Below are 72,089 nucleotides of genomic sequence, written 5' to 3'. Positions count from 1 at the left end.
TCTGTCTTATTCATCTGCCTCCTTTGTACTTCATTGCCTTACTACTTCTTTCTTAGAAACAGTCTGCCTAATCATACCATCTACTATCTCTTCTTCTCAATTAGAGATCAAACGTGCTTGTCCCAAGCTTTCTTGAATGCAGATATACTTTTATCTCCACCACCCTTTCCGTGAAAAAGTATTTTCTGAGTTTATCCCCTTTCACCTTCATCCTATGCCCTCTCATTCCAGAGTTTCCTTTCAAATGAAAGACTCGCCTCATGCACATTTATGCCACTTAGGTATTTAAATGTCTCTATCATATCTCCCCTCTCTCGCCTTTCCTCCAACATATACATATTGAGATCTTTAAGTCTGTCCTCATACACTTTATGATGATGACCACCAACTATTTTAATAGCTGTCCTCTGGACCAACTCCATCATGTTTATATCTTTTTGACAGTGAGGTCTCTAAAACTGTGAACAATATTCTAAACAAGGTCTCGCCAGAGTCTTATATAAGGGCATCATTACCTCTTTTTTCCTACTGGCCATACCTCTCTCTATGCATCCTAGCATCCTTCTAGCTTTTGCCAGCGCCTTTTCAACCTGATTGGCCACCTTGAGATCATCACCTACTATCACACCCAAGTCCTATTCTTCTTTTGTGCCTCACATTCTCCCTATTTCCTAATTCTTGCTGCCCCTTTCACATTGTGTTACCCTGTTTCATCTCCCTAATTTCCTCCATTGAGAGTTCTGAGAGGACTGGGGTAGATGTTGAATAATTGCAGGGACAGAATGGAGTCTCGGGGGACACCACAGGAAGGACAGGAATATTGGCAAGGGAATCTCCCTGCTGTGATCAGTTTAGCAGCCAAAGCAGGGAACCCATCCTCCCCCACAAAGTTGGCTAGCAGGAGGGAATGCCAACTCCCTCCTGCCAGAACCCCATAAGTCCCCACCCTGAATGTCTGTGGCAGGAGGAGTGCCCAATTCCTCCTGCTGCAATGGTGAATCCTCCCAACACAGTCCGCGGCAGAAGGCAGTCCCAGCAGGAGGTATACCCACTCCCTCCTGATGGAACCTCTGAAGCCCCCCAAATGTCTGTGGCAGGAGTACCCAATTCCTCCTGCTGCCACCCCCTGAGGCATCCTCCAGCAGGAGGGGTGCTCATTCCCTCCTGATGAAACCACCCCTGAAAACATGCCCCTATCCTGACACCAAGCACACCTGGACCACCCCGTACCTATTTCTTGCAGGCCGGCTGGAGGGATGTTTACTCCCTTCGACTGGCAGGCCCACCTCCACAGAATGGTGAGCCTTCCTCTTCCTGGTGCATCCTGGGATGCACTGGGGAGTGATCTAAGGCCCTGATTGGCCCAAGAACCTAAGGTCCTTCCCATAGGAGGGGCCTTAGGTGCTAGGGCCAACCGGAATCTTAGGCCTCCCTCTCTGTGCATTCTGGGATGCACTGGGAGTGGCCTAAGACTCCAATTGGCCAGATATCTTAAGCCACCATGCCAGTGATCTTTGGGGAGAAGGGTTTACGGAAGGAGGGAGCCACCCTCCTTTTGATCTTTGGGGAGGGTGGGGTGCCAGCAGTAGGGAGTGGAAGATCATGATCTATCACATACTTTTATGATTGACATTGACAAGGCTTTTGTATGCATGGATTTTATGTTTGGATGCTAATAAAGTGGGTTTTGAAGACCAGCGCATTCTGTTTTCTTGATTAGGCCAGAAATTTTTCAATTGTCCCTCATATATTCATCAAATTTCATCATACCCTCTTTTTACAAAGGTGCTAAAAATGTGTCTATTTTTAAATCAACAATGTTAAGTTTATTTAGGAAGATTTTATTGAAATGTGTTAACATCCCTTTTATGTGAACTTGAAGATCTCGTTTGTGGTCAGCTTTGCAGTTTTCGGGTTAAAAGCAGAATAGAAGAAAAAAAGAAGATCCCATTAAGAAAATAAAATCCCTTTTGTCTTTTTGGAAGTCTTGCAAGTTGGTTACATATGAACTGAGTGAGCTGGACTGACTTCATTATTTTCACATTTTTCATTAAGTATCAATGATACTATCTGTAATACTGAAACCCTGAAGGTGACAGGTTTTCATAAGATATAGCTTCAGAAGAGGGTGGATAAGGGGCTAATAAGAAAATATTATAAGGAATGTAAAAGCAAGGTCATCACTGTTCTTTTTAATAAAACAGTACAGAAATGGGCTTGAGATATGGAAGAGCTTTTAGAAGAGATATTGGGAGACAACACATTAGTGGATTGCATTAAATTTAGAGAGTTGCATTTTTAAATATTACATAGATTACCGTATATACTGTATGCATCTTAGATGGGCTATAAAATTGTGGTTAGGAGTTTCGGGGGACTGTGTGAAGTGTGTTAGTCCAGAGTATTTTGTTTACTGTATGTGAGATTTCCCAGATGTTTACAATATTGGAATGAATTATGGAAACATTTAGAGGGAATTCTGGGGCATTTGATTCCCAAAACACCAGAAGTCAGTATTCTGGATATAAAATATGAATCTGATTGAAGAGCTAAAAGCATTGATCCCAGTACAGATCCTTGAAGCACTCCACTCAGTGGCAATAGTAAGGGTAGGAGGCGCTCGGGGCAGTGGGCACCCCTGGGCTCCCCGCACCCCCACTCCTTTCAGACCACCCTTCCCACTCCTTCCTGCCCTTATTCCACACTTGTGCTTGCTCTCCCCACCCCCACATACTTCTAAATCTTTACCAGTGCGAGTGGCTTCGGCAGCATGCTCCTCGCAGCAGTGCTGGATTTACCTCTCATGTAACTTTCTGGCCCCATGACCCAGAAGTGAGTCAGAGGGGAACAGGCAGAAGTTGCTCACACTAGCGAAGATAATACAGAGGTACGGGTGGGAGTGGAAGGATGGCGCGAGTGTGGTGGGGTGCAGCAAAGAGGAGCCAGTGCCCCCACCGACTCGGCATCCAGGGCAGTCAACACCCCCCTTACTACGCCACTGACTCCACTACTTACCTTCCTTTACTGAGAGAATTGGCCATTTAGCCTTACTTTCTACTTTCTAGTTTTTGACCAATTCCCTATCCACAATAGGATATTGCCTCCTATCTAAGGGTTTGTTTGTTTTTTCCTTAGGAGTTTCTTATGAGGGATTTTTATCAAAACTTTCCTGAAAATTGACATACACTATGCTAAGAATGATAAAGAAGGGGATCACGAACAGATCGGAGAAGGTTATCATGCCACTGTATCGGACCATGGTGCACCCTCACCTGGAGTACTGCGTCCAGCACTGGTTGCCGTACATGAAGAAGGACACGGTACTACTCGAAAGGGTCCAGAGAAGAGCGACTAAGATGGTTAAGGGGCTGCAGGAGTTGCTGTACAGCGAAAGATTAGAGAAACTGGGCCTCTTCTCCCTCGAGCAGAGGAGATTGAGAGGGGACATTCAAGGTACTGAAGGGAATAGACTTAGTAGATAAGGACAGGTTGTTCACCCTCTCCAAAGTAGGAAGAACGAGAGGTCACTCTCTAAAATTCAAAGGGAATAGATTTCGTATGAACATAAGGAAGTTCTTCTTCACCCAGAGAGTGGTAGAAAACTGGATCACTCTTCTGGCGTCTGTCATAGGGGAAACCCCCCCCCCCCCCAGGGATTCAAGACAAATTTAAACAAGTTCCTGCTGAACCGGAACATGCTCAGATAGGGCTAGTCTCAGGGCACTGATCTTTGATCAGAGGGCCGCTGCGTGAGCGGACTGCTGGGCACGATGGACCACTGGTCTGACCCAGCGGCGGCAATTCTTATGTTCTTATATTATCCTCCTCGCTTTATCCACATGTCTATTCGTGCCTTAGAATGTGGAATTCTTACCACAACAAATCTCTCCACTCAAATTCAATATGATCCTTAAGACATTTTTCTCAAGCTTTAGAGCAGGGGTGTCCAATCTGCGGCCCAAGGACTGCATGTGGCCCTGTGAAGTATTTTGTGTGGCCCCGGTCAAGGGCAATGCTGCTGCCTCCGGGTGTTTACCGTCTTGCCGGCTCCCTCCTCTGTCTTGCTGCAGCATTTGCGTGTTTGTGTGGCCCCAGAAACATTTTTTTTGGCCAGTGCGGCCCAGGGAAGCCAAAAGGTTGGACACCCCTGCTTTAGAGTGTTGACCAGGGGTTCTAGAGAATCTAGAACAAGGGGTTGCTGGCACCGAGATGGGGCAACAGACTACTGTTCTTTCCTTCCCTTGTTTTTCTTCTCCCATTGCTTTTCTCTATCCTTCTTCCTCCTGTTTTTCTCTGTTGTACTAATCCAGTTTAAAAATGTCAACTCTATTGTCTACTGTGTTGTATTCACTCTAGTTATATTTTGATCATAAATCACTCTGATGGCCTATGAAATGCGTCATGAAAAGTTACTCATTAACAACATGTAAAAAGTGAAAACTTTTACATGACTGGGGGCCGGATTCTCAAAACTTACCATGCCTTTAACGATGGTGGAGCCGGTTTAGTGTGGCAGTATTTTACCACACGATTATCAGAACAGCTCACCGTGGTCTTTGCTGAGCTTCTTAGCAGCTTCTGACTTTGCCATGAAAAAGGAATTCCAATGAGGTCACAAGTATTAAAACAATAGTAAAATGGGCTTATTAATATTTAAACAAGCACTCTGGGTGATTCTCCTTTATCGCTGGGTGATTTTTCCAAGCACAGCACGGGCTTTTAATGACCAAACTTACCTGCTGGTCCAGAGGTGCCAGTACTATGAAAATTACATCTCAGGCGTGTGTGTCTGGCTGTGGCTTATGATAAAATTTTTTATTTTTTTTTAAACCCCCACATAATTCACATAAATTATAGTAGTACATATAGTTGTATAATAGTTTTTTGGGGGAAAAAATCTCAAAAGCAGGTATCTCGGGTGCATGTACTAAAGGCATTTTATGCACGCTTGTTGAAAGCTGATGCTTGCACCTCTCTTCCCCTTCATCCAATTGCGCTGGCACGCCTATGATTGACACAACAGCTGCAAGTGATGAACAGCTGTTACAGGGGTAGGGAACTCCGGTGCTCAAGAGCCGTATTCCAGTCGGGTTTTCAGGATTTCCCCAATGAATATGCATGAGATCTATTTGCATGCACTGTTTTCAATGCATATTCATTGGGGAAATCCTGAAAACCTGATTGGAATACGACTCTCGAGGACCGGAATTCCCTACTCCTGGCCTATAATGTGTGCATATATTATGCTCCAATAAGGCAGGTCCACAATATGCGTGCCTATGGTATAGCTTTTTCCCTGCGCACATGCGCACATTTCCACCTCTTTCCTGGACTATTCTGTGCATGTGCTGATCGCTATCACCAGTGATTCATATAAATTTGGCGACCCTCCGTGAACCTCATTTGCATGCATGGTTCTTTGAGAATAACTCGTCTTTTTAAAATTGTTACATTTACAGTACAACAGTAACCTGTTGGATTTTACCGACGATATTAGATAGTGTTAAATGGGTCCAAGGTCATGAAGGTCATGGGTGTTAAATGGTCCAAGGTCATGAAGACATGGGCAAAGCAAAGATTTCATCTTAAGATATTTCTGTGTCATAGTCCTCAGCATTAACCAACTAGCACATTTCAAGCACATGCTGTCCAGAATAAGGCAGATAGTAATTAATAAACTAGTGAATTAAAAACTCCAAGTTCATGAATAAAATCATTGCCACACCTGATGTGATTTTAATCATCTGACTTTATCCCCAACCTTCTTCCATTCGTCCTCCTACCCCTCCCCCAGATTCACTGCCTGCACAGAACCGATTTTATAGTCCCGCAGCCATTAACACTGTTGCATTTTTGCATCCACCCTTTATGTTTCCCGCTCCCTCCTGTCCTATACTCGCTGCTGTTTGAACACAGGGAGATATTTTCCAGAGCTATAGGAAGATATTTCCTGCTTGTTCTTTGAATTTGTTGATTCTCCTCTGGGGTCCCCTTTCACTTCACAGGTAATGAAAACTGATTTTTAATGAATTACAAAACGAACATAAATCAGCATAAAATGCCTGAAAGATGAGGGCTGAAGGCATGCAGACATCTGCATTTCTTTCCTGTGCAGCTGCAAAAAGGAGATCATTTCTTACCCTTTTTATCAGGTACAATGGTGAATTACTAGGACTTTTACCTGATTTTGAAACATTAAATCTCATTGTATCTATTTTGGGTGGTCTGTGGATGATCCATTAACAGAACAACTTCTGGAGGCATCGCTGGGGACAGGAGTCTCCATAGCAACCCAACATTCTCTGGCTACCCTTTCATTGCCCCAACCAATACTATGCCTAGAGAATCTAGCTAGTGTTGCAAAGCCAATTGTGACAAACCTGTGATCACAACAGTTCATAAAAACTGTCTACAATGCTCATAGATTAGATCCTGTCACACCCCTTTTAGCAAATTATCATTGGTTGCCTCAGGGGTTCCCAAACCTGGTCCTGGAGGCACCTCAGCCAGTCAGGTTTCCAGGAAATCCAGAATGAATATTAATGAAGGAGATCTGCATTCAAATCTCTCTCATGAATATTTTCATTGTGGATATCCTGAAAACCCGACTGTTTGGGGTGCCTCCAGGAGCAGATTTGGGAACCACTGGGTTACCTATCAAATATTCAGTTTAAGATCCTAACTATACTGAAGTCTTTAACATTTTGTTGATCAATTGCTCTAACATAGTAACACAGTAGATGACGACAGATAAAGAAAGAACTGTATGATCAATCCAGTCTGCCAAAGATAAACTCATCCAAAAATCACAGGGGATTTACATCCAAAATAAATTACTAAGGGTAGGGAAAAAATTGATATAGAACAACATAAAAAGCCCTATTCCCATCAAAATCTGTTGAATCAATGTGTACTTAAAACCGCTATATAGCAGACTTTTTTATATTTAATTTTTTTAAAAATATATCTTTATTCATTTTAAAGCCAAAAATAAGTGCAACATATTTTACAGACATTTTACACTTTAACAACACTTAACTTCTATCAAATTATATTTATGACAAATATATATATCATCCCCCCCTTTAAACATATCCAACAGTTGCACTCTAATTAAAAGTATCTCCCCACCCATCCTGGACATGTATGATCAAAGGGCAAAATCAACAATCACTCCTTACAGAATTCTGTCAATGGCTCCCAAATATCCATAAATTTATTATTATGTCCCTGTTGTATGGCCATCATACACTCCATTTTAAAAATGTGGCATGGAGATTCCCACCAGAAAGTATAATTTAACCGATCCCAGTTTTTCCAATTCCTCAAAATAAGTTGTATGGCAATCCCTGTCATAATACAGAGAAGTTTATTATTATGGGAATATATTTGGCTTTAGACCCTTATTAACATGCCAAATAGCACGATATCATATGACAACGCCACTGGATTTTCCAATAATTTATTCACTTGATCCCAAATGGATCTCCAAAATTTAAGTATCAATGGACAATAGAACAGTAGATGATCCGATGTCCCTACCTCGTGATGACAGTGCCAGCATCCATTAGACTTAGAACTATCCCATTTCTGTAAACGAACAGGGGTCCAAAAAGCTCTATGTAACAAGAAAATCCATGTTTGTCTCATAGATGCAGACAAACATAGAAATCTGAGACACAGAAATCTGCTGCTTTATCTCAAAGCTCCAAATATCATGAAGACCAATCTTTGGTTTCTTATTCAAAAATTCAGATATTAATTTATACCACTGAGCGGCCTGATGTCCTAGGAAATCTGTCTGGAAGCATATGACCAGCAAGCTGAGATTTTGCCAATCAGGTAACCCCTTCTGCCTTGATCTCTTTGAAAACCTGCGGAATATATATGGGGTGGGGGAAGATTAATGATAGAAAAATTGTATGAAAAATGACTATTTTCAATTTAGTGATCAAAATGTGTCAGTTTTGAGAATTTATATCAGTTATCTATATTTTGCATTATATTTGTCTATTTTTCTATAGTTGTTTCTGAAGTGACATTGCATATTTTAGTCATCTGTCTTGACCTCTTTGAAAAATGAAACAAATATTAATTAATATTTTCTCTGCATACAGTGTGCTTTGTGTTTCTTTTAATTTTGTGGTTACCATAATGAATTAATATTATACAGTAGTGTACATGAAAAATGAATGGAAGAAATTGCATTACAATTAGTACTATTTACTATTATGATGGGGATGGGGGTCAGGGGTGGAGATTGGCCTGGGAAACTTGGTTGAGAGAAACACTGGTCTAGGTGACTATGGACTTCACTCAGTAAGGGCCCCTTTTACAAAGCCACAGTAGCGATTCTCCCTTGGCAAATGCACCAAAGTCCATTTGCTGTGGCACAATTGCACGAATGCATGCCCTTAAAAATCAGATTTCATGGTAGCAGGTTTGCATTTTAACCCACTTGTGCAGATGATTTGTTGTTCATCCACGGGTTAAAAAATAAGGACAATTAAAAGTACAGGTTGTGTTTTGTTTTTGTATAGTTAACTAAGTTGTAAAGTTGTAAAGAATGTTTCCTTTATACGTTAATAAAGATAAGTATATAAAATCATACCTGTTTGAGGCTTTTATGCATGCTGCGGTGACGGTGACGGGACGGTGAATGGGATGGCAGTGGCGGTGACGGGGCGGTGAAAGGGATGGCGGTGATGGTGACGGGGCGGTGAAGGGAATGGCGGTGACGGGGCGGTACAGAGGATAGTTGGCCGGGGACGGGGACAAATTTTTTCCCCGTGTCATTCTCTAGCTCTGAGGACTGGAATACAGTGACTGAGAGCCAATGACCTTTGGGAGAGACGGGTGTTAAAACATGTGCGTAAAGGCTAGGTAATGACAATGGAAATACTCCTTGTTTGAAATGTCATCCACATGCATAACATGTGGCTTCCAAAACTGGGAATGTCCCTGGACCTGCAACATGTACAACTGCTCACTGATGTGGAGATGTGCATGGAAATTTGAGCACTCTAATGCCAGGTGGGCACATACTTTTGCACCTGCATATGTGTTAAATATGTGCCCACCTACAGGCACACATCTGGACAGAGCCATATTTGGGTATGTACAAATATTTAGGAGCACTTATAGAACTGCTGTCAAAAGAAGTAGGAGAACAGCTGCATCTCAGGCTGCATTCTCTTCCTCTGCCACCCCAATTTACAGTAGACGTACGAGATCCAAGATGGCCGCGAGCAGATGAGAGTGAGAGAGACGCCGCCAGAGACTCCAAGTAACAACGTTTACTCACAGCTTTATCGATGCCGAAAAGGAGAGGGAAAGGTGCTTCTGGAGCCTCGAGGCGCCCGGAGACTCCTCTTCAGATGTCCATGGAGGATTTCTTGCGGCGTCTAAACCAAGAGGCAGCAGCTGCATCGGGGAGTCGCCCGCTGGAATCGCCGGGAAGGAGTGAGGTCACGGCAAGCTTCCCTGGGCTAGAGTCCACTCTGAGCCCCGACGCCAGAACCCCGCCCCCTCAGCCGCAGCGTGCTAGCTCTCCACGGGAGAGTAGTCAGTCCGAGGAGGCAGACTTCGTCTCCCGGGAGGCTGAAATGGGCGTAGCACCGGAGGAAGAGGAGACTGCAGTGAGAACAACGAGGGAACATGAAATAGAACAAGGCTCCCAGAGGGAGAAGACTGTCATTGCTGTGGAAGCTGGGACAATGCAAGCAAGTATATTCTCTGTTCCTAAACCCATGAATGTTACCCTAGACTCTATTTGGGATTTGGTAATTACTCTGGGACAAACATTGTCACCACAAATTAAAGCACTAGAAGATAAATTCCTAGAACAAAGAAATGAAATAAATGGACTTAAACAGGAAAATACATTGATGAAAACTAATGTGGAAAAAATAGATAAAAAGATAAGTGAAGTAAATCATGTTCAAACGACACTGATTAAAGACAATATCAATCTTAGGAGAAAGGTGGAAATGATGGAAAATAATATGCGGTTGAATAATCTTAGATTTTTGAACTTCCCAAAGATTCCTTCTTTATCAGCAAAAGAAGTTTTGAAAAAGTACTTTTGTGAAGTTCTTAATGTTCCTAATGATGCCTTTCCTCCCTTTTCCAAAATATATTATTTGCCAACATCAAAAAATTCGGAAGAACAGCGTCCACCAGAACAACAAGGTCAGGGTGAACAAATGGATATAACATTATTATTGGAATCTTCAATGAGGGAGGTAGCTATTCCAGCTACCCTATTGGCTACGGTGGTTTTATCACCAGATAAAAATTGGATATTACAGCTTTATTTTAAGAACAGACATAAAGAATTTCTTGGATGTAAAGTTCAAATATTTCCGGATGTGACAAGGGAATCCCAGAAACGAAGGAAGGAATTTTTGCTTCTTAAGCCTGGGGTTGCGGCAATGGGAGCATCATTTCTTTTACGATATCCTTGTAAATGCATTGTAAAGTATAAATCTTGCAATTATATTTTCTTTGAACCTTCACAGCTGACAGGATTTCTCTCCAGGAGGGGCCTTGAAGGGGATTAAGAAAATCTCAATGCATAAATTTACTCTTGGTCCATTCTCATCTGACCGCCTAATTTGTAATTTGAATTTCTCTTTTTCCTTTAAATAGTTTCTCACTCAGGAACATCTTGGATCTCAAATTTTTGGGACTTTAATTTTGATTGAGTAAATAGTAATTTTGTTATATAAATGTTACTTCATTTGTTTTATGTTATGTTGACTTAATCATACTCTGTACAAGAAGTTTATTCTTGATAATATATTCAAAATAAATAAAGAATTAAAAAAAAATAAAAAAAAATTTACAGTAGACGTCTGCCTTGAAGTGCCTGGACCACTATATAGCCTTTCAGTTCAAATTCAGCAGTCAGACGGTGGAAGCTGAGGAGAAGGATGTGGCCTGATTTGTAGCCACTCTCTCCTCCTCCTATTCTGATTGGTGCTGGATGAGAGGGAGGGAACCCAGGAAAGCATGCTGTGCTGTTTGCCAGTCCCAGTGGTATTCTGTGCAACATGTGCATTGCAGAGTGGCACAAAATTCCCCATAGAAATATAGTATGAAACCTCTGCACTGGAAGATGCAAGGTGGATGAAGAATTATTCTGCCTTCCCACTCATACATTTGAAGCAAGAGTGATTTTTAAGTTTGAATGCATATTTTATAAGGTCACACATGGCCTAGGACCAGAATATCTTGTTGACCATTTTAGGTTTGTAAATTCTATACGTCTATTACGAAATTTTACTCTGTTTTCTTTTCCTTCTGTAAAGGGTGGTTCACATAAAATATATTTTCATAGATTGTTATCTTTTCAGGCAGCAACTTGGAACAATGAGTTTAGTATTTTGATAGCCAATTCTATTTCAAATCAACATTTTAGGAAGCTGTTAAAGACTTTCTTATTTTAAAATTTGTTGTCAGTTTAAGTTTATATATCTCTGTGTTTGTACAGTTTTTCTTTTATCGTAACCGCATTGAACAGCAAGGTTTTGCGGTATACAAATAAACTTTTATGTTATGTTATTGAACTTGGAAACTGTGAGTTCAGCAGAAAACATGAGGACAAGGCTCCTACGAGGTTGCAGAACTCCTAACTCCAACCTGCTTGTAAAGTACCCATGTGTATTTTATCACTCCCTCTGTAGTTCCCTGCCCCTCTGTTTGCCTGTCTGATTATTTTATTATTTATTTAAAAAATTTCTATACCGTTTTATTCCAAAACGGTTTACAATAAAGTTACATACATAAGATACTGAAACAGGTCAGATAAAAGCAAAAGCTGAAAGATTCAATCCTTGCAATAGGTCAAATGCTCAAAGAAATGCATCAATAAATAATTGCATTTTCAGCAATTTCCTAAATGAACTCCTATCACCACAAGGGACCTGTTACCTTTCAGAAGCTAAGAGATAGTTTTTTCCTACGATATAAACGCACAAATGAATAAATGAATAAGACAATTTATAGTATTCCATACACAGTGATTGGACATTGGGTTTGGTTATAAGAGCTTAGGTTCTTGGCCAGATTACACATTTCTGAGTGTATGCGAATGTCACTGGATAAACAAGCAAGCTGACATAATGTTGTAACATCTTTGGAGATCAGTTTTCTTTGTATATAAAAATTGATGACATAGCATAATTGCTTTATATTGGATTCTAAATACAACTGGTAGCCAATGCAGTTGACGGAAATATGGGGTAATATGCTCATATCTTGGTGTTCTGGTTATCAATCTAGCTGCGGCATTCTGGATCACCTGCAATGCCCTGCACCTGGTTTTAAGGGCATTGCAGTAGTCCAGCCGCGACAAAATCATTGCTTGTACATTAAATTGTAAACTCTGTCAAGCAGGAATTGTCTCTTCATTACTCCAGTATTTACGCGAAGAGACAAATTTAAAATAAGCCTAAAAACTTTTCTATTTACAGATGCTTATAATATGTAACTTCTACCATGTGACAAAACTGCTCGAAGGAAGAGCATTCTCACCCTTCCTCACGTACTAATCTTTTTTTTGTTCTTCTTTCCTATAATATATTGTATTGCTCCTCTCTCTCCTGGATGTTTTTATAAATCCTGTTAGTATCTAGTCTTAAATATGCTCCCCCCCAAATTTTAACGATTTGTAAGTATGATCAATGTTAACCGCTTTGACAATTTTTAGGCGGTATATCAATTTTTAATAAAACTTGAAACTTCAAAACTTCATAGTTAATGTAATGCATAGTGGTGCGTGCGTCTAGCAGCACTATAGAAATGAATAGTAGTAGTAGTAGTGGTGAAACCCTGGCACCTAGAATGTACACTATGGACCGAATTCTGTATGCTGTGCCTAAAAATTCATCTAAACACTATCTTATAAACGGCGCCAAACGTTAGGCACGGCTTATAAAATAGCGTTTACGCCCAGTAGTTATGTCTAAATTTAGGCACAACCACTTACACTACTGGAAATGTGGCGCAGAACCTCGTGCCTACAGTTGGCACATGCAACTTTGAGAAATGCCCCTGATCTGCCCATGATCCTCCCATTTCTGCACCCCCTCTTTGGCGCCACATGCAAATTTAAATAAAAACCCATTAATGCTAATAATTACTTGTTAAGAAGTCAATTACCGGTACTAATTGGCTTATTTAATTAGGTGCAAATTGGGGGCATGTACCTCAACGTGCTATTTATAGAATTCAGGCAGATGAAGCCAGTATTATAAGCTGTGATATTCTTTAGTGCAGTGGTTTACTTTTGATTTCCCCATACTATGCAGTAAGGGGCTCATAATCCAAAGTGAAAAACGTCCATAAAACAGCCTAAGTCGGCACTTGGACGAACATTGTCAAAATACGTCCAAGTGCCGATAATAAAACCGGGTTTTGGACGTATTTATAAATGACCTAGGCCTTCACAGTGCTACTGAACGACCAGAGCTAAACGGGGCATTTCAGGAGGAGTGTCGAGGGCGGGAATTGGGTGGGACGTGGGCTGGCTTAGACTTAGTCGTACTCCATGTATAATCGAACGTTTTACAACACAGCATAGACAAAACTTGGACGTTGTGACTTAGACCATTTAAAACATGGATAAGACAGTAGTTCCCAACCCTGCCCTGGAGGACTCCCAAGCCAGTTGGGTTTTCAGGATAGCCCTAATGAATATGCATGGAGCAGATTTGCATGCCTCCAGAACATCAGCACCTGGCAGCCTAGTCGCGCTGCATAGAGGCGTCTTAAGTGGTCTTGGGGGTGGGTTAGGGACCCATGGAGAGGAGAACCCATGACCATAAGCCACTGTAATGACTGCATTGATGGTGAAACATGTGCACTCCCCTAAAAATCCCCAAATCCTTTTGTACTGCCCTATAAATGGCTCCTGCAGCCATAAGGGCTATTGAGGTGGTAGATAGGTGGGTCTAGGAGATTTTGGAGGTGGTTTGGGGAGCTCATTATTACCTATAAGGGAGCTGTAGTTAGATGATTACGTGGCATCCTTTTTGTGAAGTTCACAGCAGTGCCCTGTAAGGTAGCTCACTGTTTAGGTGCCCTGTGTGGGTGTCCTGTCCATCACTTTGGAGACCCCTCCCACGTCCAAAAGGTCTGTTTCTAGGCGTTTTGGACTTGGACGAAAAGTTGGATCAACATGTGGTATAAAGATGGACGATTTAGCGATCTGGACGATCAGGCAGCTGGACGTATAGATAGATGATTTTTGAAAACAATTATTTTTTGGACGTATTTTTCAAAAATGTGTCCTACACTGTTTTTTTACTTTGGACGACTTGCGACTTAGACGAAAACGGACTTAAACGTCCTTTTCGATTATGCCCCTTCACGGCTTTTAGTGCAGAAAAAAAATCTATAATAAAACCATGGTGCTAAAGGGTAGCGCAGTTCGCATGCTCCCAATGTGTAAAAAAACAAAAAAAGTACTAAATTGTATACTGTTTTTTAACTTCTCTTTAATTGAGACCCTTTACTTCAGCTGGGGGTTAGTGCAGTCGTGTCCAGGGAGGCCCTCAACTAGAAAGCCTTTGGTGTTGTGGCATTGCACCTCCCATGTACAGTATGTGGTCTGGGGAGGCATCCTATTCATCCCACCATCTTGGGAATTGTTGACCTTTGAACTTTAGCAATAAATCCGGGTGTACTGCCCGGGGTCAATCTGTCAGATAAAGGAAGTATTCCCTCCAAGGATTTTTAATGGGCTTATTTTTGCCTCTGTTCACGTGAATGAGCTAATTCCTACTCACAGACTGACAGGGAGATAAATTTACACCAAGCGTAGGAAACCATGGCAGATTAGCACACCAATGTATGCAGTTTTTTTTTGTCAGCCCACATCTTAAAATGCTGTGGTAATTTGCATGCATTGCGAGTACAGAATAAAAATTGTTCACCATGTGCTTTAGAACATGGTTCTGAAGCTCGGCGAATCATTCTGATGCTTGTCTTATTACAGTTGACTCTGCATTGAGTACATTGAATAATGTGGCCCCCACTCATGGTTGGTATCTCCTTTCTGCTAGGTGGACTGACCCTGCTCCCTTTGTTGTTGGGTAGATTAAGCCCCCCCCCTACTGTTTGTAGAGTACAGTCCTCTCCCCCTGTTTTTTTAGGTAGATTAAAACTCATGTTCTTCTGGCTGCTGTGCTTTATCCTTGTTCTTTAAATGGAGCTCAGCGCTGAGGCTCAGTTTAATGATCTGTGCAGTTATTTATAGCCTCACACACCAGGAATCACAGCCAATTAATCATAGGTTTCTATAAATAACAGCAAAGGGAAAGGCAGGAAGGGGGTGGGAAGGTCTCCAGGTAAAATGAGTCCCCTGGCCTTTCAAGTAGTTTTTGAGGTCTACCAAAACTGGCTCCTCCTCCACTGATGAGAAAATGATCACAGGGTGCTATGAGATCAAACTCTGACTACATCATTTAGCCCCAGAGGATTCTCACATGTTCCCAATGAATACAAGTAGAAGGGTTGGGGGTTTTTCCCAAAATACTGTATCTTAATTTTACAGTAGGTTTACAGCTGCATGCCAGTAATTCACAATGCTGTTTAATACCCAGGTGAACGCAGATCTCTGGACATATTAGGAGGCAAAAGACTTCTACAATCCATTTGCAGGATCAAAGCCTAAAGCAGTGGCTGCATATCAGAGGCAGGAAGCTTCTTATCAACACACCATTCTTGGTATCAGAGGATAGTACAGTAAGTTTCCATATGGGATAAATCAACAGAAGGGGTTATTATAGGGTTACCAAATTTTACTTACTGTATATATTTGAATATAAGTCGAGACCCCCAAAAATGGTTGACTCGAATATAAATTGGGCAGCTTAATATTCAAGTGCCCTGCCCAGCCAGGCTCTGCAACCAGCGCCCCCTCCCTCCCCTGTCAGGCTCTGCACCCAGCCCCCTCCCTGCCAGGCACTGCACACAGCCCCCTTCCCTCCCAGGCTCGCCACCCTGTCCCCCCTCCTTGCCCTGTCCATCTTACCGCCTCTGCCGCTGGAATCCCTGTGGTCCAGAGGTGTAGTGGGCAGGAGCAAGCTTTCCGCCTCCTGCCCCACTGTTAACCTGGTCGATTGCTGCTGCGAGTTACGGCTTCAGCCGCTGAGCGGTACCGAGCAGGAGCATGCTTTGGCACTGCTGATCGGCGCTAAGCGGCTTTCTGAATGGCTCCCACGAATTCAGGAAGCTACTAGTAGTATACAGTAGTATACGGCTACAGTAGTATATTGATAATCTGTCTTTGTGACAGATATTACATTGGCCATACTAAGCAAGCTGTAAAAATAAGAATTGCAGAACATTTACGTTGCAGCCTCTTATCTGCCCCTCTTGTCTCTCATTGGTTGGAAGCTGGACATGTGATTGATGATTTGAAGTATACTGTATTAATTCATGCCGGCTTCTTCCAAGGGGATATCTCTCAGTACCTGTTAAAGAAAGAACATCGTTTTATTTTTAATTGGCACACATTAAGTCCTATAGGACTTAATAATGAAATTGATTGGTTCCTATTGTGAAAACGGGACTGATCTGGCTGTTTATTGGTGAGGTAGCCACATCGATGATTTAGAGCCGGGGTGTCCAACCTTTTGGCTTCCCTGAGCCGCATTGGCTGAAAAAAGTTTTCTGGGGTCACACAAACACTAACACTAGCTGATGAGCAAAAAAAGGTTGAGCAGGTCCCAAATTTGCAATCACTAATATAGAAGATGTACGTATCTAATAATAAACCTTCATTAAAGTGTTCTGCGCGGACTGTCAGTGTTCTGCGCGGACTGTCATATGTATGACTACCTCCCCTCGGGGAGACAGTCATACGTATGCAGTCGGTGTCAGGAGCTGAAAAGCTTGAAGAAAGAAGTCAAGCGACTTGAGGACAAGATACAGGAGCTAGAAGGACTTTACATCACGGAGGACCCTACCAGGGCATTTGAAGACTTCAGGAGTGAGAAACACATCGAGAAGGAAGTCAGGGAACTCGAGGAATTCATTGAGGAAGCATACAGGAGGAGGGTGGAAGAGAACGAACTCCAGATGAGAGATGATGCAACACCAACATGGAAGGGGGAGCAAGAAGCAGATGACCTCAAAGAAGACACCCACAGAAGAATACCACACAAGGGGGAAGAATTGGCTAGTCGATGCCCAGAAGAAGAGAGAGCTAAGCACACTGAGGACATTGACCTGAGACCGATAAGAAAATTGAAGAAGGGAAAGTCAGCGATCCTGGTGGGAGACTCGATATTGAGGCATGTGGACAGCCACATAGCAGGAGGAAGAGAGGATCGACTGGTGACCTGCCTCCCAGGAGCAAGAACCAAGGACATCGTGGACAAAATTGGGAAGGTCCTGGAAGGAGCGGAGACGGAAGAGACCGCAGTAATGATCCACATTGGGACGAATGATGTCAGCAGGAGAGACTACAGAAGAGGCACGCTGATAGAACAGTTCAAGATTCTGGGAAGGAAACTGAAGATGAGGACCCAGAAGATAGCATTCTCAGAGATCCTACTGGTACCAAGGGCAGATGTGAAAAGGCAGGAAGAACTACAATCAATAAATGCGTGGATGAGGAGATGGTGTGAGGAAGAAGGGTTCCACTTCATGAGGAACTGGACAACGTTCTGGGGCAAGAGCAAGCTCTACAGGAGAGATGGACTGCACCTGAGCGCAGCGGGAACAAGACTTCTAGCAAACAACGTCAAGAGAGGAATAGAACAGGCTTTAAACTAAGAGGAAGGGGAAAGCCGACAGTCGACCTAGCGTCGACGATTCGGAAGACGGTATCCCATGAAGATACTAAGGGGAAAAAAGGCTGGGAAGAAACAAGGGACAAATTACAGGAGTCGACTAACCCAGAAGTGGAGGTTAGAAAGATTGTAGCAAAAGAGAAGACACCAAAGACCGAAGCACAGGGAAAGGAAATGAGAAGGACGAAATGCCAGGATCTAAATTGCATATATGCTAATGCAAGGAGCCTAAGAAACAAAATGGAGGAACTAGAAGCCATGGCCAATGCAGAGGACATAGACATCATTGGAATCTCTGAAACGTGGTGGAATGAGGAAAACAGATGGGATACAGCACTGCCGGGATACAAGCTCTATCGCCAGGACAGGTCAGGACAGAAAGGAGGAGGAATAGCCCTATACGTAAAAGAAAGCATACAATCGACAAGAATGGACACAGCGGACACGACCAACAAACTGGAATCGCTATGGGTTAAAATACCGGGTAGGAAAGGGCATGAAATAAAGATGGGCTTATACTATCGTCCACCCGGGCAAACCAGAGATATTGATAAAGAAATGGATGCCGAGATGAAGCGAGAATGCAAAAGAGGTTACACGGTTGTTATGGGAGACTTCAACTACCCCGGGATAGACTGGAGTCTTGGAAGCTCAAGATGCGCCAGGGAGACAGAATTCCTGAAGGCTATACAAGATTGCTTCATGGAGCAGCTTGTTAGAGAACCGACAAGAGGAAATGCAACTTTGGATCTAATCCTAAATGGGCTAATGGGACCTGCAAAGGAAGTGGAAGTAGTGGGACCGTTGGGAAATAGCGATCATAATATGATCAAGTTCAAGGTTGAAGTAGGAATACCGAACGGAAAGAGAACCATAGCGACAACTTTCAACTTCAGGAAAGGAAACTATGAAGCAATGAGGGAAATGGTAAGGAAGAAAATTAGGAACACTTCCAAGAAATGGCAAACGGTAGAACATGCCTGGTCTTTTTTCAAGGACACGGTAAGTGAGGCGCAAAATCTGTACATCCCCAGATTCAGAAAGGGGTGCAAAAAGAGTCGAACAAAAGACCCGGTATGGATGACTAAAATAGTGAAGGAAGCGATAGCCAATAAGAAAAATTCATTCAGGAAATGGAAGAAGGACAAAACTGAGGAGAACTGGAAAGAGCATAGGAAGTATCAAAAAGAATGTCACAGTGTGGTTCGAAAAGCCAAAAGAGAGTACGAAGAGAGGCTAGCCAGGGAGGCACAAAATTTCAAACCGTTCTTCAGATATGTTAAAGGGAAACAGTCAGCTAGGGAGGAGGTGGGACCGCTGGACGAAGGAGACAGGAAGGGAGCGGTGAAGGAGGAGAAAGAAGTCGCGGAAAGACTTAACATGTTCTTTTCGTCTGTATTTACAAACGAAGACACAACCAACATACCGGAACCTGAGCAAATCTTCAATGGAAATCAAGCAGAAAAATTAACATCCATGGAAGTGAGCCTTGATAATGTACACAGGTAGATAGAAAAACTTAAAACTGACAAATCCCCTGGTCCGGATGGAATCCATCCAAGGGTTTTGAAAGAATTAAAGGAGGAGATAGCTGAACTACTGCAGCAAATTTGCAACCTATCCTTGAAAATAGGCATGATCCCGGTGGATTGGAAGATAGCCAACGTCACGCCCATCTTTAAAAAGGGATCAAGAGGTGACCCGGGAAACTACAGACCGGTGAGTCTGACCTCGGTTCCGGGGAAAATGGCGGAAGCACTGATAAAAAAAACATCGATGAACATTTGGATAGAAACGAACTTCTGAAAACAAGCCAACATGGTTTCTGCAGGGGGACATCGTGCCTAACTAACTTATTGCACTTCTTCGAAGGAATTAACAAAAGGATGGACAGGGGAGACCCCATAGACATCATATACCTTGATTTCCAAAAAGCCTTTGACAAGGTGCCTCACGAACGTCTACTCCGGAAACTGAAGAATCATGGGGTGGATGGAGACGTACATAGATGGATCAGAAACTGGTTGGCAGGTAGGAAACAGAGGGTAGGAGTGAAGGGCCACTACTCGGACTGGATGAGGGTCACGAGTGGTGTTCCGCAGGGCTCGGTGCTCGGGCCGCTGCTATTTAATATATTCATAAATGATCTAGAAACAGGGACGAAGTGTGAGATAATAAAATTTGCGGACGATACAAAAATATTTAATGGAGCTGGAACTAAAGAGGAATGCGAAGAATTGCAAACGGACTTGAACAAACTGGGGGAATGGGCGGCGAGATGGCAGATGAAGTTCAACGTTGAGAAATGTAAAGTATTGCATGTGGGAAGCAGAAACCCAAGGTACAACTATACGATGGGAGGGATGTTATTGAATGAGAGTACCCAAGAAAGGGACTTGGGGGTAATGGTGGACATGACAATGAAGCCGACGGCACAGTACGCAGCGGCCTCTAAGAAAGCAAATAGAATGCTAGGTATAATCAAGAAGGGTATTACAACCAGGACAAAAGAAGTTATCCTGCCGTTGTATCGGGCGATGGTGCGCCCGCATCTGGAATACTGCGTCCAATATTGGTCGCCGTACCTTAAGAAGGATATGGCGTTACTCGAGAGGGTTCAGAGGAGAGCGACACGTCTGATAAAAGGGATGGAAAACCTTTCATACGCTGAGAGATTGGAGAAACTGGGTCTCTTTTCCCTGGAGAAGAGGAGACTTAGAGGGGATATGATAGAGACTTATAAGATCATGAAGGGCATAGAGAGAGTAGAGAGGGACAGATTCTTCAAACTTTCTAAAAATAAAAGAACAAGAGGGCACTCGGAAAAGCTGAAAGGGGACAGATTCAAAACGAATGCTAGGAAGTTCTTCTTTACCCAACGAGTGGTGGACTACTGGAATGCGCTTCCAGAGGGCGTAATAGGGCAGAGTACAGTACTGGGGTTTATGAAAGGATTGGACAATTTCCTGCTGGAAAAGGGGATAGAAGGGTATAAATAGAGGATTACTGCACAGGTCCTGGACCTGTTGTGCCGCCGCGTGAGCGGACTTCTGGGCATGATGGACCTCAGGTCTGACCCAGGAGAGGCATTGCTTATGTTCTTATGTTCTAAAGGGACACTGTAGAGAGGAACCCAAAAAAGCAGTAATACTTAACCTGACTGAGTGATCCTCCACGTTCACCACTGACAGTGGGAGCAGCCACAGGCTTCCGCATCCCCATTCTGATGAGCAGGGATGCATGCTCCTGGTTCTCCCATTCACTTCTATTACAGCTATGGTGAGCCTCTTCAGAGGTGAACCTCATCAGAGCGGGGATGTTGAATCAGCTGTCAGCAGCGCACGTGGAGGATCGTTTAATCAGGGTAAATATTACTGCTTTTTTGGGCCTCCCACTTTGAGCTTAGGCTCCCTCAAAATGAACATCTCCCCTTCTGTAGCTAGTAGGGATCCCCAAGCTTCACCAACTGACAGCCATCTCTTCCCCCTCCAACTTCCTAAGTTCTGCAGCTGGCAGCAATATTGCAGAGCTGCTGCCTTCCCTCCTCCCTGCCCCCCCTTGGCTTTCATGCATGCATGAAAGCAGGGGCAACTTGAGGATATTGCCATTGGCTGCAAAGCTTGGAGATTTTGAGTTGCCAGACTGGAGAAAGATGTCTTCAGTTGGCAGAGCTTGGGAATCCCCACTAGCTCAAATATTTATAAATTGTACTCAGACAAGGAGAAACTTTGGTGCCCATCCACTAATTTTGGGCTCCAGTCCCTCCCCCAAATCAGCTGTATATGACTATGCCACTGAATACAAAAATAATTGTGATGCACATATCCCAAAGCTAACATATTCCAGTTAATAAATTCAAAATAAAACATTTTTTTCTACCTTGTTGTCTGGATGTTTTGTTTTTCCATCATTTTGGTCCCAGTTTCTCTTTCTGGTTTTTCTCTATCTTCAACTAATTCTCTTTCCAGTGTCTGCTGTCCATTTTTTCTCCTCTTCTCTCGTTCCATTTCCTTCTTATGCCTGTCTCCAACGTATTGATTTTTCTCTTTCAGCTTTCTTAACTTTTTTCTTTTCTGCCTCTGTCCATTCAAATCTTGCCTTCCTTTCTCACCCTTCTTCTCTTTAAATGTTCAGCTACCTCTCAATTGTCCATCTTCTCTCAGTCCGTAGCTCTCCCATTCCCATCTCACTCCCTTCCCAGCCTTCTACTCCCCATTACCACATTTCGACCACTCTACTCACTTCTCTCTCACTCATCTTGTCATCTCCCTTTTAACCTCATCCACATGGCTCACCACTTTCAGAATCCCCCTCCCTCTCTCCACTGGTTAGGCTATAACTCCCTGTCCCTTTCTTTCCATCCCCTAGCATCATCTTATCCCAGCTCTCTTCCCTCCTGCCCTTCCATGGTTCCATCTCTCCTCCTCAATCTCCATGGTCCAACAGTTTGCTCCCTCTCTTTTCTGTTTTTCTTCTTCCCTCCCCCCTTGATGCTGAACAATGAAATAGAGAAAAAAAAAGAGAGATGCTGCATCTCTCTGCCTTCCATCCATAGGCCTAACATATCTCCCTCCCTCCCATCCCCAGATCCAACTTCTCTCCCTTTCTCTTCCCAACTGCCCCCATCCCATCTCTCCCCCTGCCTGCATGCATCCCTTCCCCAGGTCCATCATTTCTTTCTTTCTCTTCCCAAAAGTTATCCCTTCAAGTATCTCTTTCCCTCTTCCTCCACACCACCCCAGGTCCAACTTCTCTCCCTTTAGACCACTGCCCACCATCTCTCTCTCTGTCCTCTGTTTTTGGTCCCATAAGCTCTCCCCCCACGCCCAATCTGGCACTTCTTTTAATACCCTCCCCCCCCAAAAAAAAAGGCCAGGAGGCTTCCTCGGCCCAGCATGTTCTCCCTCTTCTCTCTGCGCCTATTCAGCTCTACCTGATTCTTCTCCTACCACCATGTCCAATAATTCTTTCTTTGTCTCCATCCCTCTTCTCTCTGCCCAACAGTTCTCCTCTTTCTTTATCTCCCCAATTGTACCATCTCTCCCTCTCTCAGACACTCAATTCTCCCTTTCTATTATCTCCCTCACCTTGCATCTCTTTCCCTCACTCCTTCCATTCTTCCAAATTATAGCTCATGCTCCCCTCTATCTTTCCCTTCATTCTGTGTCCTAAGTTCTTGCCCCTCCTTCATTCCTGTCCTAAGTTCTGTGCTCCCTCCCTCTCAAGTCCTCTCAAGTCTCATGCCCTTCTCCCTCCCTCCCTTCTGTGCCCTGGGTGTTTACCTTCAGGCCGGCTCCCTCTTCGCTGCTAGACATTTTTTTTGCTGAAAGCCATGGACAGTGCCTCCCTCTCAAGTTCCAACACGCCCTTCTCCATCCCTCCATTCTGTGCCCCAGGTGTTTACATTCAGGGCGGCTCCCTCCTCACTGCTAGTCATTTTTTGCTGAAAGCCACGGGCAGCATCTCCCTCTCAAGTCCCAACACACTCTTCTCCCTCCCTCCCTTCTGTGCCACGTGTGTTTACCGTCTTGCCTGCTCCCTCCTCCATCTTACTGCAGCGTTTGCTCAAAGCCCTCTGATGTCGTGACAGCAGAGGGAACACTTCCGGGTCAGCCGCAAGAGGCACATAGGATCTGCTGCCCGCGGCTTTGAGCAAATGCTGCAGCAAGACGGAGGAGGGAGCCGGCAAGACGGTAAACACCCGGGGGCGGCAGAGGAAAATACCGCATCGTCCTTGACCGGGACCACACAAAATACTTCACGGGACCACATGCGGCCCGTGAGCCGTGGGTTGGACATCCCTGATTTAGAGATTAGAAAGGAAGTGACGTTCGACTTCCTTTTAAAAGCAGAGAGAAAATCAGCGTCTTGCAAGCAGTTGGTCTGTCAGTTAAGATAAACTCAGTTTGGAAGTTCAGTGCGGTTTATGTCATGGAAAGGTATGTATTATATGTTATTGAATATAGTTTAGGAAATTGTGATATGTTTGTTCAAATGAGTGGATGATTTTTTTTTGTCTTATCGGGGGTTTATTTTGTGTGTTTTAGAGTTTCCCCTCCTGAGGAAGCATCAGTTGCGACTTGTGTTTTATGACTGCAGGAGTTTTTGTTTTACATTGCACTGGCACTTTAATACATAGGACTGCCTGTCTCGTGGCCTGCCCAACTACCACCAAGAAAGCAGACAAGTATACATTGTTATCCTTCTGCTATTTAACATCCTAAGTTGGTACAGACATCGTTGGCGCAATGATGGTCTGATGGCAGCCTATGTTCGGGTTACCTCACTTGAACATGAAATAGGTTGTGGGTCTTAATGAAAGGTCACTTGGACACACAAAGTCAGAGGCGTGAAGAATGTACAAGAAATTTATTACGGTATACCGGACTCTAGTGCAGTTAATAGCCTGCTTACTAGAGTGTCAGAAACAGGAAATACACGGACTTTTATGCCCTTTTCGCAAACTAATATATGCAAAAACTACAATTTTCATTTGTTACTTCTATAACTTTTCTACAATTATTATTGGTCCTAAGCTCACACTAGCAGGTCACTTATCTAACTCTTACAGTTCTAAATGTTAAATGTACAGAAGGGCAGGGTACATCATGGCTCAAACTCTTATCTATTTAGCTTACAATGTGGTAAGGTAGGGACATACATTTTAGGCAGATGAAGTCAATAGATTGTACACTTTCTTCAGCTATGTAGACCAGAGCAATATTTTAAACAACAGTTAACCATTTCATGACCCTACATTAGCACTAACTAATTTAATTAATTTAATATTTATATATAAAATTTCAAGACTGTGATTTATAGTTATATGTGTTTGGTAAATATCACAGATTTATAATAATTTACTCCCTAGAGATATTATATTTCATGATAAAATTTGACATAAAAAATTAACAAAATTCAAAAGCCCATGAATTAGAGGCGTTTGTGAGCCACATGTGTTTTGTGCTACAATAGCGGATGGCATTATGGATGGTGGTTCTTATCCTTTTGCTTACCATGTTGTCCTGATGAGAAGATATACGATGAGACCCAAAGATGATGATGATGGCATTGCTTCTCCCGGCACATGCGCACATTTAAGCCTCTTTTTTGTGGGGTATTCTGTGCATATGCCATTCGCTATCAGCAGCACTCATCATATGTAAATTTACCCCCTCTTTTACAAAATTGTGAAAGAGGTTTATAGTGCAGGCCGGCACGCTGAATGCTCTGCGCTGCTCCTGATGCTCATAGGAATTCTATGAGTATTGGGAGCAGTGCAGAGCGTTCAGAACGCCAGCCTGCGCTACAAAACGCTTTCACGGTTTTATAAAAGGGGGGGGTGACCCTTTGTGAAACTCTGCATACCTCATTAGAATGCACGTTATTTTTAGAATGACTCGTCTTTTTGAAATCGTTACAATAATGGTCACGATAACATAAGAACATAAGAATTGCCGCTGCTGGATCAGACCAGTGGTCCATCCTGCCCTGTAGTCCGCTCACGCGGTGGCCCTCAGGTCAAAGACCAGTGCTCTAAATGAGTCCAGCCTCACCTGCGTACATTACAATTTAGCAGGAACATGTCCAACTTTGTTTTGAAACCCTGAAGTGTGTTTTCCCCTATAACAGATTCCGGAAGAGCGTTCCAATTTTCCACCACTCTCTGAGAGAGTGAAGAAGAATTTCCTTATGTTTGTACGGAATTTATCCCCTTTCAACTTTAGAGAGTGCCCTCTCGTTCTCCATACCTTGTAAAGGGTGAACAGTCTGTCTTTATCTACTAAGTCTATTCCCTTCCGTATTTTAAACGTTTCGATCAAGTCCTCTCTCAGTCTCCTCTTTTCAAGGGAGATGAGGCCAAGTTTCGTCAATCTTTCACTGTACGGCAACTCTGATATTTCCATCTGATATTTCTGACGATAGTAGAGAATCTGCCTCTATGTTAGGAGAATGAAGATTATCATTGCTGTGTGCACAGCAATGAAATGGAAGAAAGTAAAAATTATTTGAAGAACAGCAAGTTCGCCTTATCACACAAGCAAATTGCATAACCATGTGTCCTGCTGAGAAAAGTGAAATTCCTGCATTTTCTGTGAAATACTAATAAATAAAAATAAAACAAAAAAATTAACACCCCCCCCCCCCACCATATTTTACAAAGTCACACTAGCAGCTGCTGCTGTGGTAACTGCCCTGAAGCCCATACAGATATAAAGGGCTTAGGGACTTTTGCCACGTGGCAGCTGTGACTTTGTAAAAGGGGGGCTGGGGTAGGTAAAATAAGATGATACCTTTTTTTAAAATTTGATTTCTGATATGAAGAAAAAGGTGTTACCTTCAAAAGCTAATCAAGAAATGTATTAAGTTAATTAAATATAAAAAGGTGTCATCTTAATACATTTTTAAATTAACTTTTGAAGGTATTTCTATATTTCTGGTGCCTGTGGCTCAGGGTAACTAAAGTAGGGAAAATCCTGTTATAAATCCTGTGTTTTAGGGTAGCACTGATAGAACCTGCATTTTTGTTTAAAATACTGTGTTTTAGGTGGTATAGAGCCTATATTTCTGCCTTACTAGTAGTCTTACTTATAGTCCCACCAACCCCAGGGACCACTATTCATATATAGAGACCCATATAATCAGGACTACTCAAATCAAGTCACTTCACAACCAATCAAGATGACCTTTATTCTATGCAATCACTGTGGTGCTTTAATTCCAAGACATACTATTTGGAGGCTTAAGGCTTGCCCCATCTGTCTTCAACTTGCCAGTATTAAGGAGGAGCTCTGCAAACTTAAACAGGAATTGAATACAATTAAAGCAGCTTCCATCACTCCACAAAATCATACCAACTTACCACCTCTACCTCAAAGAATAAAACAGCCCAGGAATAAATGGGTCACAGTAGGCTCAGGAAGACTGCGACATGTAACACAGAAACATCCACCTTCACTAATATTACCTCTACAGAATTCCTTCGCTCCACTAGTGCACTGCGATACTCAGGAAAACAGAAGGGAGGTGGGACTGATACCAATGAAGGTAACTCAAGAGAACAAGCGCACCCTAAGCACAAATAAAAAAGCCAAAAACAGAAAACTATTATTGTTGGGGGATTCCATCATCAGAGGCATTAACCTTGGAACACAAGGCGAGGAGACCAAAATAGTGAAATGTCTTCCAGGATCCTCAGCTACCAGGAGTTCCAGGCAAATACTGACTATAATTAAGGAAGAAACTAAGGATTTTAACACTGATGTTGTTATCCATCTGGGAACAAATGACCTGTGTGGCCAACAACTCCACACTTGCAGCACAGAAAGCTTTTCGGGAGCTTGGTGAGGGCGTGAAACCTTTTGTAAAGACTTTAGCTTTTTCTGAAATACTGCCTGCATATGGAAAAGGAGAGCAAAGAGTGAAAAACACAGAGGACTTTAATAGATGGCTCAGAGCCTGGTGTCATCAAGAAGGCTTCAGGTACATAGGAGGATGGGGAAATACATGGAAGGACAGGAAGCTATATTGCACTGATGGGCTACATATTACTACAGCAGGAAAAAGAAACCTTGCAGAGAAATTTAGACAATATTTTTCTAGGCATTTAAACTAGAAGGTGGGGGTGGTGTATGTACGAAGGACAATTATAGAGACCACCCCCGGCAAAAGAAAAGATGTGATAGTAGTAAAGGCTGCAACATAAGCAATATCAGCAACTCATTTCTTAGTATTGCAACGGAAAGTGAAACGACACAAAAATCCATACGAAAAAGGAGATTATCGCTGAAAAATAGCTGGAAAGCGATGACCACAAATGCTCGCAGTCTAGGCAACAAAGTTCATGATCTGCAAGCCCTGATATTAGAGGCAGATCTAGATATTGTTGCTATCACAGAGACATGGTTCAGTGAATCACATGGATGGGATGCAAACATACCGGGATATAATCTTTTTAGGAAGGACAGAGATGGTCATAAAGGTGGAGGAGTAGCTCTCTATGTAAAGATCAATATCCAAGCGACCGAAATGCAAGGGACCTGGGGAGAGGAAAAAGCGATATGGATTGCTCTGAAAAGAGAAGATGGAACTTCTATCTACGTGGGTGTAGTCTACAGACCTCCGACTCAATCGCAGCAAATTGATAAGGATCTGATTGTGGATATCCAAAAGTTTGGAAGGAAAGAGGAGGTTCTGCTGTTGGGAGATTTCAACCTACCGGATGCGGACTGGAATGTTCCGTCTGCGGAATCGGAAAGAAGTAGGGAGATTGTGGATGCCTTTCAAGAGGCTCTGCTCAGACAAATGGTGACGGAACCCACAAGGGAAAAAGCGATATTGGATCTGGTCCTCACAAATGGAGAGAGTATCTCTAATGTTCGAGTGGGTGCTCACCTGGGTAGTAGCGATCATCAAACGATTTGGTTTGATATAACGGCTAAAGTGGAGAGCGGCCGCACGATACTTAAAGTCCTAGATTTCAAACGTACGGACTTTAATGCAATGGGAAAGTACCTGAAGAAAGAGCTGTTAGGATGGGAGGACATAAGAGAAGTGGAAAGACAGTGGTCTAAGCTGAAAGGAGCGATAAAAATAGCTACGGACCTTTATGTGAAGAAAATCAATAAAAACAAGAGAAAAAGGAAGCCGATATGGTACTCCAACCTAGTGGCTGAGAAAATAAAGGCGAAAGAGTTGGCGTTCATGAAATATAAAAAAACCCAAGAAGAGGAGAGCAGAAAGGACTACAGGGTGAAACTGAAAGAAGCCAAGAGAGAGATACATTTGGCGAAGGCACAGGCGGAAGAACAAATGGCTAAAAATGTAAAAAGGGAGATAAAATTTTTTTTCAGATATATTAGTGAAAGGAGGAAGATAAAAAATGGAATTGCTAGGCTAAAAGATGCTGGGAACAAATATGTGGAGAGTGATGAGGAGAAAGCAAATGTGCTAAACAAATACTTCTGTTCTGTGTTCACAGAAGAAAATCCTGGAGAAGGACCGAGATTGTCTGGCAAAGTTACACGAGAAAATGGAGTAGATTCTGCGCCGTTCACGGAGGAGGGTGTTTATGAGCAACTTGAAAAACTGAAGGTGGACAAAGCGATGGGACCAGACGGGATCCATCCCAGGATACTAAGGGAGCTCAGAGAGGTTCTGGCGAGTCCTATTAAAGACTTGTTCAACAAATCTCTGGAGACGGGAGTGATTCCTGGGGATTGGAGGAGAGCGGATGTGGTCCCTATTCATAAAAGTGGTCACAGGGATGAAGCAGGAAACTACAGGCCGGTGAGCCTCACTTCAGTTGTTGGAAACATAATGGAAGTGTTGCTGAAAGAAAGGATAGTGTATTTCCTTGAATCTAATAGGTTACAGGATCCGAGGCAACATGGCTTTACAAAAGGTAAATCGTGCCAAACGAACCTGATTGAATTTTTTTGATTGGGTGACCAGAGAGCTGGATCGAGGACATATGCTAGATATAATTTACTTGGATTTCAGCAAAGCCTTTGATACAGTTCCTCATAGGAGGCTGTCGAACAAACTTGAAGGGCTGAAGTTAGGACCCAAAGTGGTGAACTGGGTCAGAAACTGGTTGTCGGACAGACGCCAGAGGGTGGTGGTTAATGGAAGTCGCTCGAAGGAAGGAAAGGTGACTAGTGGAGTCCCTCAGGGTTCAGTGCTGGGGCCAATCCTGTTCAATATGTATGTAAGTGACATTGCTGAAGGGTTAGAAGGAAAAGTGTGCCTTTTTGCAGATGATACCAAGATTTGTAACAGAGTAGACACCGAAGAGGGAGTGGAAAATATGAAAAAGGATCTGCAAAAGTTAGAGGAATGGTCTAATGCCTGGCAACTAAAATTCAATGCAAAGAAATGCAGAGTAATGCATTTGGGGATTAATAATAGGAAGGAACCGTATATGCTGGGAGGAGAGAAGCTGATATGCACGGACGGGGAGAGGGACCTTGGGGTGATAGTGTCCGAAGATCTAAAGACGAAAAAACAGTGTGACAAGGCAGTGGCTGCTGCCAGAAGGATTCTGGGCTGCATAAAGAGAGGCGTAGTCAGTAGAAGGAAGAAGGTGTTGATGCCCCTGTACAGGTCATTGGTGAGGCCCCACTTGGAGTATTGTGTTCAGTTTTGGAGACCGTATCTGGCGAAAGACGTAAGAAGACTTGAGGCGGTCCAGAGGAGGGTGACGAAAATGATAGGAGGCTTGCGCCAGAAGACGTATGAGGAGAGACTGGAAGCCCTGAATATGTATACCCTAGAGGAAAGGAAAGACAGGGGAGATATGATTCAGACGTTCAAATACTTAAAGGGTATTAACGTAGAACAAAATCTTTTCCAGAGAAAGGAAAATGGTAAAACCAGAGGACATAATTTGAGGTTGAGGGGTAGTAGATTCAGGAGCAATGTTAGGAAATTCTACTTTACGGAGAGGGTGGTGGATGCCTGGAATGCGCTCCCGAGAGAGGTGGTGGAGAGTAAAACTGTGACTGAGTTCAAAGAAGCGTGGGATGAACACAGAAAATTTAGAATCAGAAAATAATATTAAATATTGAACTAGGCCAGTTACTGGGCAGACTTGTACGGTCTGTGTCTGTGTATGGCCGTTTGGTGGAGGATGGGCAGGGGAGGGCTTCAAATGGCTGGGAGGGTGTAGATGGGCTGGAGTAAGTCTTAACAGAGATTTCGGCAGTTGAAACCCAAGCATAGTACCGGGTAAAGCTTTGGATTCTCGCCCAGAAATAGCTAAGAAGAAAAAAAAAAAAAAAAAAAAATTTAAATTGAATCAGGTTGGGCAGACTGGATGGACCATTCGGGTCTTTATCTGCCGTCATCTACTATGTTACTATGTTACTATGTAACACCTTTTTCTTCAGATCAGAAATTCAGAAATCCAATAAAAACAGCAACATTTTCTTTTCTTTGTTTTATTTCTATTTATTACCCTTAAAAGTAGACTAACATGTTTACCCTACCACCACAAGCCCCCGGAAAGACTAAAAATATTTTCTGCATGTATGTAGGGCTTCCTGAGCTGCAATGCGTCCACAGCGTCTTTCTTTATTATGCCTAGCTATGGGACAGGCTCTGTGGTTTCAGTTCAGTGTCTCTGCTTTTCCTATGGCCCTAGACTGAAATCTCAGGGCCTGATATTCTAAGCTACTTAATATGGGTAGCTTCATTACAGCCTCAATTTCTGCAGTTTTTGAGGTGCAATTTTATAAAGACACAGAGGCTTCAGATAAGCACCAATCAGGCCTCCCAACCTAAGAAACCTGTTCTAAATGACTTGCCTTGATGGATCTTTCATGCATCAAGTATCCAAAAAGAGTTGTGAGGCTTAATTTTGCTGTGGTGTGACAATGTTGGTAATGGGAATAATAATAATCAGTTTATATACCACAAGGCCGTAAAGTTCTATGCGGTTTACAAAAGTTAAAAAAAACAATAAAAGAAATTGAATAGAACTAGAAAAGTTAAAGGCCAATAATTAGAGACACAAAAATGATCAAAATAGTGCATAATAAAATTTTTACAAATTAGCTGCTTAAATACTTCGAAAACAGATATATGTTTTTAGATGTCTCCTAAATTCCCCATAAGTGTCAGTAAGCAAAAGCAATTGTTGTAAATCCTTACCCTATAATGCTGCTTGATATGAAAAAAGTTTTTGATGTTGTTTTTTAAGTTTACATCCTCTTACAGGCGGAAAAACAAAGGGTTACCACATAAGCTATTTAATTTTATTTATTTTTTAAAGTCACATTTTAGCTTCCCTTGCAGCTCCTGTGAGCCATGACAGTTGTTTTCCAGTGTCAGGATAGATTTCCCATGACAGTGCTGTATGTCATAGCAAGAGTGGCATTTATAGAATGTTTATCCATGCGGAGCATAACTTTATAATAAGGGGCCTACCGTGTGTGGCAGAAATGCATCTCAGGGACACTTATCAAGGGAACGTATGTACATATTTGATTTTATTAAGTAACTCCCTCTTCAACACCTGCTCTGAGATTTACAGAATTGTCTTGATAAAATTTATGTCATCTACACGTGCTCAGGCTGGCAGCACAGAGATGAGGGTCTGCGTGGCTCATGGACACTGTACTCCTCTCCAAAACCGGCTACTCACTCCCAAGATGAGCATGAGAAGTCACTGAGGGCCAGATTCTGTAAACAGTGCCTAAATTGGCAGGCACCTTGATAAAAAGCACCGGCCACATGTCAGTCACACTGTTTACAGAATTGCGCCTTGGGGTGCCTATCACAAAACTTAGGCGCTGGTAATGTAGGCCAGGGTTTTACTGGCCTACATTGCAGGAGCCTACGTTTTTTTCAGAAGTTTTAAGTTTCAAGTTTTATTAAAGCTTGATATAAAGTTTAACATTCCTAAGCAGTATACATCGTACAATAATAAAAGCTAATAACATAGGTAGGAAAGACAGACATGATTAAAATATTAGTCAGAACATAAGAAAAAACTTCACAGGATACAAAAGGGAACTGGGTAGGATTACATAGCAAAAAAAAATTGAAGGGGAAGGAAAAAACAAAGGGGGATGTTGAATAATTTGGATCAGGCTCTAAGACTAGACCTCGTATGCATCTTTAAAAAGAAAGGTTTTAAGGTTAGATTTGAATTGGTGGAATTAGATTCTTGTCTTAGTGTTGATGGGCGTGAGTTCCATAACGTGGGAGATACCACTGAAAAAATTGTTTTGCGGGTTATATTGTAAAATAACTGTTGAATAGAAGAAATCGCAAGAAGACGTTGCTGGAATGATCAAAGTGTTCTAGAAGTTACATATGGTATCAGTAATCTGTCAATAAATGCGGGTGAATGTGGTGCCTATCTCCGCCTCCACCCCCAAATACACACATTTAGGCATTAGGCGGCACTAAGCACCATGGCATAGGTGCCTACCTTTTATAGAACTGGGTAGGTGCCTATCGGCCAATTAAAATTTTTTTCCAATTATGAGCTTCTTAAAGCTCGTTTAGGTAACATAGTAACATAGTAGATGACGGCAGATAAAGACCCGAATGGTCCATCCAGTCTGCCCAACCTGATTCAATTTAAAAATTTTTTTTTTTTTTTTTTTTCTTCTTAGCTATTTCTGGGCGAGAATCCAAAGCTTTACCCGGTACTGTGCTTGGGTTCCAACTGCCGAAATCTCTGTTAAGACTTACTCCAGCCCATCTACACCCTCCCAGCCATTGAAGCCCTCCCCTGCCCATCCTCCTCCAAACGGCCATACACAGACACAGACCGTACAAGTCTGCCCAGTAACTGGCCTAGTTCAATCTTTAATATTATTTTCTGATTCTAAATCTTCTGTGTTCATCCCACGCTTCTTTGAACTCAGTCACAGTTTTACTCTCCACCACCTCTCCCGGGAGCGCATTCCAGGCATCCACCACCCTCTCCGTAAAGTAGAATTTCCTAACATTGCCCCTGAATCTACCACCCCTCAACCTCAAATTATGTCCTCTGGTTTTACCATTTTCCTTTCTCTGGAAAAGATTTTGTTCTACGTTAATACCCTTTAAGTATTTGAACGTCTGAATCATATCTCCCCTGTCTCTCCTTTCCTCTAGGGTATACATATTCAGGGCTTCCAGTCTCTCCTCATATGTCTTCTGGTGCAAGCCTCCTATCATTTTCGTCGCCCTCCTCTGGACCGCCTCAAGTCTTCTTACGTCTTTCGCCAGATACGGTCTCCAAAACTGAACACAATACTCCAAGTGGGGCCTCACCAATGACCTGTACAGGGGCATCAACACCTTCTTTCTTCTATTGACTACGCCTCTCTTTATACAGCCCAGAATCCTTCTGGCAGCAGCCACTGCCTTGTCACACTGTTTTTTCGCCTTTAGATCTTCGGACACTATCACCCCGAGGTCCCTCTCCCCGTCCGTGCATATCAGCTTCTCTCCTCCCAGCATATACGGTTCCTTCCTATTATTAATCCCCAAATGCATTACTCTGCATTTCTTTGCATTGAATTTTAGTTGCCAGGCATTAGACCATTCCTCTAACTTTTGCAGATCCTTTTTCATATTTTCCACTCCCTCTTCGGTGTCTACTCTGTTACAAATCTTGGTATCATCTGCAAAAAGGCACACTTTTCCTTCTAACCCTTCAGCAATGTCACTTACATACATATTGAACAGGATTGGCCCCAGCACCGAACCCTGAGGGACTCCACTAGTCACCTTTCCTTCCTTCGAGCGACTTCCATTAACCACCACCCTCTGGCGTCTGTCCGACAGCCAGTTTCTGACCCAGTTCACCACTTTGGGTCCTAACTTTAGCCCTTCAAGTTTGTTCAACAGCCTCCTATGAGGAACTGTATCAAAGGCTTTGCTGAAATCCAAATAAATTACATCTAGCATATGTCCTCGATCCAGCTCTCTGGTCACCCAATCAAAAAATTCAATCAGGTTCGTTTGGCACGATTTACCTTTTGTAAAGCCATGTTGCCTCGGATCCTGTAACCCATTAGATTCAAGGAAATACACTATCCTTTCTTTCAGCAACACTTCCATTATTTTTCCAACAACTGAAGTGAGGCTCACCGGCCTGTAGTTTCCTGCTTCATCCCTGTGACCACTTTTATGAATAGGGACCACATCTGCTCTCCTCCAATCCCCAGGAATCACTCCCGTCTCCAGAGATTTGTTGAACAAGTCTTTAATAGGACTCGCCAGAACCTCTCTGAGTTCCCTTAGTATCCTGGGATGGATCCCGTCTGGTCCCATCGCTTTGTCCACCTTCAGTTTTTCAAGTTGCTCATAAACACCCTCCTCCGTGAACGGCGCAGAATCTACTCCATTTTCTCGTGTAACTTTGCCGGACAATCTCGGTCCTTCTCCAGGATTTTCTTCTGTGAACACAGAACAGAAGTATTTGTTTAGCACATTTGCTTTCTCCTCATCACTCTCCACATATTTGTTCCCAGCATCTTTTAGCCTAGCAATTCCATTTTTTATCTTCCTCCTTTCACTAATATATCTGAAAAAATTTTTATCTCCCTTTTTTACATTTTTAGCCATTTGTTCTTCCGCCTGTGCCTTCGCCAAACGTATCTCTCTCTTGGCTTCTTTCAGTTTCACCCTGTAGTCCTTTCTGCTCTCCTCTTCTTGGGTTTTTTAATATTTCATGAACGCCAACTCTTTCGCCTTTATTTTCTCAGCCACTAGGTTGGAGAACCATATCGGCTTCCTTTTTCTTTTGTTTTTATTGATTTTCTTCACATAAAGGTCCGTAGCCATTTTTATCGCTCCTTTCAGCTTAGACCACTGTCTTTCCACTTCTCTTATGTCCTCCCATCCTAACAGCTCTTTCTTCAGGTACTTTCCCATTGCATTAAAGTCCGTACGTTTGAAATCTAGGACTTTAAGTATCGTGCGGCCGCTCTCCACTTTAGCCGTTATATCAAACCAAACCGTTTGATGATCGCTACTACCCAGGTGAGCACCCACTCGAACATTAGAGATACTCTCTCCATTTGTGAGGACCAGATCCAATATCGCTTTTTCCCTTGTGGGTTCCGTCACCATTTGTCTGAGCAGAGCCTCTTGAAAGGCATCCACAATCTCCCTACTTCTTTCCGATTCCGCAGACGGAACATTCCAGTCCGCATCCGGCAGGTTGAAATCTCCCAACAGCAGAACCTCCTCTTTCCTTCCAAACTTTTGGATATCCACAATCAGATCCTTATCAATTTGCTGCGATTGAGTCGGAGGTCTGTAGACTACACCCACGTAGATAGAAGTTCCATCTTCTCTTTTCAGAGCAATCCATATCGCTTCTTCCTCTCCCCAGGTCCCTTGCATTTCGGTCGCTTGGATATTGATCTTTACATAGAGAGCTACTCCTCCACCTTTATGACCATCTCTGTCCTTCCTAAAAAGATTATATCCCGGTATGTTTGCATCCCATCCATGTGATTCACTGAACCATGTCTCTGTGATAGCAACAATATCTAGATCTGCCTGTAACATCAGAGCTTGCAGGTCATGAACTTTGTTGCTTAGACTGCGAGCATTTGTGGTCATCGCTTTCCAGCTATTTTTCAGCGATAATCTTCTTTTTCGTATGGATTTTTGTGTCGTTTCACTTTCCGTTGCAATACTAAGAAATGAGTTGCTGATATTGCTTATGTTGCAGCCTTTACTACTATCACATCTTTTCTTTTGCCGGGGGTGGTCTTTATAATTGTCCTTCGTACATACACCACCCCCACCTTCTAGTTTAAATGCCTGGAAAAATATTGTCTAAATTTCTCTGCAAGGTTTCTTTTTCCTGCTGTAGTAATATGTAGCCCATCAGTGCAATATAGCTTCTTGTCCTTCCATGTATTTCCCCATCCTCCTATGTACCTGAAGCCTTCTTGATGACACCAGGCTCTGAGCCATCTATTAAAGTCCTCTGTGTTTTTCACTCTTTGCTCTCCTTCTCCATATGCAGGCAGTATTTCAGAAAAAGCTAAAGTCTTTACAAAAGGTTTCACGCCCTCACCAAGCTCCCGAAAAGCTTTCTGTGCTGCAAGTGTGGAGTTGTTGGCCAGGTCATTTGTTCCCAGATGGATAACAACATCAGTGTTAAAATCCTTAGTTTCTTCCTTAACTATAGTCAGTATTTGCCTGGAACTCCTGGTAGCTGAGGATCCTGGAAGACATTTCACTATTTTGGACTCCTCGCCCTGTGTTCCAAGGTTAATGCCTCTGATGATGGAATCCCCCAACAGTAATAGTTTTCTGTTTTTGGCTTTTTTATTTGTACTTGTACTTAGGGTGCTCTTGTTCTCTTGAGTTTCCTTCATTGGTTCCAGTCCCACCTCCCTTCTGTTTTCCTGAGTATCGCAGTGCACTAGTGGAGCGAAGGAATTCTGTAGAGGTAATATTAGTGAAGGTGGATGTTTCTGTGTAATTAATGTAGGCACCGATTTAGGCATCCTTTATAGAATCTGGCCCTGAATGCCTGGTGAACAGAGTGGTCAATTATACTGGTTGTCAAATAATTCTAATTACTGTAAAAGTTTAAGACCTGTAAATAATTTTCCACTTTTCATATTCGCAAAGTTCAACAATATTTAAATCATTATAACTCTTTTGACTAATCCAAAGTCATGAGATGTGACACTTTTATGTGTATCCAACACAGTTCAATAGAGTTTTTTTAGCCGCTAACGCTTCCTCATAAGCAGTGGGGAGTATTTTTTTCTCACAACTTTTCAATTTTATATCTAACTAGTCTTTAAGCCCGTTACATTAACGGGTGCTAGAATAGATGTGTGTGTCGGTCTTTCTTTCTTTCTCTCTCCTTGGCTGCTTGTCTGTGTGTCTTTTTTTCTTTGTCTCTCTCTCCTTGGATGCTGGCTGGCTGTCTTCCTTTCTGTCTCTCTGGCCCCCTGTCTGTCTGTCATTCTTTTTGTCTGTGTCCTTCTGTCTTCCCCCCCCCTCCCCGAGCAAAGCTGTCTGCTCCCAGCACACCCCTCCCCCAAAGCAGCCCCCTTTCCCTTGCCCTGACTGTCTGTGGACCCATTATGTCTTCCACCCCAGAGCAAAGCTGTCTGTCCCCCCAGTACACCCCTCCTCCCAAAGCAACCCCTTTCCCTCTCCCTGACTGTCTCTGTGGCCCTCTTCTGTCTTCCCCCTGAGCAAAACTGTCTGTCCCCAGCACACCCCTCCCCACAAAGCAGCCCCCTTTCCCTCTCTCTGACTGTCTCTCCGTGGCCCCCTTCTGTTTTCCCCCTGAGCAAAGCTGTCTGCCCCCCAGCACACCCCTCCCCCAAAGCAGCCCTCTTTCCCTCTCCCTGTCTCTCAGTAGCCCCCTTCTGTCTTCCCCCCCTAGCAAAGCTGTCTGCCCCCAGCACACCCCTCCCCAAAAAGCAGCCCCCTTTCACCTGCAGCACCGGCATGACACCGTCCAGCTGTTCCTCTCAGCTATCTGGAGTGAGTGCTCGGAGCGCGAGAGGGAGCATGAGAGCGGGGCCGGGGTGGGGGCCACAGAGGTGCAGTAGGGGAGCCTCGGCTGCCTCAGCTGCAGCTTCTTTGAGCGTCGGTGAGGAAGGAAAGGTTGGAGAGGGATTTTGCTTTTGCAGGTTCGAGGCCCCGCCAGCCACTGCCCGTAGCACCTTCAGCTCGCCAGCCCTGTGCAGGGGCAGCCCTCGACCTCCAATGGGGCTTTGAGAGAGTCTTCAGCGGCTCGGAACCCTCCTCCCGGCAGCCGCCTCCAGCGCCACTCCACACTGCCTTCATCCCGCCGCCCGGTGCACCAAGCCGGCGCATGCACCTCAAGTCACCAAATACGGCCACAGAGGGACACAGCACAAGTCAGGTAGCACAGCCTCCTAAGTGTGCATGCAGCTTAGAGGATTATTATAGAGGATTTCTACTACTGTTTAAATATTTTCTTTAATAGAACAAACTTGAACTTATCTTCAACAGCATCGTGCAGTATGTTAAATAGTTAGTTTTGTTCAATGCAATCCGCTGCCGACAAGCATGTTTTATTTGCATAAACGGCAAACTGTTTCAGGGCGCGGTATCTACAAAACAAGCAAAAAGCTGTATTACTTTCTCCTCCTATTAACAAAGCCAATATTTACTATTTCTAACCTCTAAATATCCGTAGAACTTAGTGTACTTACTGTATATACTTGAATATCAGTCGATCCGAATATAAGTCAAGACCCCCATTTTCCCACCAAAAGGAGGAAAAATGGTTGACTCGAATATAAGTCGGGCGACTTAATATTTAAGTGTCCTGCCCTGCCAGGTTCTGCACTCAGCCTCCCCTCCCTGCAAATTTCTGCACCCTGCCGTACACTCAGTCCCATTCCTTACCAGGCTGTGAACCAAGCTCCCCTCCCTGCCAGGCTCTGAACACTGTCCCACCTTCCTTCCCTGTACCCTCTTCCCCCTAAAAAGAACCAACTTCAGTGATGTCACAATGGCTTGATTGTCCCGTACTCCCTTCTGCCCTCTAACCCAGCCAGATTATCCCTTCCTCTTAACTTAAACCACCTAGTGGTAGGCCTGGACAGGAGGGATCCCTCCCGTCTCCTGCCCCGGCCGGAGACTTTTTGTGCTCCTGGCTGGCCCTGCACTGCTCTTTGATAGGCTTCCGTGAGAACTATGAATCCCGCGAGAACTTGCAGCAGCCTATCAAGGAGAGGTGCAGGGCCGGCCGGCAGCACAAAAAGTTTGCTCCTGCATGCTGGCCCGGGTGTGCCACTGGCTACTACCTTTACAAAGGAGGATTTCAGTGTGGGATATACACTGGACCACCAGGGAACAGGTACACAAGGGAGGGAAGGAGGGAGGGTAGTAATTATTAGTGTCACAAAGCAAGGGTGCACCTAGGAAAAGGGAGCATCATAAACACTGCAGTAAGCATTAGAACATCAATATACCCATTGTTAAACTGAAGCCAGATTAATACACATCGATCCTGTACAGTCAACGCTAAAAAAAAATAGTCCTTTTCATACATACAGAACACAACCTCCCTACCCCTCACACTGGCCCACTTGCTTCCTTGTCCCCATTACCGCACTCTCCCTACCCCTGATCCTGTCACCATCATCTCTGTACCCCCTGATCCTGTCACCAGATTCTCTCCCTTCCCCTTCACCCCATCCAGCCTGCCACTTCACTCTCCCTACCTCTCTCTCTGCCCAAGGTGGAAGGCTATCACCTTGGTTGGCCTGTTTGCCACCTTATTCTCTAGCCACCTGTCATCCCATGCTCCATGTCACCATTGCCTCATTCTTCTTATCCCTCATGATGGTCGTCACCTGTTCCTTTTGCTAGTTCTCATATTAGCCATACTGCCTGCTTACTTGTCTTTGCTATCTTGTGCCCCTCCTCCTCTCCCTGTCACCTCTCTCTCTCCCTTCATGCTAGCTCTCACTCTTTCTTCTCCTCACCCTGGCCTGCCTGTCACTTCCCTCTTCCTTGCCCCTAGCTGTCCCCCACAATTTCAAGCCCATCCCTGCCTAACCTATGGGTCAAATTGACTCTCCTCTTTTTCCTCCCCCACATGTCACATGCATGAAAAGTCCCAGCACCCACCAAGCTTTTCCTCCTCCCCCACCCCTCATCATCAGCACCAGCCAGCTCCTGCCAAGTGGTTTGGCAGGGAGAGTAGGCCCTCTCCCAGCCAGCCATCCCAGTGCCCAGGAGCTGCAGCCACCTTCACCATGGCAGCGGTGAGCCATGGAGGGGGAGGTGCAGGGTTCTGGCCTGGCCCGCCCCACCCCCCGAGGTCCTTCACTTCTCCAGACCCAGTGCCCACACTTACCCCGCACAACTTTGGCTGGGAGCCAGAGCCATCCCGCTCCTCGCTTGGGCGGCTGCACAAAGGCAATGGAAAGTGAAGTGCCGCAGCTCCCCAGAAGCAGCAACTCAGCTGCCGGCTCTTGCTTCTCTGGAGCTCATCACGTAGGCAGTAAGCTCAGCACAGGCACACATTGGTTCAGCTGCAGCACAATGGGCCAATCACAAATGACTTTAAAACTCTGAGTTCGTTTGTGATTGGCTCGTTGTGCTGCAGCTGAACCAATGTGTGCCTGTGCTGAGCTTACTGCCTACGTGATGAGCTCCATGCCTACGTGACATGCTGCTGATTCGTTGGGACTCGGAGCTCATCGCAGTGCCGGACAGGAAATAAGGTAGGCCTCGAGTCGGGAAGATAGGAACCCTAGTTCCATCCCTGTGGGAGTCCCATGAGCCTTGGAGGGGTCCCCGTGGGAGTCCCGTGGGCCTGGGAGGGGTCCCCGTGGGAGTCCCGTTGACTTAGGGGGGATCCCCGTGATCCCCGTTCAGACCTGCCTTCTTTCTTTTATAAAACAGTTGACTCCACCTCTTCCAGTTTACACCCCCTCTGATTGGCCAGCACTATATTCCTTCCCAGCTGTTCCTGCTGAGGCTTTAACTCTCTAGTTTCTGTGATTTGGCTTGGAACCTTCTCCACCCAGCTCCCTCTGTTGAGATTTTAATTCTGTGGTTCCTGCCTCTCTCCTAACTTTTCTACTATTTTTTTTCCTCTGGGAATTAAAGCGCCCTTTTAAGAAGCTGTGTTAGGCTTTTTTTATTGCTAGATGCTCATAGGAATTTTATGAGCATTGGCGCTTTTACCGCCATGGCCATCGATAAAAAAGCCTAACGCCGCTTCATTAAAGGAGATGTAACTTCTGTGAGCACCTGTGTAGTCCTGTCTGCTCAGGGTACTTATAATCTCTGCAATATCTCAGAATGGATCTCTTCTCTATGTCAGACTGGATAGTCTTCAAAGATTGCAATCACAAATTTCTCAGCTGCCTCTGTTTTACCTTTTCCTTTCACAAAATTTAGAATTCAGTGAAGAAACGGTGAGCTCCTAACACCCTATTGCAGTGCTTCTCAACCTTTTTTCATTTTGTGGCATAGGTTTGAGTTTCTTCATTCTGCGTAGCACACCAAACTAAAATTGCAAGTTCTTTATTGCCCATTCACTCTCACTGACAGGAGGAGAGCCAAACTTTTTATTTACATATGTCTTATTCTGCCAACTTCTATCTCACATAGGAGCTTGTGAGGCCTGCGTGTCATGGGAGATTCCAGGGCTCATTGCAGGGATAGGACTAGAGGGTAGTGAAGAGCCGCTGCCCCTGGGTTATCATGGGGCAAGAGGCACGAATAACAGTTTTCCCAAACCCCTTTTCCTCAGCTCTCCACCCTCCCAGATTGAGTGGGCTGTTGCAGGTTTCCCAAACTGAATCCCCTCCCTCTCATGCATCCCTACAGGCTGGCAGCAGGAGACGTGTTTAATCTGACATCATCTCCTGCTGCCTCAGGGCCAAATTCTGCAATAAGAGCTGAGAGAATTGGTCTCATGACAGCAGGAGATACTTAATGTTTAATGTTTAAAACATTTTTATACCGCACATCATAAAATTCTGAGTGGTTTACAAAAGACATTCATAATAAATCATACAATACAAGACAATTTGTACTTACAAAGACTTCCGAAATATAAAATTTATTATGACACATAATCAATCTAAAATTACTCATTGCATTAATACTATATTGAATGATTGTTATCAAATTCCTAAGATGTAGAACTCAGTACATAGTTCCAGCTGGCAATGCAAGAATAGCTGTCACTTGCATAACTGAAACATATAACACTATGTAACACGATTTTTGTTCCTGGGCAGTAAATGTAATTTCCTAATTGCTCATGCCTAAGAAGTACAGAAAATATCTGTTATTTAAAAAAAACAAAAAACCCAAAACTTTGCTTTTGTGACCAGGATAGTCAAATTTTACAATTTACCTGTTTAAAACATGAAAACACCAAATGTTCATCTTTTCATTCTTATAAAGTCATAAAAAGGGGAAGGTAGGGGTTTGGGAAAACAATGTTATTCATGCTTCTTATTTATATATATTTATATTGTATTTATTTATATTTACATTATACCAAGATGACCACAGAAGATTTAGAAGTGAGTAGTTTTTTGAGATTTGCGACTTTCGTGGATCAGCCCCCAAATGTTGCCTCCCATCATGTAGGGGTACCATATTTTACTTTAGTAAAATGCGGACCCCCCTAGATCCGCCCTCAGGTCTGCCCAGTTCCACCCATCCCCGCTCCAGTCCTGCCCCCATTCCACCCCCGGCTGCCTGCTCTCGGGCAGGAGGAAATCTGCGCATGTGTGGATGCGACGCAATGACATCACACACACGCATACGTGTGCATGACATCATCATGTGGCATCCGCGCATGTGCGGATTTCCTCCTGCCCGATGCGATTTAGAGGGAAGCTTTTCAAAACTCGGACAAAGGGCCGGATTTTGAAAAGTCGTCTGGATCCCCAGACATGTCCTCGAAAAGAAGAACATGTCCGCGGAAATCTGGATGTCTGGTAACCCTACCATTATGTTCTCATTATATCGTGCTTGGTAGCGGCGTTTGAAATCCTGGTGGAAGCGCTCACCTTGCTTCTCTGAGCATGCTGCCATGTTCTCCTTGAATGTCTCAAGATGAGTGAGCATTAATGAAATGGACTTTGAAAGACATAGTAACATAGTAGATGACAGCAGATAAAGACCCGAAAGGTCCATCCAGTCTGCCTAACCTGACTCAATTTAAATTTTTTAAATTTTTTCTTCTTAGCTATTTCTGGGCAAGAATCCAAAGCTCTACCCGGTACTGTGCTTGGGTTCCAACTGCCAAAATCTCCGTCAAAACCTACTCCAGCCCATCTACACCCTCCCAGCCATTGAAGCCCTCTCCAGCCCATCCTCCCCCAAATGGCCATATACAGACACAGACCTTGCAAGTCTGCCCAGTACTGGCCTTAGTTCTATATTTAATATTATTTTCTGATTCTAGATCCTCTGTGTTCATCCCACGCTTCTTTGAACTTAGTCACCGTTTTTCTCTCCACCACCTCTCTCGGGCGCTCATTCCAGGCATCTACCACCCTTTCCGTAAAGTAGAATTTCTTAACATTGCTCTTGAATCTACCACCCCTCAACCTCAAATTATGTCCTCTGGTTTTACCATTTTCCTTTCTCTGGAAAAGATTTTGTTCTACGTTAATACCCTTCAAGTATTTGAACGTTTGAATCATATCTCCCCTGTCCCTCCTTTCCTCTAGGGTATACATATTCACGGCTTCCAGTCTCTCCTCATACGTCTTCTGGCACAAGCCTCCTATCATTTTTGTCGCCCTCCTCTGGACCTCTTCAAGTCTTCAAGACATCCCCTAAATCCCATTTTACAGTAATTCACCAGATTCTCAACCAACTCCACTAGTTTTTGGCCTTGTGATTGCCCAGGAAGTCTCAAACCATTGCACTGAAGCTGTTTCAAGTCACTTTATCCTTCCTAGTTAACTTCTTGTGAAATTCTTTTCAGTCCAGGATCTTCTTTATCTGTGGTCCAATGAAGACACCAGCTTTGACCTTTGCCTCAGACAAATTAGGGAAGATGTCTTGAAGGTACTTGAATGCTGCTGACTCTTTATCTAGAGCTATGACATTTTGTTTCATTAGGTCCAATTTGATGTACTGTGGTGGCATCGGCATTTTCTGTGGATCGGCCAGTGGTTCCCATATGATGCTTCTCCCCACAGAGAACTCAGTTCGTTGTGGCCAGTCTCGTCTTTGGTAGTGCGCCTTTGTGTCCCTTCTGTCACAAAGGCAGAGATAGCAGGGAAACTTGGTAAAACTGCCTTTGAGACCCATTAGACATGCCACCATTTTGAAGTCTCCAATGACCTTCCATCCGTATTCATCATACTTCAAGGTGCCTAGTAAGGTCTTGATGCAGTTGTAATCCTCTTTGAGATGCACTGACTGAGCCATTGGAAGAGATGGGTACTTGTTCCCATTATGGAGCAGCACGGCTTTGATGCTCCTAGATGGGTTGTTAAAGAAGAGACACCACTCTTTGGGTTGCAGGTGATTCCAATTACCTCAAACAGACTGGTTTCATTGTGGCAGAAACAGAGCCCATCTTGATGGGTAGAGAATGTGGAAAAAACTTGGTGATGCTTTCTCTGATTTGTGACTTGCACACTTTCATCCTACAAGTTCCACTGCTTGAGCCTAGACGTCAAAAGGGCCCCTAAGTTTACTCAGCTTGGAATCAATCTGGAATGTTCTACAAAAAAAGTAATTTTCAAAATATCAATGTCCTGGTCACAAAAACAAAGTTTGAGGGGAATGATGGCCATTTTCTATAGTTTTGTGTAATAGGCAGTTAAGAAAGAACACTTATTACCCAGAAGGGAATAGTGGGGCACATGCTCTGAAGAGCAGCCTGCAGGACATTCAGAAAAACCCTAAAGACTCACCTCTTTGACAACTGTCTAAATTTCTGTATAGCACAAAACCCTTCTCTTGTTTCTCCATGCCCCCTTCCCCTACTACTCTCCCCTTTCTCACAAATGGAAGATTAGACTGGCCAACTGGGGGACGCGGTGCACTGTGAGAAAGTTTTTAAGTTGGCTCTGAGGACTAATTTTATATACTACAACAACCACAATAAACATATCCTAACTAAACATTCCAGACTGGCTTCCCAGATTCTGTTCACATCGATATCAAACTTCAAACCTTAACCAGAATTTCAAAGTCCTTCTCAAATTTAAATAAAACCACCATAATTACATTTTCACAAGGCGCAGAAATCAAACCACCTTCACACAGATCCAAGTCACCCTTCCAACTGTCAAATCTGACAGTTGGAATGTTCACCAGCTGATGATGATCTCTGCACTAGGACAGCAAACCTGTGCAGGAGATCAGCAACAGAATACCAAAACTGCACAAATACAAAAGACGCACAAACCAAACTTCTCAAAATAGGAAAAACCCCACTGATCTTACCTTCCAGATTTTCTTTACTTTAAAAACCCTTTAAAATCTTATTTAAACCTTGTTTTTCTCACTCATGTAGCTTTTAAACTTTTAATCCTGGTTACATTATGACTGAGCTCCAGAGGTACAGGCTAAAGGAGAAGCTGGAGGGCTTTGTTCCAAGAGCTGAGTAACTGAAGCGGTAAATGTCTGACATTGAAGATTGGGAGGCTGGGCCATGGACACCTTGTCACAGCTGCACCAGCAGATGGAGATGTTGCAAACTAAAATAACTGATCTTGAAGAAAGATACTGGCAATTGAATATACTAATTTTAAGAATGACAGTACGAGGGGAATAATGCTTTAGGATTTGTAGAGTCATTGTTAAAAAAAAATTGTCGTTCCCAGGTGACCAGGATCCTATTAATGGAATGGACCAAGATCACAGATTCCTGGGCTAAGAGAGAGGCAACAGTACCCTAGACCTTTCCTAGCTTAGGTGTGCTAATTACCACTAAGGGATCTTGCACCAGACCAGGGAACTAGGGTGGTTGGTATAGGAAGGCAAACCCATGACAACTGTATTTTCCCAGATTACAATTATAAAATGAAGAAGCAGGCCACCTATACTACCATAAAGAAATAATTTCATTTCATTTATTCCAATTTATAATCTGCTTTTATCAAAACCAGATTACAAAATAGCATACATAATACTATTCATTCATTACAACATCAAACCACAAACCACTTTAAAAACAAAGACAAAAGCAAAAACAGTCAGTCAAGCAGTGATTCTACAAACGATGCAATTGCAATCCAAAGTCCACCTGTGACGACAAATGCTGCTTTAGTAGTCTTAAAAACTGTCAAATTCTTCTTTCTCCTGAGAGCCACCAGTAATTTATTCCATTCTGTTGGGCCAGCAATGGAATAAATCCTCTTTTGCTTACATTGCAGTTGAGACAGCTGAAAACTAGGCATCTCCAGTATCCTTAGGGCGAAGAGCTCGCTGCAATCTATACGAGTTAAAATGTTCAGTTAAGTATTGAGATGAATCCTGTTATAAGCCCTGATGAATCAGCACTAGCAGTTTAAATCTGATTTTTCTGTCAATGGTAACCAATGTTTCTTAAAGAAAGGAGTAGCATGATCATATATAGACAAACCATACAAAAGACAGACTGTAGAATTTTGTACAACTTATAAAGAATGAATATACAAAATGGACAACTCAACATACCCTACATTATCCTAGGACAAGCAGGCAGTATGTTCTCACATGTGGGTGACACATTCACGGAGTCCGGTACGGACAGTGTTAAAAATGAACTGTCACTAAGTTTTAAGAAACTTTGCAAGTGCATTCCCGCCTGATGAAGGCTCACAGTTCCTCAGTTCCTCAGTTTTTCGTTTTCTGCGGAACAAAGAAGTGCTTTTTGCTGGACTTTGCCCAGTCAGCATTGCCTTCAACCCATATCATTTTCTACCTGGCCTTTAGCCTTGTTTTTTCCTTACTTTACTCATTTTCTTTTTTTATTTAAATAAATAAATAAATTTATTTTTCCTTACTTGGGTCTTTCAGCTTTCATGTTATTTTTCTCCTTTATTTCATTGAGTTTAATTTTGCCGCTGCAATTTTTCTGTCTATTTCAAAACCGTTGACGGGCTTTAAAAAAAGTGCTGGCAGTGCCGCAGCCTGCTTCAATCACTGATCCGCATAGCTGGTATTTGCAGTGTTTGGGCTCTGAGCATCGTATTGACACCTACATTCACTTTTCCACCTTACAAAAATACTCACCAAAAGCTCTTCGCATTCAGCAACAGAAGCTTTTTGGTTCAGCCATTGACATCCAAATTATTTTCAAAACTCATTTTAAAGACTTTATTCTCTGCAGATAGTCTAAATCTCAAAGGGGTGTGTTATAGATGTGGTTTGGGTAGGCCTAGGGTGGGCTAGCAATTTGGACATTTTTATGTAATAATGCAACATTGTAAAAATGTCCAAGACAAAAACTAAGATGTTTTAGGTTAGATCCATTTCTATAACGACTAAGTGCCAAAAGTTGTTCAAAATAACCAGATGACCACTGGAGGGATAAAGGCATGACCCCCCTTAATCCCCCAGTGGTGACTGACCCCTCCTAACCCCCTATGAGGTGACAGTACATACCAGACTCCATGACAGCTGCAGATATACCATATACTGTATACTCGAATATAAATCGATCCGAGTATAAGACAATGTACCCCTTTTCCCCCAAAAAAGGTTGACTCGAATATAAGATAGGTGGGTTAGTATTCATGCGCCCTGCCCCCTCACTCCCTCCCTCCCCTGCCAGGCTCTACATTCAGCCCCCCTCACTCCCTGCCAGGCTCTCTACCCTATCCCCCCTCCCTACCTGCCAGGCTCTGCACCTAGCCCCCTCCCTACCTGCCAGGCTCAGCACCCAACCCCCTTCCCTGCCCTGTTCCCCTCTCTCCCGATGTCCTGCAGGCCTCCACCAGGTCTGCCATATGACATGGTGGGCTGGAATTGGAGGGATCCTTCCTGTTTCCTGTGCCGGTCAACTCTGCCAATTTTTTTTACCTCCCTCCCCTGTGTACCTTTTCAAATTCCTGGTGGTCCAGCAGTGTACCGAGCAGGAGTGAGCTTTCTGCGCTCATGCCCCATGCTGAGTCCCTCCCTGAATGGTCACCTCAAGTTCTCGCGGCCTAGCGGTGTACGGGGCATGAGCAACCATATGTTTTGCTATATGTACTGTTTGTTGTTTTATAGTGAAAGTCTGGAGTGCCCTGATGCAGCTTCAGCAAAACGCTTGCTGGCCAACATTGGCTATGGCTGACTTGATTGATCCCAAGTCATTGGATCTTTGAGTGGTTGTGCTGTGTTCATTTCACAGTCCTTCTTCCTAGTCTTGAAACAGTGGTGCAACAAGAGTACTTTTTTGAAGAAATTGAATAGTGACTTTTGCACACTGTTTAAACTGAGTTTTTTATTTAAAGTATCATTTCACATCACAGCATAACCAGTTGCACAAATAAAGAAATCATTTAAGTATTCGAAGCATAAGATTTTTGCACATGGTTAAGTACCTTTAAGTTGGTTGATAGGAGGAGGTTTTTTTTATGCCAATGAGGAATCTCTATGTTTATTGCTTGCATACAAGCTGAATATGCCAGCGGCAAGCTTGAGTCTGAGGGTTTTTCCTCCTTCTTAAAACCAGCATAGCCATTTGTGAGTTATTTGTGATGGGGTCAATCCTTGTGTTAGAGAGGTTTCTCGAAATTCCACAGGGGTTTGTTTGGAAAATCCAGTATATCATCTCCCTTTCCCTCCTTGGTCCTATATTCAGGATCCTCCCTTCTCTTCCTACCAACTGCCACTGTTGTTCTACCTCTTCTAGGGTTGCTCCAAAGATATTAAGTAATGGAATGGGGTTTTCCAGTAGAGGCCTGCATTCAAGTACTACCCTGTTCCTTTCTCCCCTCAAAGCATTTCCTGTCAGGGAAAGGAAGGAAGGAAGGAATGCAGGCCACTACTTGAAACCCTTTTGCCAGCACTGTATGCCTTTGGAGTGGCCCCAGGAAGTAGTATGGTGGCAGAGCAAAGGGGATAGGGGTAACATGCCAGCAATGGAATAAAGGTAGGGGAGATGAGAGAATGCTCTGCTACTGAGCTTCTGCACTACTCCCCCTCAAAAAAGAAATGCTGCCACCTTAGAATCTCTAGTCTGCCATGTGGCAGGGCTAGACCTGCACTTGGGATATTCAAAAGCTTGGTGTTGACTTGAGAGTTGTTAGATGCTGGAGTTGTCTATGGCTTTATTTCCCAGGTACTCTGATGTGTGTAATACTGTGTCAGATTCCCACAGTGCATGATGACATCACAAAACCTCTTGTCTAGTGTCAAGCAGCCACTTCTGGTCACTTCCAGTTACAGTGGTCATCTCCAGTTGCCAAGTAGTTACATCCAGTCACTCTGGTCACTCTTGTGGTACCCTGGTCCATTTGAACTTTCCGGTTACCACCGGTCACAAGGCCCTCGGCTATGCTCTGACCACATCAGGATCCTTTTGGCTTACCAAAGGTTAGACAAATGCCAGCATTCATTCCCTCAAGGGTCACCCAACAGATCCTAACAAGCTCTCCTTTTCCAGTTTACTAGCCCTGAGAGCCTTGTTTTCGAATCCCTTTATCCTTCAGGGTAAGTAGCGAGTTCCAGGTATCTTTGCAGTGTCCATATGCAAATTTGTATGCAAATGAGTTTCATCAAGGGTATCTGTCCCCGGCTTGAAACCCATGCTGTTTTCGGGTAGTGCATTTTCATTGAGGCCTTCTTTTTAAAATTTGAGGTTTCTTGTGAAGGGACGCCCATCCTATCACATCTAGGATAACAGCTGAATGTCACCTCTGCATTTAGAAGTTCATTTAGAAATTCAACTATATCTTAGACTAAGTGTGTGTAAATTAAATATCACTCAGGCTGATGGAATGTATCATAGCTGAAAGTTTTGGTAGCTATCCCGATTCTGAAAAAAATAAAATTATTTGCATATTGTTTTGCATCCTTTTGAACCAACATAAGAATTATCCCAAAATGATTCTGTGCATAAACTAAGGGGGAAAAAAATTACAGACCACACAGGTCCCTTCTTCAGATGTGACTGAAAATAATGGTTTTATTAGTGAGTCAGGTTTTGCTAACACCACTCTAGGGACTCATTATTTACTGTTTAGTTACTTTTGTCTCATTTGAGTATGAAGGGAGTTCATCTCTGCAGGGTTTGTCCTGGATATATTGATACGATTCCATATGTTCTCCATAAATAAAACTAACAGAAGCTAATTATTTTTCTTTTCAGATTTAGGAGCAATTTTTTTTGTGCTGCAGCACCAAAGGCCTTCACTTGTAACTGTCAGGGGTTTTCTTCTTTTTAAAATTCTTTCCAACACAACAGAAGAGGAAAATAATTATACAAAATGGGGGTTGGGAATGTCTGATTTTCCTTTTGTCAGGGAGAATGAGGGGGGGGGGGGTTTTAAAATATCTATCTAAAAATTAGCATGTGGCAAAAAAACAGTAAAAAGTCACATTGAGTTTAAAAATAGGCCTAAATCGAACTAGTAGTTCCAGAAAAATAAGACCCCCCTCCCAAAAAAAGGCCCAATGCATTTCAATGAGAGAAAAGAGTTCCAGCTTCTGTAGCACAGAAACTTACATACAGTAATAGCAATAAGGGAATTCCTCCTTACAAACTGCCTCACCCTGTTCTCTATTTTTCCTTTTTTTTTTTTATAATAAATTTAATAATTACAATATCAAATGATACAAAGAAAAAAAGGTTTCTTCCACAAAATTTTAACAATATTTATACAACACAAAAATTCCTTTTCAAGCCCTCAACTATGGGGAGACATGCTCATTTTCAACTAACAAAAATAAAGAAAACTAAGAATTGGTTCTTGATTCATATGAATCTTGGACCATTCCATACTATTTGGGACTCTTACATCCTCCAATGTTCTCTATTTTTCCAACCCCCAAATTGTCTCCTGCTTATGTTAAAGCACACTATTATAGAAGTAACCTCATGATTTAAGATATGGGGTGAGGGCCACTATATCAATACCCCTTATTCATGATGACACTTAGATCACACACACTCCAAAGCTAGTCCTGAGATGAGTCAGGAGTTGATCAGCAGAGCAGTACCCTGAGCAAGAAAGGAAGCCTGGGATCAGTAGCTGATCAAAAGAGAAACCAAAGCAAGAAGAAACACAGGGGAGTTAAGTTCATGAAATCATCCTAGAAAAAGTGCTACATAACTCATTGCTGAATATCACTATGGCCGCCTTTGAAGTACTCCCCTTGTGAAGCTATGCAACGATGCCAGTGCCTAGTCCACCCTTCAAAACAATTTTGGAACTCTTTTTCTGGAATGCCCATCAGAGCTGTCATTGTAATCCCTTGATGTCCTGAGTGTCATCAAAATATCTTCCTTTCAATATTTCCTTTATTTTCGGGTAAAGAAAAAAGTTATTGGAGCCTAGATCAGGTGAGTAGGGAGGGTGCTCCAATACAGTTATTTGTTTAATGGCTAAAAACTCCCTCACAGGCAGTGCTGGGTGAGCTGGTGAATTGTTATGATGCAAGAGCCATGAGTTGGTGAAAAGTTCATGTAATTTTCATCTAACTTTTTCATGCAGACTTTTCAGCACTTCCAAATAGTAAACTTGTTTAACTGTTTGTCTAGTTGGTACAAATTCATAATTAATAATCCTCTCTGATATAAAAAAAATATTAGCAACATTGTTTTGACTCTTGATTTAGACTGATGGAACTTTTTTGGTCGTAGAGAACTGGCTGACTTTCATTTGTGCACTTTGATGCTTTGCTTCAGGGTTGTATTGGTACACCCATGTTTCATCACCAGTGATAACACGGCCCAGAACATCATCTTGCCTCTCAAAAAGGTCTTAGCAAACTTCGACTCTCCTTTGCTTTTGTTCAAAGGTGAGCTCCTTTGGGACCGTTTTTACACACACACCGATCTCATGACAAGATTTTCAGTAAGATTTTCCTGTTTCTCTATCAATTTGTACTTGGTCCGCTATGCTTCTCACAATGAGCCGGTGATTTTGACACACAATTTGATGAATTTTTGCAATGCTTTTGTCATAACCCCTTTCAGTTCCTTTCCTACCTCTCACTATTGCTTTCCTCACAATTCCACTCTCTAACTCTGTCCCCATCACTCAGCCTCTCTTCCCTGTATGGTTGTTTTCTGCTATTTTGGCTCCTCAAAGCCGAATTCTCTCCCCCTTCCAGGAATGCAGCACTGACACATTATGTGCAGGTACTTTCTCTGTTCCTATTGAAATATAGAAACATGATTGCAGATAAAGGCCAAATGGCCCGTTCTGTCTGTCCATCCACAGCATCCATTATCTCTTCCTCTCCCTAAGAGATCCCACAGGCCCGTTCCATTCTTTCTTGAACTCAAAGTCTTTGTCTCCACCACATCTTCCAGAGACTATTCCACAAATCTACCACTCTTTCTGTAAAAAAGTATTTCCTTAGATTATGCCCGAGCATATCACCTTTTAACTTCATCCTATGCCCTCTCATTCAGGAGCTTCCTTTCAAATAAAAGAGATTTGCCTCATGCGCATTCATGCCATGTAAGTATTTAAATGTCTCTATCGTATTTTCCCTCTCCCGACTTTGCTCCAAAGCATACATATTGAGATCCCCATACACCTTATAATGAAGATCACTGACCATTTTAGTAGCTTCCTCTAAAACTGACTCCATCCTGTTTATATCTTTTTACCAGATGTCTGGATTTACCCAGATGTCCTCTTTTTAAAGGACTGTCTGGGTGTCCGGATGGATTTTGAAAGCCCAACAGTTTGTCCAGCTCTGCCAGAGCTTGGGGCTACGTCTGAAGGGCCTCTGAGCAGGATATAAACAGGATCATTATCACGTCACATCTGTGCATGTTTGGAGGCCTTCCAGATGCATCCCTGAGCTCAAAGGAGAGGAGATGAGATTTGTGTGGGGGTGGGGCTGGGGCAGAATGGGGCGGGGCCATGTGTCTTCTCTTTTTTTACTTATAGAAATATGGCAACCCTAGTATATGGTAAGAATTAGATGTGTAAAGCACTCAGAAAGGCTTCTCTAGGTTGGTATAGCAAATATAGATAAGCATGAAACATGAATTACTGTATAATCCTGACCCAACCATGACATGCTATGTTACCATATCTCCTCTATACTCTACAACTGTAGAGAGATTCCTGATGTGCATAACTCAGGTGTTTTATTTTGCTCAGGTTGAATTTTATATTAATAAAAGGGGCATAGGCCTCCAAAATTAATCTAACGGTACTGTCTACAACTTGTTTTTGACCTATATGCTCGGAATAGATGAACTATTGATTCATGGCTTCAGTCTTGGCCATTACAGGACATTGACCAAACATGCTAGTATCAGTGTGCAGTCTTTGGGCTGCCTGCAATGCAGTATGACATCCGACATCCTGAGAGAACTGTGGCTGTAGTGGGACAGAAATATCAAGAATCTGCCCTCCTCATTGCTTCCCAACCACAGGGACTTACTCTGCGAACAGTTCATTTGGAAAGCTGGGGAGAGAAAAGACTATAAGGTCCTTCTAATCTGCTCATTTCCCTCGCCTGCTGAAATAACTCAGATCCTACTTCATCTCTGGCTTTATTCTCACTTTCCTGCAACTTTTGGTATGCTGGCAAAGCTGTGTATGGATCTCAAAACTGAAATAGCAGGAGCTACTGCAGGATAGGATGAAGGTGCACTGACAGAAATGTATGTGGGATCCCAATACTGGAATCACAGGGAGCGCATTTTCCTTTAGCACATCTCGTTTGTTCCATATTGCTTGCAGAAGATTTAATCTTCCTGCCTCAGTAATAGTATAAGATAACCATGACCCCCAATAAGGATGGTTAGAAGGATATGAATTTCCTTTACCTTCCCGCCTCCTCCATTTGTTAAAGATTCTCAACCTCAGTGACAAGGAATTGTCTTTTGCTTAATTGTTCAAACTTTGTACCCATCCTTCTTCCTTTTTCTCTCCTCAGTGTACATGGATCTCCTAAGTCTTGGAGGCCTGACCCCTTAGACAGGGGGCCAAAGCCTCAGAGCACAACCTTTGCTTGTCCAATCGATGGGAAAATGGACTGTTGGAATGAACCTGACCTTTCAGAACTGCTTCAGAGCTATAGGCCTCTGTCCCTTCTGTTTGACTAATCTTTAATAGCAGCCTCCTTGCCATATCTCCCCTCTGAGGTCACCCATCTCTCTGCAATGAAAAGTTAGCCAGACATCCCTTTGAATTCTTTGGCTTGGAAATGAACTAGGTATAGTACTTGTAGCTATGAGTAATTCCTTTTCTCCCATGCTATAATTGGTATGGTATCTCAGTAATAAATAGAACTTGGGGCACTCACTATTTTTAAACAGTCTCAAAATAAGCAAAATAATTGTAACTTTCAAAAAAAGATTGCTTATGCAAAACAGTATTACCAATTGTATCAGAATCTTATTGTAGATAGAAATCACTTATTTCAGATTTATAAGGATTTCAGAGGTGACACTCATTGGACCATGCCGGTTGGAGTGACTTTCCACCGTGCCTCTTCACTAGTCCCATTTTTAATATATGTTTTTCAAAAACTTATGCTTAAAGTGCTTGTAATATTTGAACTGGCTTGTTTCTTTATAGCCACATAATTACTATCATGCACTGTAGCAAAATAACCTATGAAACATAGGGCTCCTTTTACTAAGCTGCGATAGCGGTTTTAGCGCGCATTTAGAACGCGCAGAATTGCCCCGTGCGCTAGACGCTAACGCCAGCATTGAGCTGGCGTTAGTTCTAGCCACATAGCGCAGACTTAGCGTGTGCGGCAATTCTGCGCACGCTATAAACACTATCACAGCTTAGTAAAAGGAGCCCATAGTAGCAAAATAGCTTGTAAAACTTAGCTGTAGTCGGGGAGGGAATGTTACTGCCGACACGATCATGTTTCGCCAGAAAGGCTGTTTCAAGGCACACCCCCCCCCTACAAGTAAAAAGTATTCTATATATCAGAGCAAATTTATGAAGAGAAGAATGAAAATATACTTAATACTTTATGAGGTCCAGTTTGTCATTCGAAAAAAACTCTCCCTTTTCAATATACTGCGTGTTCAAAGGCTTTGAAAATTTTTAAAATGGCTGCGGCGTTTATAACAGCTGACAAGCACCACGGACATGTGACTTCAAAGGATCTTAGTAAAGAAAGGATCAGACCAATGTCATCCACTCTATTTCTCTGTTTAAGCCGTATGGCTCAACAGAATTGAGTTTAAAGATCCACATTTGTTCTTTATAGTTAAGCTTATGAATATCACCACCCAGCCACCCACTTTCCACAGTGTCAATAATGCGCCACTTAATATCACTAAGAGCATGACCTTTTCCTATCCAATGTGTAACTAAAGGTGCTTCTTCAGATTTGGTGTTGATTTTAGATTTATGCTGCGTTAGTCTGGTTTTGATAGCTCGACTGCTTCTTCCAATGTACACCAAGTATGGAAGAGACTGTGCTCTCTCTCTTTTTATAATTTTTGGAGTTTCTTTCAGACTATAGTCTTGATTTTTATATTATTTATTGTTCTTCACTTTGATAGTTTTCCCTAAGCAGTTAATCAAATAAAAATAACCTGAACCTAAACCTATTAGGTGCCCTTGCCATTTTCAGGACACAGATATAGAAGTCTGCGCAGTACTAACCTTATTTCCCAACTACTGGATTTGCTGCTTAAAGCATGGCTAAGTTGTTCTGATTCCATTCTCTCCCCATTTTTAAATTCCATTACCATTTTCATCTCCACTGCCTCCTGCAGGAGGGCATTCCAGGCATCCACCACCTTCTCTGTGAAAAAGTATTTCCTACCATTACTTCCAAGTTGATCCTCCTGTAGCCTTATTTCCTCTAGCTCCTGGAGTACCCCTTTGCCAGTCAGGTTTTCAGGATATCCACAATGAATCTGCAAAAAATAAATTTGCAAATAATGGAGGCAGTATATGCAAATCATGTTTATGCATATTCATTGTGGATATCCTGAAAACCTAACTGCAAGGAGGTACTCCAGGACCGAGTTTAGAAACACTGCTCTTGCTCTACCGTTTATTAATATGTAAAAAAATGTTTTCCATACAAGATATCTTTTAAATATTTAAACATCTGTATCATAACTCTCCTATCCTTCCTTTCTTCTAGGGTACACAGGACTCCCCCAAAATTCACAAGAGTTACATGTGTGGAGTGACCTCGAATGTTGAAAAACCGTGAATATCGGAAGAGTACTGTAATTGGCATTCTCCCTCCTCCTCCTGTCCAAGTGCTCACTGCAGTCAGACTGCCAAGTTTGCGCACGCCAGCCCCTTACGAGTCCCCAGGCGAATGCTGAAGCAAGGGAAGACCACAGTTTGGGAAAGTGAAGGCTGGCTGTGCGGAGCTTTTCCATTGTTCAGTCATTCGTGGTATTTTCTGACTGGAAGAGGTGGTCAGAAAATACCGCGAATGACTGAGTTCGTGAAACGTGAATTTGGGGGCATATACTGTAAATGTAATTAAAATCTCACTCCCCCCCCACCCCAAACTCCCCTTGTATCCAACTTATCTGAACTTTGTCCTTGTCTTGGCTTCAACCTGCATTATTTTATTTCTGTTTTTTTATGCTTTTATTAATTTTTAATATTGTAAACTGGCCAGATACCTGTAATGGTCGGTATACCAAATTATAAATAAACTTGAAACTTAAATATGCAGAATCTCAAGTCTCTCCTGGCACATACTTCATAGCATTTTTGTCAATTTTCTCTGAACCACGTCTTTTCATATCCTTAGCAAGACCTGGCCTCCAAAACTGAACACAATACTACAAGTAGGACTTCACCAGCTACTTATACAAAGGCATCAACACTTCTTTTTTTATGCTGATTAGACCTCTCTCTATGTAGCTTAAAATTCTTCTGGTTATGGACACTGCCCTATCATATTGTTTTGCCACCTTGAAATCCTCAGACACTATCACCCCAGGGCCTCTCTCCTGAGCCTAGGGTTTACTTTTTGTTTGATGCAGTTCAACTGGCTGAACAGGCCTCCTACTCTCCCCTAAGCCATGTTTGAGTCTCTTGCCTCCAATTCCATATACAGTATTCATCGCTCCTTTGGATTTCTGCAACCCCAGTGCATCACTTTACACTTCTTCATATTAAATTTTAACTGCCAAATATTAGACCATGCTTTCAATTTTAGTATCTCTCTTCACATGCTCTCTACTCCCTCTGCAGTGTCCACTCTGTTGATAATCTTCCTGTCATCTGCAAAAAGGCAGACCTTTCCTTAACCCTTCAGCAATATTGCTCACAAATATATTAGAGAATTGGCCCCTGCACCAAACCCTGAGGTACTCTACTACTCACCTTCCTTTCCTCGAAGCAGGTTCCATGATCACCACCCTCTATCATCTGTCAATAGTGGCGTCAGGTCAGGGGGATTCGCCCCACCCCCTAAAGGACCTGAGGGCACTGCTCTGAATTTTGTTGGTTGAGCAGGCAACAGGCAGCTGCTGCTCAGCCAATCAAATTCAGATCAGTACTGTCAGGGCCTTCAGGGGGGTTTGTAGAATCCTCAGCCCAAGAGACCTGCTTTTTGGGGAAGGTTTACTTTTGTTTGAAGTTTGACTGGTTTAACAGGCTGCCTACTCAACAACTGATACTGCATCAAGCAAAAAGTAAACAAAAAAATAAAAAAGCAGGGCTGTTAAGCTGGAGATTCACTGAATGCCCTGAAAGCCCTCACCGCATGCCACTGTCTGTCAGTCAACCAGTTCTCCACTTTAGATCTTATCTTCATCCCACTCAGCTTATTCATGAGCTTCCTGTGAGGAACCACATCAAAGTCTTTGCTGAAATCCAAGTAGACCATATTTAGCGCATGTCAGTTATCCAGCTGGCTGGTCACCCAGTCAAAGAAATCAGATTAATTTAGCATAATTTTCCTGTGGTAAAGAAATCCTGCAACCAGCTGGATTCCAGAAAGTTCACTAACCTTTATTTTGGCAGTGTCTTCATTTGGTTTTCCAACCACCAGAATGAGACTTACCAGTCTGTAGTTTTCTACTTCTTGTCTCTACTTTTGTGAAACAGGACCAAATCCACTTATCTTCAATCCCATAGAATCTTCCATTGCCAAGGATCTATTAAATAAATTCTCATTTTTCTAAGTTCCCCTAATATTCTTGGATATATCCTACTCCTGCAATGGCTGCCATTATCTCTAGATCTGGCTGCTGATCGGTTCATTCTGGTAGCCTGAACCATTCAAAGGTTTAAAGTGGTACATAAGGTTTTTTTTTTTTTTTAAAATAAATAAATAGAAGTTACAGCAAGCAGAGAGAGCTTCCCTGGCTTGCTGCCCGGTTCTCAGCCTAAGCTATTGGTACTCTTCTACTGGGTGCCTTTTACCTGCATCATGCCAACTTCAATACATTGCTCAAAAGCTGGTATGAAAAAGAAAGGTTTAGATACTGTTATATCAAGAGCTGGGGCCAGATGTGGAAAAAAAAAGGGTATAATGTACATAACGATGGCCTCTGTCGAAAAAAACAAAGGAGTGGTGAGATCACACAAAAAACTAACTACAAGGCAAAAGTGGAAAAAGGCATACAGTATCTGGATGGAACCAGGAGTCCACGATAAAAAACTAAAAAGTATTTATTAAATGCATAAAGGTGAGGCAGCATAGCCCAGATGTAGAATAGTGTACAGTATGATCCAACATGGTCCATGTTTAGGCAGCATCTGCCTTCTTTAGGAGTCCTTGAAAAACTGAGACCACAAAGGTTGCATTGCACAATAAAGTATTTGACACAGAGAGGTGAGATTGCATGTGCATGTGACATGCATTATGTGGAATAACCTTAAAGAACTAGGGAGCTGCCAGTTAAAAGGTATGTGGCATAACTGCATTTCAAGAAAGAGGTACCAATGGGTTCTAGGAAGCCACCCTTGGCTCCTGGGCCATACAACAAAGAACATGGTCTTACTGCTTTACTAAACTGAAATAGGGTCAACCCAAAAATATTTGATATCTTAGGTGAGCCTTCAGCTATACACTTCCCCCCACCACCATAGTTTAGCATCTCCCCTTCTCCTCTCTTAGGTGAACCTTCAGCTGTGCACCCCCACTACCATAGTTTAGCATCTCCCCTTCTCCTTCCTACCCCCCAAAGGTGGCCAGCATCTCCCCTTCTCCTTATTCCCCCATGATGGCCAGGATCTCATCTCCCTCCCGAAGGTGGCCAGCGTCTTTCCCCTCCTCCCCCCTCCCTCAGGTGGCCAGGATATCATTTCATCTCTCCTTGTCTACCACCATCTCCCTCCTCTTCTTGCCACTCCACTTCCTTCTGAGCCAGCTCTTAAGCTATAAAAGTGTTGAGGGCTACTTGGATCCCTTTCAGTGCAGACTCGCATTCAAATGCTGCTGTGTACCAGCCCCCTCTCTGAAAGGAAATCTGCGTGGATGGGTGAAGGCAAATGGCATCAGCTGAATGCTGACTTTCATGAAGACTATGCACAATACTCAGTACTTTCATAGCCCTGAGCCTGGCTCCAGAATAGGTAAGGTGGCAACAGGCCTAGCAGGGGAAAAGGAAGAGGTGGAAGGCTCTCTCCTATGCTGGAGCCACCCCATAAATTCTGCTGCCTAGGCAGAATCCTAGTCCACCTAGTGGCAAGACTATACCCGAGTCTTTCCCTCCCTTGATTATGCCCACCCATAACTCTCCTTGCTTAATTTAAAAGCACATTTATATTCTGCTACAACCCTCCCACATTCAGAGTGGACTACAAACTTTCAACATCAAGGGAAAAAGTATCACAACTCTATTTTAGTTCCTTCCTAGTGTTCTGCAAGTACTGTCTGGAGCTCTCTTTCGTACATTAGAACCCCAGCATCGCATTAGAAAATAATCAGAATCCTCTGTTTAACCTCATTTATTAGCAACCTACATGACACCATCTCAGTTATAGTCTTACTGTCATAAATGAAAGCCTCATGTTTTTCACTGTGTGCCTGTCCGTCTGTCTAGACTGTAGGCTCTAAGGAGTATGAACTATCCATTATTGGGTCAATATTCAGCAGTTGCGGTGAATGCATTTTTTTAAAACTACAGCTGTGGCATAGAATGGAGTCATTGCTAACCTATATGCTTTTTTTGTAAGCCTAAATTAAATCACTTAGCTATATAAACAGTGGCTGAATATTGCTACTATTCCTATGTCTTATCACGTTATTCCCTTGTACCACCAAATCTGCACCCTGACACTATCTAGATACTGCACTTAGAGATTTTGCTAGCACTATCTGGATAGTCTCAAGCCAGCAAATGGACCATTAAAATAAAAAGCATGGGCAGCAAAACGAGCTGAGTATATTACGCACACTGTAGAAAGTATAGCATGCAAGCTAGTTTACTAGAGAATATCTAATAAACTAGTTTGCCATACCATCTATACACTGCATGTGTTATACCCACTGTCTTTCTTTCTGTCTGTCTCTCTCCTTGGCCCCCTTTGTCTGTCTGTCTTTCTGAGTCGCTCCCTGCCCCTGTGTCTTCTTTTCTTTCTGTCTCCCTTCCTCCTGCTATCTGTCTTTCTTTCTATCTATCTGTCTCTCCACAGCAGCAGCATTCCCTCCCCCTCCATTTACCTCCCTCACACCACTTCCCTGTGCAGCAGCAGCGTTTCCCCTACCCCCTCTTTCCCTTCCCGCGGTCTGGCCGGCTCCCTTAGTCCCTTACCGCCCCCCCCCCTTCCCTTCCCGTGGTCCCGACAAACCTGCTGATTCCAGCAGCATCTGCAGCACACTACACACGCTGCTTCGGGGCCTTCTACTGCCTTTATTTACGCTGGCACGTCCCTGATGACATCATCAGAGACGCAGCAGAGCAAATCAGGGCAGTAGAAGGCCCCGAAGCATCGTGTGGAGTGCTGCAGACGCTGCTGGAGTCGGCAGGTTTGGAGTCGGGACCGCGGGAAGGGAAGGGGGGCAGCAAAGGACTAAGTGAGGCGGTCAGACATCGGGAAGGGATGGGAGGGTCAGACCGCGAAAAAAACTTATGGAGAGAGTGTGGAGCTGGCAAAGGAGTCTTTTTGGTCAGCAGTTCTCTTTCCGGGCCGCTATTTGGGTTCTGCTGCCACGAGCATAGGGTCGTTTTAAATGCGCACTCTTGCCGGCCACGGACATACGGATCAGGGAACAGGCGGTAAGAGTGTGCATGCGTGCTTAGCGTTTTATTATATTAGATAGGGCAAGAGGAGGGGATGTAGGAATGCATATGGAATAAAGATGTAAGTCTTAAAACTGCCTCTGAATGAAGACATTCTATTCTATTTAGATGCCTGGAATATACTTCTCCCTCTGTATTCGCAGTTTCAGCAATCACGGTTTCGATTATTCGCAGTTTTTAGCTTGCTGGCTCTTCCCCCCAAATTACATCATCTTGCATAGAGAAATTGCTGATTCTAAGCGTTTACAGAGAAAATCGCTGATTCCCGGCATTTTCTTCACCGTGTTTTGCCTCTCCTTCAGGAACACGCCAGGTCTCACCATATTCACGATGGTTTTTAATAGAAAACAGCAAATAACATATGAAAAAATTATTCACGGTTTTTCTGTATTTGCGGGTCTGTTAATCCCCTATCACAGCGAATATGGAGGGAGAAGTGTATAGGTAATATGTTTGATTGTATTCTAGATAGAACTGCTTAGAGATGTCCACTGCCTGATAGCAGCTGTAACCAGTCAGTTTAACAGCAGAATGGTACTTACAAACAGAGGGCCTGAAATCCCTAGAATGCTTCATAGCCACGTGGCCATCACCAGTTTAAACCAGTAGCCAGGGGACTTCACAGACTCAGGGAATAATTGAACAAACATAGAGCTTTTCACTTCATGGCTGATGGACAAATGTCCAGATGTGGTAACATATCTATTTATCAATTCTACAAACTGCTTGAGGTGGGCTGTCTCCATTCATTGCTTTAAATAGTAGACAGTAAAATTTGAATAGTATTCTTAATTGTATTGGGAGCCAGTGTGAGTCAAGGTATGCGGCAGTGATGTGGTCGTATTTCTTCAGCGAATAGATCAGTCTCAGGGCTGTGTTTTGTACTGTTTGTAGTTGTTTTATCATGACTGTAGGGCAGGGGAAATAGATGTTGCAGTAGTCTTGAGCAATGATTCCCAACCCTGTCCTGGAGGACCACCAGCCAGTCAGGTTTTTGGGACAGCCCTAATGAATATGCATGGAGCAGATTTGCACCTCCGTTATATGCAAATCTTTCTCATGCATATTCATTACTGCTATCCCAAAAACCTGACTGGCTGGCAGTCCTCCAGGACAGGGTTGGGAATCCTGTCCTAGGACTTGGACCATGAGCTGGAACTGTTTTCTGTCGAAGAATTTTTGGATTTGCTTTACGTTTCGCATGACCACAAAGGATTTCTGTATTGTTTTGTGGTTGCATGGTATAGCATCTGTCTATCATCACTTCCAGAAATCTTAGGATGGGTTGAATGGGGTATGTGATTGAATTTATTGCTAAGTTTGTTAAGGTTGGGGTTTTGGTTTTTTTTCGAGAAGTATAAATTTTGTTTTGTCTGGGTTCAGTTTTAGTCTGTGTTCTTTCATCCATGTAGCCACTGTTTCTAGTGTTCTATATAGTGTGTCTGTCATGGAGGGTGTTGGTTGATCAAAAGGAAGGAGGATGGTGATGTCGTCTGCATAGCTATAAGAAATTAAACCTAATTTGTCTAGGCAGGTGCCGAGAGATGCAATGTAGAGATTGAAGAGTGTTGGGGATAATGGCGACCCTTGGGGTTGGACCATGGTTCTGATTTATCTTTGTTTGTCTTTACTCTGTAGGTCCTGGATTGTAGGAATCTTTGAAACCATGTGTGCACCTTTCCTGTGATTCCTATTGTTTCTAGTATTTGTAGTAGAATGTCATGGTCTACCAGGTCAAATGCTGTGGTGAGATCTAGTTGTATAACCAGCATTTTTTTCGCCTGTGCTGAGGTGTTGTCTAGCTGTGTCCAGGAGGGAACCTAGTAGTGTCTCTGTGCTATAGTTGGTTCTGAAACCAGACTGTGTAGGGTGGAATAAGTTGTGATTTTCTAGGTAGTTGGTGAGGGGTTTAGCTACAAGGCCTTCCATTAGCTTAACATATAATGGTATTGAGGCTATGGGTCTTGTCACCTGTTCACGGCAGCGAGCTGTGGACCCCATGATTGTAACTGTCCAAACGTGTACCCTTTGACCAGGATATCCTTCAGGCCTTCTTAGGCGCCTGCCTAAGGTATAATAACAGGTTCTGTGTCATTACAGAAACCAGGTAAGGGAAAAGAAATTCACACACCTTCAAAACAAGATTAGCAGAATAATAAAGTTGAGTTTTATTGTTATGTTTCCGGATTATTTTGTACAGTTATTCATAGCATCTTGCAACAATTCTCACACAGGTTGTAGAAAACATAAAACTTTAGGTTAAGTTGAACACTCTGGTTTTATGCATACCAGCCCGACTCTCATGTCCAGAAGATAAACTCAAAATAAACCCTTTAGGCTAGACTCTAGTCTTTGTAACATAGTCCTCTTCACCAGCCTTTTTGTGTGTCAAGGATGGCCTCAGCAAAATTCCTTCTCCATGCAAAGGCAGAAGAAAAAACAAAACTATACTCCTGCAGTCCAGGCAAAATAAAGCTTTTACAAAAAAAAAAAAAAAAAAGACAAAAAGAAAACAGCTAACGTTGCAGCACTGACGGAGTGCCTGCAGATAAGGACCCCTCCTTAAAAGAAGCTCCCCTGTGCTTGCCGTTCCAGCGAAGCTTTATCTTCCTTAGTTAACCTCCAGCTGGGCTGAGAGGGAACCAACAAATGCTCAGTGCTACAGTGAAATTCCACAGTTCAATTATATCAGTGCTTCTGAAGATAAGCTTTGCTAAGCTCCCCAGCGTTTGGCATACAAGCACTTTTCACTCAAACCTTTAAGCAAAAAAACAAAACAAAACATACTGGTAAGCAACAAAACAAAGCCATTCACTTCCCACCTTTTCTCAGTTTGTGTCCATTGCCTCCAAGCATTCACTAGGCAGACTAGATACTCCAATGTCCATGGGTTCATAGCTTTGGACTTGTTCCTCTGCTTCAATCTCCAGCACCTCAGACATCTTCACAATTAGGGCTAAGTTCCCCACACCTCCGTAGAGGAGCAGTATGCCCTCCTGGGCTCCCAGGCTTCCCACTCTGTCTCAGCTGCTCACTTTTAACCCCAATCAATTCGCCCCTCCCTGCTGGGGGGAAGGGAGAGAAAACTTTCTGCAGCTGAGCTTGCCTCAGTGACAACTTCCTGTACTGAGGCTGGCCTTCTGGGAGCTGTAGTTTCTTAACCCCCTGAGCTAGCCCGAGTGAAGTCAGCGCTTTCAGTAAACCGTGGAGCCAACCTGGACAACTCTCCTGCCTCAGGGTCTCCTGCTCTTCTTCCCTAAATCCTGTGCCAAAACTAGGAAGAGAGCTAGATTTGTCACAGTCTGTAGTTGGATGGTAGATCTGTTGATACTATTGGGTCTTTTATGATCGGGGTGATGAGGATGATTTTGCTGAGGTTTTGTGGGAAAAGGCCATCTGTGAGCAGGGATTGTATCCATTGTATGCGGAGAGTGCAGAATTTTGGGCTGGAGGCTTTTAACAGGTATGGAGGGTAATAGTTGAGGTCACAGGCTGCGTGTTATATTTTTTGTAGAGTCTGTTTAGGTTGGACCATTGCATTGTGGTGAAGTCAGACCAGGTTATGTCTGCTGCAGCCGATTCTTTTTCTGTGGGGGGGGTATTATGATCTCATCAAGGTGGATTGGGGTTCCTGCGAAGGTTATCCTGGATGTTGTCATTTTGTTTCTAAAGTATTCAGCTAGAAGGGTGGCTGAAGGGGGTGGAGTGTCATTATTGGCTAGGTAAGGTTTAGTGTCTGTGGGTTCTTTTAGTAATTGGAATAGTTTTTTTGTGTCTTGAACTTCTATGCCTATTTGGTTGGTGTAGTGTGTCCTTCTCTTTTTTCTTTTAGCTTTTGCTTGTATTTTTGGTTTAGTTTTCTCCATGTTTTTGTGTATTCTTGGTTACTTTTTCTCCATTTTCTTTCTAATCATCTGCATTGTCTTTTGAGTAGGAGTAATTCATTGTCGAACCATTTGTCTGATCATCTGCTGATTCTTGTTTTTGTTTGTACTGGGGCTAACTCATCTAGGATAGCTGTACTTAGTGTGCACCATTGTGAGATGAAATTTTTGGGGTTACTGTCTTGGATTGTTGAGTGTTTTATTCCAGAATATGGAGGGATTGATGTATTTACATGATTCATAGGTTAAGCTTTGGGATTTCGGTTTGATTTTGCCTTTGGCCCAGTTGATATTGAAGGTGTTAGTGTAGTGGGGATTGGGACCAATTTCCATTTGAGGTGTGAATCTTAGGCAGTTGGGTCATGAAGGCTGCGATGACAAGTTGGTGGCCTTTCTTGTGTGGTTTGTGGGTCTAAGATCTTGTAGGTTAAGGCTTCAAGGTAAGATAGTAGGTTTTCTACTTGTTTAGAGGATTGGTGTTCGAGATGGAGGTTTAGATCTCCTAGGATTAGATTGTATACTGCCGTTAGTAAGTTTCGGTATATAAAATCTTCAAATTCTGGTCTTGCTATGTTCCTGTTCCGTGGTGTTATGTAGCAGAGAATGCAGGTTATGGATCCTTTTACTGTGGTGCATGATAGTTGGCAAACTAGTAGGTCCATGTATGGGGTGGATGTTTTTTCTAGTATGTTTAAGTTTAGGAAGTTTCTAACTAAGATGGCCATACCTCCTCCTCTATTTTTTTTCTCTGCAGACCACCTTTATCTTGTACCCCTGCGGGCAAACTTCTGTTATCCTAGGATCAGAGTCTGAGGTTAGCCAGGTTTCGGTGAGGAAGAGGCAGTCTAGATTCTCGGTTTCTATCCAGTCTCTTATCTATCTTTGGGCCTAGAGCTCTGATGTTTATGTAGGCACAAGACAGTGTGGTGTATTCTGTTTGAGCATTGTTTGTCATTTTTGGGTGGATGAGTGATCTTGGTTGTGTGTGTGGTTTGGTCCTGGGTGGGTCTGTTGGTCGTCTCCCCCATGTTGGTGTAATGATGTGTTGCATGCAGGTCTGGCAGTTTGTTATGTTTCTGTCTACAATGATTCTCCTGGCTGGGTGGTGAACTCTGTTTGCAGTTAAAATAACTGGTATTGGGAAGATGATGTTTGCTGCTGCTTCCAGCTTGTTAGGAGCAAGGTGATAAGTAAGATAGTTTATAATTGTTTTTGTGGTATTGTTTCCATTGTGAAAGATAGGAGGGTGTGAGGTAGAAGATGACTTTCTGGGGGTTAGGATGTAGCTTTCTCTTTTGGTGGTTGTTAGTGGCAGATGATTGGATTTTAGTGTGATTGTGTGTATGATTGGAGCTGAAGAGGATCTGGGTGATCTGAAGTGGGCTAGGTCAAGCCTGATCTGTGTCGCTGTAGAGCAAAGTCAGGCCAAGGAAGAACATAAGAACATAAGCAGTGCCTCTGCTGGGTCAGGCCAGAGGTCCATCACGCCCAGCAGTCCGCTCTCGTGGCAGCCCATCAGGTCCAGGACCTGTATAGTAATCCTCTATCTATACCCTTCTATCCCCTTTTCCTTCAGGAAATTATTTAATCCCTTCTTGAACCCCAAAACCGTACTCTGTCCTATCACACCCTCTGGAAGCGCATTCCAGGTGTCCACCACCTTTTGGGTGAAGAACTTCCTAGCATTGGTTCTGAATCTGTCTCCTTTTAATTTTTCCTCTCGTTCTTGTAGTTTTTGAAAGTTTGAAGAATCTGTCCCTCTCCACTTTCTCTATGCCCTTCATGATCTTGTAAGTCTCTATCATGTCCCCTCTAAGTCTCCGCTTTTCCAGGGAAAAGAGCTCCAGTTTCTCTAATCTCTCAGCATATGAAAGGTTTTCCATACCCTTTATCAATCATGTCGCTCTTTTCTGAACCCTCTCGAGTATCACCATATCCTTCTTAAGGTACGGCGACCAATATTGGAAGCAGTACTCCAGATGTGGGCGCACCATCGCCCAATACAATGGCAGGATAACTTCTTTCGTTCTGGTTGTAATACCTTTCTTGATAGTACCCAGAATTCTATTCGCCTTCTTAGAGGCCGCTGTGCACTGTGCCGACGGCTTCATTGTGTTGTCCAGTATTACCCCCAAGTCCTTTTCTTGGGTACTTTCACCCATTACCAGCCCTCCCATTGTATAGCTGTACTTCGGGTTTCTGTTTCCTACATGCAAGACTTTACATTTCTCTACATTAAACTTCATCTGCCATCTCGTCGCCCACTCTTCTAGTTTGTTCAGGTCCTTTTGTAAATCTTCACAGTCCTCTTTAGTCCCAACTCCACCAAATAGTTTGTGTTGTCTGCGAATTTTATTACTTCGCACTTCGTCCCTGTTTCTAGATCATTTATAAATACATTGAACAGCAGCGGTCCGAGTACCGACCCCTGTGGAACACCACTCATGACCCTCCTCCAGTCCAAGTAGTGGCCCTTCACTCTCACCCTTTGCTTTCTACCCGCACTCCCACCCTTTGATTTCTTCCTCCTTCCTGCTGAAGAGCTGGAACGGTGTTCGCTGGCCCTTAAATAGGGCTGAAGAGGAGCCGGGTGATCTGGGATGTCGTTGTGGAGTGGTGTCGGGCTGAGGAAAGAGGGACACAATGGAAGACTTCTTCCTCCTTCCTCTTCCTGCTGAAGAGCTGGAACGGTAGTCATTGACCCTAAAAACAGGGCAGAAAAAGAGTGAGCTGGAGTGGGTGGAGTCTGGCTCGATCGGTGTTGCTGTGCTGCAAAGACGGGCTGAGGAAGGAGGGACAAAATGGAGGACTTCTTCCTCCTTCCTCTACCAGCAGAAAAACTGGAACAATGGTCATCGACCCTAATAATAGGGCAGAAGAGGAGTGAGCTGGAGTGGGCGGAGTCTGGAAGAACAAAGGATACTTAAGAAGAGCAGGTGACATCAATTTACTTCCAAATCCACTTCCTCTGGAAATTGCTTAGGACACAGGACACTGAAATTCTGGCTGTGAAAGACCAAATGGTGTTACTGACACCTGATCAATAAAAGAGTTAGGAATCTCAGTTCCTAGTGAGCAGGTGTTTAACTAGCTGACAAACACCATGGAAATATGGGCCCATATTCTATATATGGCACCTTAACTTAAGTGCTGATAGATGCCCTACTGGCGCCTAAGTGCAGTCCAAAAGGCTGTTTAAAACTGTACTTACAAGAAAATTCATGGTCCCTACCGGTGCCACAAAACGGTGCTGGAATTACGCCTCTGGAGGTGCTCCATAGCACATATCGCAACTGTAAGCATGTAGGCCTTAAAAACCCTGGCCTACATTTCCAGCACCTACCTTTGCTAGAGACATGATTCTCTAAAGGCACCATTGCATGATTGACACGTGATCAGCATCTGCTTTTGAGGCAGCCGCTGACAATGGTGCCTTTTATAGAATCTGGACAAAGGAGTGAATAACCAAGAACTTCCTCACACCCCACTCTTTTTTTGGCTGAACAGGTTTCTCCTGCTTTTTTTAGGAGTTTCTATTTCAAACAGAACTAATCCCTACTGAGGTATAATGTCATGAGCCTTCAGTCACAACTACCCCAATTTTTATACCTTGCACCTAACTCGGCCCTGCTGTTGCTCTGATGGCAGCCAGGGACTACAAATAGCTACTAACTCTGGACCTTGAGTTTGGCCACTAGGTGTCGTCATTCTGCAATGGTTGAGACCTCTCACCCAAGGGGCTATGATGGTCCTCAGAAGCTTCAGCCCAGGGAGGTCTGGTTCAGGAATCAAAGCTAGTCCTTCACATGCCCTATCACAGTCATGAGGCCAGCCCTCACACACTCTGTGCTTGTGCAGTCAGGCTGGGACACATTGGAGATACGATGAGCATGACATCCTGCAGAAGATTGCAGTGATTAAAATAAACATTTAGTTTGACATACCACAAATATAAAAATAATTTTTAAAATCTAAGTGATTTACAATAAAAAGATATGATGGGAGGGGGGAATAACAATAAATAAGTGAGACATTGACATGGACAATAGGAAACAAACTAGAACACATGGAAATGAGGAATTATGTATCATCTGCAAGAGGAGAGGGATTAAATCATTGGATGAAAAAAGGAACTATGTACTGTATTGAAGGCTTGTGACAAGTAATAAGCTTTTAGCTGGGCTTTGAAGCTTGAGAATGAAGTTTCTGTTCTGAGATAAAGAGGGAGGGAATTCAATAAAATTGGTGCCATGACTGAGAATAATGAATTTCTATGAGTATCAAGGAATAGTTGCTTAAAGGAGGGAAGAGTAGCTTCTGGGAGGAACGGAGGATTCTCTGTAGAGCATATTGAACCAAAAGGTTGAACAACAAGGATCTGAAAAGTAAGTACAGTATACGAAATATGACTAGAAGAAGAATGTGCTCTGCTTTTAAGCGAGGAGTAACATAGAGAATGAACTAAGTCTGCCCCTTGCTGTGGCTGATATGAAAATCATCATCTTGTTTCCAGTATTCTTGCATTTGTTCCTTTAGGCCACCTATTTAAAAAGAATAAAGGTGGCTAATAAATCAGGAAATCCAGGAAAAATGCAGCACTTGCCTCATGCATAACTCCAGCAGTTACTATGATGGAGTGGGAGCCAGGAAAAATCCTGTCCTGATACGAGGGAGGTTCTAGTCTTTGAAAGCAAGTCAAAAAATATTTTCAGTCCAGTGAAAAAGATATTTTATTTTTCTTTGTTTTATTTCTATTTATTATCTAAGAAAAAAATCCTGAGATTTTCCAGTATTTACTGAATAGCTGCCTTTATGAAAAGATTCACCCAAGACAGTATACAGCAGATACAGTTTAACATAACACTTACAATTTTGCTAACAGTACAGAAATAATAAAATGACTAAATATAAGCATAAATACAGTCAATGAGGTAAACTTTGACATGGCAAACTGAAACCTAAAAATAGGAATAACGTGGAACAGTACCAGAAATACACACATTAAACAGTACTGTAGAACAATAATATAACAGAAATATAATTAATGTTAGTATAATACAAATGATAGCACAATAGACAGCATGGAAGAACATTCAAACTGATATAATATGAAGTCAAAATAATACATGAAACATTTGCCCCCTCCCCCTTTTACTAAGCTGTGGTAGAGGTTTCTACTGCAGCCCGGAACGCTAAATGCTTTGATGCTCATAGAATTTAGTACCCTGGGCTGCAGTAGAAACCTCTACTACGGTTTAGAAAAAGAAAGCCTTAATAAGCACACATTAGATCATTAAAATATCATAAATATGATGCTAATATTGTTTGTACAGTACAATGAAATATCTTAATAAGTAATTAAGGGGGAAAGTTCAGATATATCAATGGGTAGGATAAAGTCAAATGGGGGGGGAAAAAAATCCTTTCTTTGACCTTGGGGTGAATCAGTGGCTCCCAGTACTAACCCAGTTACATAAGAACATAAGAAGTTGCCTCCACTGGGTCAGACCAGAGGTCCATCGTGCCCAGCGGTCCGCTCCCGCGGCGGCCCATCAGGCCTATGACCTGTGAAGTGGTCCCTGACTATTCCTATAACCTACCTCTACTTCTATCTGTACCCCTCAATCCCCTTATCCTTTAGGAACCTATCTAAACCTTCCTTGAACCCCTGTAGTGTGCTCTGGCCTATCACAACCTCTGTTATTGACTCTCTTAAGTCAGTGTTTCTCAACTCGGACCTGTGATTGAAGGTTCATGGCATTATGCCAGTCAGGTTTTCAGGAGATCCACAATGAATATGTGGAAATTTGCATATAATGGAGGCAGTGTATGCAAATCAAGTTTATGCATATTCATTGTGGATATCCTGAAACCCTGACTAGCAAGGGGGTACTCCAGGACAGAGTTGAAAAACACTGCTCTAAGGGGTCCTTTTTGCTAAGGCAAACTAGCCGTTTTAGCGAACGCTAAAACGGCTAGTGTGCCTTAATAAAAGGACTCCTAAGTGACCTTAAGTGAGTTGCTTTATCTACCTGTACCTCAGTATGGTCTTACCTAAATTAGGAGCTGTAATTAAAATTGATAGCCAGACTTTCCACTCCAGAGGTGGCTATGTGCATTTTTAATCTATGATTTCAAAGACAATTTGGGTTTCCGTTTTGTATATAAATCCAAGTAACTGATGATAGGCTCAAGATTCAATATGTCAAATGATAGAAGAATATATATCTTTTTAGTTTCTCATCACAGTTATAGCAGAGCTTGAGAAACCCCAAGAGCTCCCTTTGTAGTGAGCAAGGAAAGGGTTACCCTTGTCCTTGCAACTTTATGGGAGAGTCATCAGTGTTTACCCTTTGTGTCTGAGGAAAGTGTTATGGATGAGCAAAGGTGGGTGTATGATGACAAGCATGGCTGTGGGAGAACAGGATTGTGCAGGTAACAAGGAGCTAGGCTACAGTCCCTAGAACAGAAGACATTTTGTGAAAGGCATGTCCAAGCCCATGCACTCATATAAGGGTTTTTGTTTTATCACTGCTCTAACTGATGACAAGGTTCTGATCATTGACCATGCTGGTTCAATGGATTCTGGCACTGAGACAATTTTTGTTTTGGTGTCTCCCAATCAGCCTACCCATATCGGCTTCCAACCAGTCATCAACTACCTCCTCCTCAACTACATCTGCCCACATAACCCCAGTTCATCACAGAGGTCCCAGGGGTTCTGGGGCACAAGTAATCCCTACCCTGCCCTGGAGGCTTACTTCTTCAAAATGGTACCACTGACCCTTAGTAGCAGTCTCACTCGCTGCTAAGAGAATTCAAGCTGCCATCTAAGGGGATAAAAACCCTTAACTGCAGCTTAACCCCAGCAGTAGTACCATGAGACTACTGCCAGGGGTCAGCATTGTTTTGAAGAAGGCAACTGCTGGGGAAGGAGAAAGTGGGGATTGTTCTTGTCCCAATGTCCCTGGGACTCTTGGGGCAAGTCAGAGTTCTGGGGGATGGGTCTCTTGGGGGCAAGCTAGCATGAAACCCATGGAACCACCAGAGACTTGAGGGCCCTCAGAGTACTGCCAAATATTTAAACACAATTGGGCTAGATTCTCAAAAATTTGCATTAAAAAAATGATG

The 72,089-nt window shown here is 43.1% G+C and overlaps 1 long non-coding RNA gene across 1 annotated transcript; it reads right to left on the bottom strand.

The window, feature by feature from the left end:
- Positions 1–38,221: 38,221 nt before the first annotated feature.
- LOC117356569 lies at positions 38,222–64,085 on the bottom strand. The gene is made up of 2 exons (XR_004538671.1): positions 63,897–64,085; positions 38,222–38,374 (listed from the first exon to the last, which is right to left on the bottom strand). It is a non-coding gene; the product is annotated as an uncharacterized LOC117356569 (long non-coding RNA).
- Between the last annotated feature and the right edge of the window lie 8,004 nt (positions 64,086–72,089).

Source organism: Geotrypetes seraphini, chromosome 3 (genome assembly GCF_902459505.1).
Source record: "Geotrypetes seraphini chromosome 3, aGeoSer1.1, whole genome shotgun sequence".
Lineage (NCBI taxonomy): Eukaryota > Metazoa > Chordata > Amphibia > Gymnophiona > Dermophiidae > Geotrypetes > Geotrypetes seraphini.
This window is presented reverse-complemented; position numbering and strand designations above follow the sequence as displayed.